The sequence below is a fragment of the Dermacentor silvarum genome, chromosome 1, assembly GCF_013339745.2.
Source record: "Dermacentor silvarum isolate Dsil-2018 chromosome 1, BIME_Dsil_1.4, whole genome shotgun sequence".
NCBI classification, from domain to species: domain Eukaryota; kingdom Metazoa; phylum Arthropoda; class Arachnida; order Ixodida; family Ixodidae; genus Dermacentor; species Dermacentor silvarum.
In genome coordinates, this window is record NC_051154.1 from 399,293,894 (window position 1) to 399,365,982 (window position 72,089).

The window sequence follows — 72,089 nt, forward strand, 5'->3', positions numbered from 1 at the left end:
ATGTCCCCACAGTCCGCATCATTTGTCGTAGTGGAGGAGGAGGAGGAGACGGACACGCCTGTACCCGTCTTCAAAGCCAATGAAGGCTGTGGTACAGAAGCGATAAAGGTGGGCGATGAGCTCATGGAAAGCCAACGTGAGGAGCTACGCGGACTTCTAACCCACCACAAAGACGTCTTTTCCGAAGTGCCCGGAAAAACTAACTTATTGGAGTGTCGTCTTCAATTAACAACCTCTGAACCTATCAACACTCCGCAATATCCACTACCCTTCGCAATGAAGGAAGTAGTCGAGAAAGAAGTGCAAGATATGTTGCAGCTTGGGGTGATTGAACGGTCCGACTCTCCTTATAATTCGCCCTTCGTGCTGGTAAAGAAGCCCGACAAGAGCTACCGTGCTTGCATTGATTTCCGTCGCATCAATGACGTCTTGGTTTCAGACGCAGAACCGATACCAAGGACAGACGTGATGTTCGCTGAGGTCGGCACAAGAAGATTCTTCTCCAAATTTGACCTTACTAAAGGATATTGGCAGGTCCCACTTGACAAAGGTTCACGTCTGAAAACAGCATTTTCCACTCAGTCCGGACACTACCATTTCCTCTATATGCCGTTCGGGATCAAGACAGCGTCTGCGGTGTTTACTCGACTAATGAGAATTCTCCTCCAGGGCATTCCAAATGTAGTCCACTACATTGATGACGTCCTCATCGCTACCATGACCTGGAGGGAACACATAGAAACCCTCCATTGCCTGTTAAACAGGGTCCGAGAAGCTGGATTGACAATCAAGCCTCAGAAGTGTGAGGTTGGCGTAAGATTGGCTTTCAGCTGGGGCACCTTCCCGTAGACGGTTTCATATAGCGTTGTCCCTGTAGACGTCTGTTGCGCTGTGTTAATGGCGTAAGCCGCTGACTGAAGGTGAACGTCCCAGTCGGTGTCTCCTTTTTTCCCTATTTTCGTATACGGAGCGAGTCGTGCCTGGATGCTTTGGTTAGTTCACTCAGTAAGGCCATTTGCCTGGGGATGAAATGCGGACATATAATGGTGCTGCACTCCTGCGCTACTAAGGTAATTTCTTAGTTAGCGACTGTGGAATGTCGTGGCACGGTCTTATATAAATTTTTTTTGGCAGGCCATGTCTCCATTCAAATCGTAGCTTCAGGAAATCGATTAGGTGGCCGGCCGCTATAGATGGCACAGCGGCCACTTCGACGTGCTTCGACAAATATTCCACGGCCACAATGATGTAGCGGTTTCCTGCTGTAGTGATCGGTAGAGGTCCGATGTAGTCGATGCCAACAGTATGAAAAATAGTTTCTGGCAGCGGAATAGGTGTCAGTAATCCAGGCTGGCATCCTGGCAGTCGCTTATATTGCTGACACACTTCACAACTGGCGACGTAGGAGCGGACATTGCTTTCCATCTTCGGCCACCAGAACCGTTCTTGTATTTTCCGGAGCGTGGCTCGCTGGCCGATGTGCCCTCCTTCCAGAGAGGGTCATGAATGGCTCGTAATATTTCCGATCTAAAACAACGGGGGATCACTAGGAGGTGCCGTTCTTCTGAGTGATCCTTGTGCCACTGCCGCCGTTACAGCGTGTCATCGCATAATACACATGTGGAATTATTTCCCGTAGCAGCGATTGAGGCAATGATGGAAGCTAAGTCTTTATCTTCCTGTTGGGCTTTGGAGAAGCCTTGTTGTGAGAAGAAAATGCGACTCTCCTCGTTTTGGGACATGCCGTCAAGGGGGTTGCGTGAGAGGGCATCGGCGATGTTGTTTAGCCCCCCGAGCACGGTGGCGCACGTCAAAATCATATTCTTGCAGCGTGACAATCCATCGGGTAAACTTATGCTTCAGCTGGTGCTTTGAGAACATCCATGTTATTGCAGCATTATCGGTCACGACTGTGAACTTGCGGCCAAAAAGATAGTGCCGGAATTTATCATTCACACTCCATACCACCGCTAGGCATTCAAGCTCATTGGAGTGGTAATGGCGCTCTGTATCTGAAAGTTTGCGGCTCGCGTATGCGATAATACGTTCGATACCATCAGGGTCACATTGTACTAGTACTGCTCCAAGGCCCATCTGGCTGGCATCTGTGTGCACCTCCGTAGTAGTCCAGTTGTCATTGAAGTAAGTGATTTAGTACGGAGCAGTGAGTTGACTGCGGCTTCAAAGTTAGAAAAGCGATTTCTTGTGGGGCGCCCCATTCAAAGCAAGCTCCCTTTTTAAGTAAATCGGTCAGGGGAGCGGCAGTCGATGCGAAGTGGGGAATAAATCTGCACAAATATACCAGCCATACCAACAAACGACTGAACTTGTTTCAGGCAAGTTGGTGTAGGATATTTCGCCACAGCAGCAATGCGCTCTGGGAACGGCTGGATGCCGTTTGGAGAGATAGTATGGCCTAGGTATGAGACCTTGGAAAGGCCAAACTGGCACTTGTCGCAGTTCAACCGAAACCCCGCCTCATAGAGTCTGTGTAGTACTTCGTCTAAATTGAGAAGATGTTGTTCTTCCGTTGCGCCAACGACCAAGATGTCCAGGTATACAACACAAGCTTGGTTCTTAAGAGGCCCTAGCACACAATTCATGGCCCGCTGAAAGGTACTAGGAGCCGTGCGCAACCCAAACGGCATGCGGTTAAACTCGTACAAGCCTGAAGGAGTCCGAAAGGCAGTCTTGCACTTATCTTCTTCCGCGACGTTGATCTGCCAGTATCCCGCGCGTAAATAAAGCGATGAAAAGAACTTGGAATGACGGACCGTATCAATAGCGTCATCGATTCGAGGTAGTGGGTACGCGTCGGGCGTCGTACACTTGTTGAGCTGCCTGTAATCTACACAAAATCTTAAAGAGCCATTATTTTTCTGAACAAGCACGACAGGCGCTGACCACGGGCTTGAAGAGGGCGGAATGATGCCCGCGTCGAGCATTTCACGCACGTGTTCTGCGATTACGGTGCGCTCCTGTTCCGCATACCTCCTCAGTGGCACAGATATCGGCGAGTGGTCCCCCGTAGGTATACGATGCACCAACAAATTAGTGCCTGGGAGGTCGGCCGTGCTTTTGGCGAACAATGAAGCGTGGCGAGCGAGTACCGAGGGCAAGGTAGGCAAATTTGCAGGCTCACCTGTAGGTGTCGGGACTGGCGTAGAAGTGGCCGTGGTGTCTTGGGCCAGGGTTGTAGAAGGGCAGAGCTCAACACGACCGTGGTCGATGGTGATGCGAATGTCGTCGGACAGCAAGAAGTCCGTCCCCAGAATCAAGTCGGCAGGGAGGTCCTCGAAAACAGGAACAGCTGGGACAAATTTTGTCCTGGCCGTCATATTGCTGTGGATATGCCGGAGGCTGGACCTTCACGGACTGCCACTACACGGCGCGGCGAGTGGTCTGCTGCAGTTCGGCTGCCTTTCGAGCGAAAATATAGGGTGACGTTTCCGGAGGCTGAGCAGAGAGGATGGCTGCATGCGTAGAGTCGAGCAACCCATCGACCACATACTGGCGAGCTGCAGGAGAGAGCCAGGTGATGCCGCAGTCCTCGAGAAGCTTCACCTTTTCATAGACGTAGAGAGCCACCGCTTCGGTTGGTGCTTGTTGGCGTGAGCGCATGCACATGAAGCGATCGTCATAGGCAGAAGGGAGCTGGCTGAAAGCAGTCACTAAAGCCGCACTCCATTCGGCCCAGGAAGTGTAGGCAGAGCCGTCATATCTGTGCCACGCCTTGGCGGCATCACGAGGCCTGCTTTTGGCGAGTGACATCGTCACGTCTTCCGGCCATGCGTGTCTACGGGCCAATGAATTAATTGCGTGTATCCACAACGTTGGATCGTCCTCGAAGCCACGAAACTCTGGAACTTCCAGGGGCGATGGTGCAGGAAGGGCGCTACGCGCAAGGGCTGTAGTGACGGATACGGTGACGTCTTCGAGGCGCTTGGACAGTGCTGCTATGGCCTGTGTGAATGTAGCGTGGAGGCCGCAGTCGAGGGGTTACGGACAGTGTCCACCGACGATGCAGTAGGCGCTGGAGTCGTGGCAGCGGAATCCACGTCCAAGGGCGCGTGTACGGCGTCCCTTGGCGGCACAGTGGTTTGCATAGAGACGGGACGTGAATCCATGACCTGAGTAGTCGGGACGAGAGGCACGGTACCGACGAGAGATGCGAGGCCGAGGAACCGTGGGCGTCGCGTCCGAGCGAGGCGGCCGGCGCTGGAGCAGGCGCCGCAAGATGCCAGAGGACGCGCCCGCTCCGCAACACGGTGGATGAGGACGGGTCGTCGAGCAGAGGTTCGTTGAGCGGCTGCGCCATTGTAATGGAGAGAAGCAGACAGACAATTGGCCTTCTGCCAGAACGCCTCGTTTACTTCTGCTTCCTCGCTCGCGGTCCGAGCGCTCCAGCCCCAGTGCGCATCTTTGTCTTCACAATATATATAGATAGCTGGGTTAACCTAACACTTCTATCAACCAAACGAGTGAAAAAAAAACATTCCTTTGGTATGCTGCTCCTGCTGTGCTCAGATCCACTCGGCACGACCGTTCCTTTAGGCTTCACTTGAGAGGCGTGGGCTGTTTGAGGTGTATGCGCTCTTGGGGACGGGCGCCACCGCATCGCTTCTTTGCTGATTAGTGACCATTACCTGCAGGCATATCTGACCTATTTGAGTATTCTACAATGTTGTTACATTGCTTTTTTTATTAATTTCATTTGGTTCAATTTAAGCTTCGCAGGCTTCTTGTTTCCAAGAGATTTGTTATGCCAACAAAGGCGGAGACGTTCTCCTGTCTCTTGGTTCAAGGAAACACCTGGTCCGCTTTTTTTACATTTTTTTAAATACCATTTCACATATCTCATTATCCTACCGTCTTTCACACAAATTGTTTTTCGCGAGTATTCGTGTGTTTCTGCGTGTATTTTTCCTCATGATGCATCTACAAGAGCAGTAAACTTATTTTTTATCATTCACCTATGATGGCGGCCTCCAAGGCGAGAAAGCTCCATCAACTATAGTAGAAAGGTTATGAACACCGGAAATACGGATTTTCAGAAATGGATGTTTGAGTTATGTATGCTGCTTGAGATAATCTCAACACCAAACTGAGCTCTCTCCTCTCTTTGCCATAAAAAGTCGATTGCATTGAAAAGTCAACTGAAATGTTTTCTGGTGAATTTGACAGGTTCGCAATGTGTCTCGATAACCGTCCAGCGACGCGAGAATGCAAGCAGAAACTAATCACTTGAAATGGCAGAGTCGATGGCTAAACCTCGAGTTTCATTGGCATTCTGCAGCCGGAACTGGAAAACCTGCTAAGCAAAATTAATGAAATTGCAGATAAACTCCGCCTTGATATTTTAGATGCGCGAGACGTCGCGTTGCACAGACTGCCATCGCTGCCAGGCAACATTCCTGGTATTATTGTTCGATTCACAAGACAGGAGCTAGGAGAGAAATGGCTATAGGGGCGGCGGGCCGTGAGGCTCGCGAGAAGCAGTGCTTACATTTCAGGAAACATAATATAGTGTTCTCGTGATCTGCTCTTCAAGTGCAATAAAGGGAGTACACGGTCATCAGGAAGAAAGTGGGTGATGCCGCTGTTCGGTCCGAAGCTGACCTTGTGGCAATGAATGCGCGGCGACACTACTTAAGAAATGTATTACTTCGAACTTCTACCTTATCACGTGAATTCTTGCCCTGAAATAAACCGTTTTTCTGTTTTACACTTAAACATTCGGTCTATCTGCAGCAAGAGCGACGACCTCTATTATCTTCTACACAGCAGGTGTAGGGCATTTCAGGATGCCGATATAAGGAATAATACTGGGTATGCACCTCAATTGCCCTTCACGAGGAGGGATTGTTGAGCTTTATGTAAAGCAAAATTTCAAGGTACATTTGGTCCCAGACTTTTCTTAACTCACGGCCCTCTCTGGGCACCATGACCTGACATTTGACATTTTTTAGGGGCGAAAATCTTCGGAAATTCCCAATCTTGTTCCTCTAAATTTGGGAGCTAGAGAAAGGATGTGGTCTTTATCTTTGAAATGAGTGAATTTAGCAGTTACTGGTCTTGACCTGTCCTGATGATGAGTTCCAACCACGTTCAATTTCACAAGGTTTGATAGGCGACTGAAGGTGCTGGATGCAGTGATCGATGATTAGTTTTTCAGAGTCTCGCCAGTTTTCATTCGTACAATCTTTTAGCCCATAAAAAACAAGGTTGCAACGACGAGATCTATTGTCGGCGTCTTCGGCGTGGGCAGTCAGAGGAGACACAAGGGCCATGCAAACGGTAGTTGTTGAACGGAGTGTGTCAATTTCAGCCTTGGTAGCCGTCAGTGCTGTACACTCAGTTTCGATTTTGACCAATCTAAAATTAAGTTCGAGGAATCTTCTTTCATGGTCTGGCAGGGATACTTGAATAGATTTTAGCTGGTCTGGTCGAGAATCTATTGTCGACGAGATCTATTGTGGCGTCTTCAGCGTGGGCAGTCAGAAGAGACACAAGGGCCATGCAAACTCAGTTTCGATTTTGACCACTGTAGAATTAAGTTCGAGGAATCTTCTTTCATGGTCTGGCAGGGATACTTGAATAGATTTCAGCTGGTAGAGAATAGCTGACTGCCAGGACTGAAGCTGTAGTAAAGTGGCCAGCAGTTAAGTAAGAGTTTTCTGTGGAAGAAAGGTGGCCGGGGTTGGATTCAACATCACTGGACAATAATAACAAGTCAAACAGAATGCAAGTGTAGTCATAAACAATGGTGGAAATCGAATGTGCGCTTGGCAGCACGACCAAAGCTCTAGAACTAGTTTGCTTAGCAAGAAGGGAGTAAATAAGCGGTTGGTAAGCACGAACCATTGTTGACTTGCCGCCAAGCCCACTGAAAGCCCGGGTGGCGCTGGGGAGGCAATATATGTTGTCTTGGCTGAAATGACGGTGCGGCAGAAGTTGTGGCACAGGAACCCATGCCGAGATACTTGTTTCATTTGCGCACACGGCGGGCGCAGTGGTGTGAACCAGAGAAGGCCAGTGCACGTAGCATGGGGTGGGTCCAGGTGAGCATGTCAGGCTGCCGTTGTTCCTCAGAAGTGAAATGGAATCAGCACGGCTTCCAAGGGCAAAATCCAGAAGACCGACGGAAGCCAGGCCTAGAGCTGCATCGCAAAAACAAGCGGTTGGTAAGCACGAACCATCGTTGACGTGCCGCCAGGGCTTGGCATTGAGTCTTATTTTAGAGATGCTTTTATACAGACGCAGTTTTATCTCAGTATTTCTGGACCTTAAAAAGGCTTACGATACGACATGGCGCAACGGAATTCTCCGAGATCCTCTGTGATGGGTGTCCATGGCAACATGCCAAACACAATCAAAAGTTGTCTGTATAATCGCACATTCCGCGTAAGAGTGGGTAACGCTCTGTCGAGGCCCTTCACTCAAGAGACCGGTCAGCCGCAAGGGGGCGTGCTTAGTTGCACTGTTATTTATTGTAAAAATGAACTGCCTGCATACAGTCATCCCACGCACTATGTTTTATTCTGTTAATGTCGACAATGTGCAAATAAATAGCCTTCAAGTCATGCAATATTGCCATCTCTGTGAAAGACAAAAGCAGCTTGCAATAAAGAAATTGTCCAAATGGGCAGATGAAATGGTTTTAAACGCCCAGAAGAGCACTTGCGTCCTCCTTACAAACAAGAGAGGCGTAACGCAAGTTCCAACTATTGAAATCAAAGGAGACGCGCTCTCTCTGCACAACTAGGACAAGTTTCTAGGAATAAGTTTAGATTCTAATTCACGTTTATTCCTCATCTTAAGCATCTAGCTGACGACAAAGTGCTTGAAGACAATGAACCTCCTAAAGCTTCTATCGCGCACAACATGGGGCAGTGATCTAAAGTGTATCTCGAACTTGTATAACAGTCTTGTCCTCTCACGCCTAATATCCAGTAATATTTCCAGTCTCGGGTATAAATATATTGGGTTGTAGCGGCGATGCATGGCTGGCATCTGCAGGTATCCTTCCAACCTAGTAGCGTCCTCTTGTTGGGCTCGATGGTGGGTGGCCGCCATTGCCGCCGAACTTACGAAGGCTTACATCGCGAACGCTTCCCCCCCCCCCCCCTGTATGATTGCCCTTTTAAAGGAGGGCCCACCGAAGCACCTTTCCAGTTCTTTCTGAAACAAAACGAAGAGACCTATCCAAAGTACCATGTCCTTCACAGTGAAGGCAACACAACTGTAAGGAAACTGTCACTATTGCTAGTATCAAATAGCCTAGCAAACAATTGGACCTGGCTACAAAGCCTCAAAGATGGCAAGTGGAGACCTTCTCCTCGAGCTGACGAAGAAAAATCAACTCGAAAAGCTCATTGAACTCACCCAGTATTTGTGACACTAACGGGACAATCTGTCCACAGCGCTCGCTCAACACAAGTAGGGGAGTAATATCAGAAGATTTCCTGAACCTCAGCGACAAAGAACTCCTTGAAGGATTCCAAGAGCAAAATGTAATTAAGGTACAACGAATTACACTCTGGCGAAATGACCAACAGATCCCCACAAAACACCTGATACTCACATTTGGCACCAGTACTGTTCCCACTTCACTCGACGCAGGATACTTGAAAATCAACGTCCGACCATACATACCGAACCCGAGGCGGTGGTTCAAGTGCCAGAAGTTTGGAAATGCATCACAATCATGCAGAGGAAAAGAAACCTGCGCAAAGTGTAACCCAACGACCATCCCTCTGACAACTGCAATGCTCCTGCACAATGTGCCACTTGCAAGGGAGACCATCCAGCTTACTCACGGAGCTTCCCTTGCTGGAAAAAAGAAAAAGAAATAATCGCAATCACCTCTGCGTTGGTGGCCCCAAAGGTCTCGTCTCCCGAAGCGAAGCCTTTAAGAAGAATGCATCGCTCGCAAGAGCGGATGTCCAGCGTCCCGCATGAAGCGATGGACGTGACTACTAGTCAAACGGCGCCGCCAGCACCCAAGGAGCATCGAGAATCTCTCGACGGCTCCAAAAAAGAGAAACCCCGCATCATGGGGCCCGAAAAGGGCTCTGTAATTTAACCTCTCATATTAGGCACACAGCACAAACCTCTTGAATATGGCCACACAAAGATTGCAGTGGAATATTAGAGGACTTCTACACAGTTTAGGGATAAGTTCTTTGACATTATCTAGATTAAGTCGAAAAGAGCTGTGTGTTCAAGAAACCCACCTGAAGCACACGCAAACAAATTTTCTCCGAAAATATGCTATTTTTCGTTAAGACCGCGATAACATTGCCGTGTCATCCCGTGGTGTGGCTATCGTAGTCGACAGAGTTGTTGCCTGCCGAGAACAAACTCCGTACATTCCTAGAGGTAGTTGCTGTCCGAGCGGTGTTCAATAAACTAGTTACTATTAGCTCTATCTACATCCCTCCAAATTATCAACTCCAGAAAGCAGAATTTCAAAACTACATTGATGAACTTCCGGAGCCATACATAGTTTTGGGGGATTTAAACGCGCATAACACTTCGTGGGGAGACAGCCATTGTGATGGAAGAGGGCGTTTAATGGAAAAGTTTCTTTTTTCCTCGGATGCATGTCTGTCTACTCAATAAGAAGGAGCCGACGTATTATAGCGTTGCTCACAAAACCTACTCCTCAATAAACTTGAGTATACTATCCAGTACACTAATGCCTTACCTTGATTGGAACGTTATTAAGAACCCCTACGGAAGTGAGCACTTGCCAATAGTCATAAATGTAACAAAACAGACTGAATGCTCTCACATTTTCCCCGATGAGCGGTTGAGTCAGCAAACTGGGTTCTCTTCGGAGATATAACATATTTAGCTCAGGATGACATTGCTGGTTTTAACATAGACGATGCTGTGGCTTACTTGACAGGTTTCATAATAGAGGCTGCTTCATAATAGAGGCTGCCACAAAATTCATTCAACAGAATAACGGGCTAGCCAAAAAGCGTTGCATCCCATGGTGGAATGACGATTGTAGAAAGGCTCGGAAACAACAAAACAAGGCTTGAGGATCGCTTCGCGACTCGCCAGCTGCCAAAAACCTCATCAATTTCAAACAGGTAAAATACCAAGGCAGAAGAACACGTCAGTGTGCTAAGACAGAGTTGGGAGCAGTATCTTTGCAGTATAAATTCCTATACGGACGAGAGAAAAGTGTAGAACAGGAGTAAACACATTAAAAGGACGTCACACAAAATCACTCCCCTTGGTAAATAAAGAAAGAAGGTGATAGCCTGGAAAATCAGGCTGACTTCCTGGGTGAACATTTTGAACACATTTCCAGTGTTCACACTACAGAGAACACTTCTTTAAGTTCAAAGAACGTGCAGAGCGACAGCCCCTCGAACGCAAATGAGACATATCTAAACGGTTGCAACAACTCACCAAATGATTAAGCGCCTGCCCCCCGAAAACACTATTAAGGCTTTTCAATCCCATGTATGCAGCTGGTTACATACCATCTTCATGGAAGGAAAGTGTGATCATCCCTATACATAAACAAGGCAAGGACCCATCCTTAGCCACTAGTTATAAACCAATAGCATTGACAAGCTGTATTTGCAAGTCATTCGAAAAAATGATAAACCGGCACTTGATCTGTGTGCTTGAAAGTGGCAAATTCCTTAGACCCCTTCCAATGTGGTTTCAGGGAAGGTATGTCCACAACAGACCACCTTGTTCGCATTGAATCTTCATTAGAGATGCTTTTATACATAACCAGTTCTGTCTCTCAGTATTTCTGGACCTAGAAAAAAGGCTTACGATACGACATGGCACTACGGAATCCTCCGAGATCTTTCAGCGATGGGTGTCCGTGGCAACATTTAAACACAATCGAAAGTTATCTCTCTAATCACACATTCTGCGTAAGAGTGGGTAATGCTCTGTGTAGTTCCTTCACCCAAGAGACCGGTGCACCGCAAGAGGGCGTGCTAAGTTGCATGCTACTTATTGTAAAAATGAACATACAGTCATTCCACGCACAGTGTTTTATTCCGTTTATGTCGACGACGTGCAAATAGCCTTCAAGTCATACACTATTGCCATCTGCGAACGACAAAAGCAGCTTGCAATAACAGATTGTCCAAATGGGCAGATGAAAATGGTTTTACACGCCCAGAAGAGCACTTGCGTACTCTTACAAACAAGAGAGGCGTAACGCCAGTCTCAACTATTGAAATATAAGGAGACGCGCTCTCTGTGCGCAGCGAGCACAAGTTTGTCCTCTCATGCCTTGATTACAGGTCTATAGTTTATCATTCTTCAAAGCCAAGTGCATTAAAAATCCTAGACATCGTTCACCACTTGGGTATCTGTCTCGCGACTGGTGGGTGCTTTCAGGACAAGTCTGATCCAGAGCCTTTACATGGAGTTGAATCAATGGTCACTTCATCTCCAGCAATCATATAGCAGTTTTACATATTATCTGAGCATATACGCAAACATCAAATGTCCTTATCATTCAACAATAAACGATGTGACCACTGCAACACTCTTTCATAGCTGACCTGCAGCGAGAAAGCTGTTCTCTTTGCTTGTAAAAAACCTTAGTGAGGAAATGGGTGTTCCAGTTCTTGAGCAGTGCCCTATGGCTCCAGTGAAACTTACCGCCGTGGCAGTGGCAGCTCAGAGATTGTCACATCGTTTGTAGAGGTCACTGAACACGCACCAAAGGCACACATTAAAATGCACTTCTTAGAACTCCAATCCAAGTACTCATGTACACAGTTTTTTTTACACAGACGCTTCCAAGACACATGTCGGGGTGTCTTATGCAGCGGTTAGTCCATTCTTTTTGCTATCCGGTGTACTGTAGCTGGAGACGAGTTTACAGATTCTCAAAGCGTTGTAAGCCCCTGAAATCGCTCTGTAAGCGGAAAAATCTTGTTCTAATTGAGCTGTATTACGTTCTGTGTAGAGCGTACATATCAAACCAGCTTGTCATTTTATGCTGGGTGCCTGGCCATAGATAGCGGCATCGAAGGCAATGTGCTAGCAGATCAAATGGCCACGTCAATTACATCGCAAGCTATTAATACTACTGATGCACAGATCTGAAGCTTTTCTTGCGAAAAAAACTTCGAAGCTCCTGGCAACGCTTGTGGGACGGCGAAACTAATAAGAAGCTCAACGAATTGATGCCCTATTTTGTTGTCTCAGAATAGGACACACATATGGCACCCACAATTTTTCGCTGACTAGCTGATGAACCACCAACCTGTGGTAGATGTGGCGAGAGGCTGACCTGTCCTCCACGTCCTCCGTGGAGTGTCGGGAAGCTGAAACAGAGAGAAAGAAACATTTTCCTCAAGCGTACGGGTATCATGTCCCTCTTCATCCCATCATATTTCTTGGTAAAGAAGCGCTTTTTAATGCAAAAGCAGTCGTTGATTTCTTGGAGGGTGTGGTCCTGCATGTGATTAGCCCAATAAGTTTGTAGCGCATCCTCTCTCCAGAGGATGCCACTGTGATAGTAGTTCTTTATAGCACATGCGTCCAGGCCCTTGCGGTTCAAGGTCTCTGTGTAGGCAGTAGTGCTTCTTGCCAATTCCTGAATATTGTATCATTCTTTCTCAATGCATTCTACATTCTCACAGGAAAGCTCGTTAGTCATCGCCATGATCTTAATACATGTATATTTTACGCGGTCTAAAGCGACTATTTTTAAGCCCTTTTACAGCTACGCCTCATTTACTTCTCAGAATTCCTCGCTCCACTGCAAACTCCCAAACACTGACAGGCGCGCTTTGGCCATACCTGGCCCTTCCGCCATGAGAGACCACACATCATCACCAATGACTTGATTTGGTGCGCGTTTCTTTAGTTCCGTTAAAGCCCGTTTCTTTAGTAGTTCTGTTAATTCCAGCTGCAAGAACTGCCAGCTGGAATTTGGCTGGAAGAGGTTCCAGCTAGATCCACAGTCTCGGGTGGCACGCAGCGCCGGTCACTGCAGCTGAAAAATAGGCCCTTTTGTGCTTCTAAAGAAAGCTTTGATCATAGCTTTAATGCTGCGGTCCCCCACATTTACCGTGGACGACAGCTGACGTCAGCTACTTTCAACTTGCTGGAACCTAGAAAAAAATGCACTGCAGCACGTGGTTTTTACCAGTAGCTAGCTCATGTGCAAGTAAAGAAAGAATGTGGTATGTATTTGACTCAAAAGTATCGCTTCGCATAGGCGCAGCTTTGCATTGTTAATTCATGTGCAGCTTCTTGCAATCTTGCAAATCTGGCACGTCAACGCGCAGAGACAGTCTCCGCAACGTATCATGACGTTCGTCAGTGGCAAAAGTCCTTTCGAAAGAAGTAACATTTTCCGACTGACCTATGACGTCGGATGTCTCCAGATCGTGTCTGCAGATAAGTAACTGTAGTGAGATGATTGCGGACCGTCACGTTTGTTGACGTGCGGTGAAGGATGGAGCCGTAGACGTTTAGGTTGGTAGATAACATATTAGGACTAAGCACTCTATAATAAACTATACAAAACAGAAGGACGCAGACATCACACAGTAACTAAAGTGCATGTTACACATGCTTGCTAAGTCCCTAAGCTACAAGGTTCTTGCTCACTGGGTTATTGCCCTAAGCTACAGGTTCTTGCTCACAAGCTTGGAGAAAGGAAGACCCAGTTTCTCCGCAAACACTCTGGCTCCTACTTGCAAGGGCTCATCCAGAGCTGTTTCAATGCTTTCTGTGCTGCATTTGTTGGCGCACACCAGACAACGCAATCACATCCTCAGGATGTCCTCAGTACGTCACCTTGAGGACATTATGATGTCCTCAGGATGTCCTCTAAAAGTACTAGAGTGGTACTCAACCAGTCCCGTTGTCCGTACTCATAACATCCTCAGGACGTCCTCAAAACAGCTCTTCGGGACTTTTTCAGTATGTTTTGAGAACAACACTTCGTGGAGCTGGTTCAGCACTATACATTGTAAATTGCTGTGGCATTACTACTTGGTCTACTTTCAAGGTTTTTTTTACGTGCATCTTTTGTTCGCATAAGCACTGCGACAAGCAACGCAGAGGTGCCGTAAAGGCGGTTCCATGGCTATACCAGCTGCTAAAACAAAGTCTGTGCAGAAAATTCATTTATTTTTCAAGTGAAAATTTGCAGCGAGTGTAGCTTCTGCACTCTTCAGAGTAGTCAGAGGGAGGACGTAGAAAAAAAAATAGGGAGGTAGTATATATAGTGATGTAGTACAACACAAATGCGCAAACAGCTGTGCTGATGTTTTTGCCCGAACTTCTCCAGCAAATTTCAAATTTTATGAAACAATTCAAACATGCAAGAGGCATCACACACTGTTACCAGCTAGACGACGCTACACTTTGAGAGTCTCATAGGCTGGTTCTGTCAACAATTACACGTGCAGTAGGCTACTATGAAAACACTTACTGTCAGGCCGAGTGCTTGAAGCCTTTGATTGCATTTTTCGCAGCTTTTCACCAGAATGCCGAAGCCACACTTTTATTGTCCCCTCAACCTCGCTCCTTTTGGCATCGAAAAGCCTTGCTTCACCGCTCCTGAAATATTTTGTAATTATGAACACATGCTGTTTCACATGTTAAAATATCTTTACAAGTGTTTTTTTCAGCTGGTGACTGAAAGGTATTGTATTACTGATATGGTATGTTCAATGATGAGTTCACGCAAAAGCAATACCAGAACAAATGGCATGCCAGAATTGTCACAATACTATATTATGCAAGCTTCTGTGCTTGTTGCACCGCAAAACATTGATGTAAAATGAAATGCTTATGCTGCACTATACCATGGCAGCAGAGCACATTTTACTAGATGTGGAAGTTATTGTGACACTTACTAAATATGAGCTCCGCCGTATTAAGGGCCATAAACTTTCTTTTGCCCTTTTGCCCTGCCCAGCTGTACTGTACAGCCAGTTGATGGGTCAGCAACAGCTGTAGAATCCGTCTTGTGGCCGCGCCAATGGTAGACCCACCAATTCCAGATAACTGATGAAGCTATAAAAATGTAACAGATCATTAGTAACATGCAGCCTCTCCACATTAGCTAATCAAAAGCTTTTGGGTAGGAATGTGCCATACCAGCCGTGCCTTCAAGGCTGCATCCACTCCCAGTTTACTGTCAAACTCTTCAAATTCTTCACAGTCTACGAATGGCCTTTCGACAACATATTCTTTGGTAGATAGTTCTGGCAGTTCACTGCAGAGTCGTCTCTGAATTGCATGCATCCAGCTGCCTTCCTTGCTCCTCTACTCTTATCATTATAGTCTGGAGCATTGTACAGACTTGGTACTCAAATTCTGAAACGTAGGACCAAAACAAAGGGTTTATGAACCCTTTGTTTTGGTCATGTGTCTGGAACCAGGAAACTAGTAGATGGCAGCTGGAGGCCCCAGTTACAACTTAATGCGCGGGAAACGCAGAAGCAGCAAAAACATGGCTTTGGCAGCAACTGCTCTCGGAGAAAAAGAAAAGGCAGTTGCTGCCTTGATGATGACATTCTCCTCGTCGGTAAGTTCACTTAAGCTACACTCCTTGCTTTACCATTGTTAATCGCCTGTTCATCTCTGTCCTTGTAGTTCTTGAACCGCAGACACAGATATTTCCCGCACAGGCTTCAATCAGCTTGTTCCCATCGGGCACACTGTACGTATTCACACTGTATCAGCATCTCAGGACATCGGTTAATTTCCCCGCCGAGTTCAACAGTTGAGGTTACTGAGCAGCCATACACGTGCGTTCCATCGCGCTCCGCCTTATCTGGGAACTTTGAAGAAGGCATATCACGCAGGAGCAGTTCGTGCACGTTGGTATAATACCTTCCTCTGTGCGAACTTTAAAGCTGCAGCGTCACGCCATTACGTCACTACACATGCGCATGACTTCTGCAACGACTGTCTATGCAATCTGCTACTTAGAATAATGTAGGTTACGCCACATTTCTTCTTGCAACGCGTCTATCTTCGGGTACTCCGCAAAGCAGACCATACACATGCCCCACCGCAGGTCGACCCACGGCGCGCGGTTCTCGAAGTGTAGCCGCAACCTGTAGTCGTCCGTGCAAGCTCTTCGTAACGCCGGCAGCAAGGCTAGCATGCGATCGAGGTCGGACGGAAGTTCCTGCCGTCCAGAGAGGCCACTACGACTGCCAACGTTCGTGTGTAGTGTGAGCCGTTCGAGACAGTAGAGGGTCTGGTATTCGCAGGAGAACCGCTGCAGGCCGACGATGAACGCCGTCGTGAGGGCATCGTCGTAGAGTTGTAGCTCGGTCAGGCAGGGACACGAGCGGAGAAGTACGAAAGAATTCAGCAATCATGCTATTCATATCACTCTGCAGTTAATGTGCTACTTGCTACATGATCAGAAGTGAAGCCACACTGAACCCAGCCAACCACTCATTTCCACAAAAAGATGTCTTGGCAGCTTGTTAGCACACAAACACCTTACTTTGGACCAAAACACTACTGGACCAAAGCACTCTACTGCGAATGAAGATTGCAGTGAATGAAGACATGTGAATGAAGATTGCAGTTCTCAGGGTGCAGTTCCAGTCCCACATATACATACCAGGAGGCCTTTTGCTGCCAACTGGGTGGCTTGACAAAAGTTCAACCTTTTTAGATCGAGGAGCTGGAAGACACGAATGCACCAATACTGTAAACTTAAATTTAAAAGCAACCGAAATATATAAAGAAAACAAATTTAATGCTGACCTGAATGGGAGCCAGGCGTCGTGGTGCCTCTACTAGTTGGGTCAGGTCCATTAGCTGCTATCCACACATGTAAAAAGAAATTAAATCAAGCAGGGAGTTCGGCAGTGTTCTGAACTAATCAATCTTACATTGTGTCCTCTGGGCAAAGTTCAATCCGCAATCCCGCGATGGCCGGCTAATAGGACTATCTGTACACCCTGTAATGAAATGTGGAACGTATTTATAGCATGACCTTTACATGCACTGGTTGTATCCAAACTCACGTGTATTTTGAAGATGTGGTGCGGGACTTGAAAAATGCCGCACTTTGCTTTCTTCTGGAACATAAGCAAACCCAAAAATTTCACATATGAGGTTTAAAAAATGTTGACTTGTTTTAAAAATGGTTTCTGGTACTGTACTTACGACAGTGGTCAAACTGGCTGACAGCCCTTTGTGGCAGTGGTGGGGTCTCCCATGCAATGTCATAGGCCCAGTCATCTTCTGCGACACATACATAAAGAATAACATTTACTAGTGACTGATTTCACAACTAATAGATCAGCCATCATAACTGGTTACAAAACTGTCTTTAAATGTAGAGGTCACGCTAAAATTATGAGGGTCCTGAGCGGTGGCATGACGCTTTTATGAGGTTTAAAATGTGCTGTAACATTTTATACAGCACAATCAAGTGCGAAAATGGTAACCTGTATTGTAAATGGCTGCTGAAACATTTGCCTGTCAGATCCTGACCCAAAACATGCTTATGCCTTGAGAATAAGGCAAATTTAAGCGTGGAAGAAAAAGGAGGGCAAAGGGGATATGTATTTGGAGGAAAAACAAAAAGGATATACAGAATGACACAGATACCCAAGTCAAAACCACAAAATACACATGAAGCAGATAGAAGTGATTCGCACCTTACTTACGAGATGTGTACTGTGTTGAACGATTCATTTTTGTAGTGATGGGATGCAAGATACCTTCAAACACTTTCACTTTTTTTAAATGTAACTGAAATAATAAAATGCTACACACATGCTAGTAGCACTTTATGCATCGATACTATCAATGACTAAGCATTTATTTCAAACAGCAGAAACCAGATTCATGATAGCAATGAGTTATAAATTTCAAACCAAAACACCCAAGGCATGTCTGAACCTTTGTAATTAGCTCTCAGTATACACAGTGGTTTGAAATTACAGCTATGCTGCTTGCTTTTTGGGCCTTGAAAAGCTGCATGTATTTTGTCGGTAAAGCATTGTCGGTAAAGCCACAGCATCAGCATACCGTGTAGCAGAATCTGTTCCCTCTGTCAAAACAGGGCTTCAACGGCTCGTCTCGCGCGGGCTGCAGCAGGGCACGTATGGCTTTCCGATAGACTTCTTTGGCAACGGTGAGCACCTTGTGATGGCCCATGTTGCGCGATGCTAGGCTCGGTAATCAGACACCCTCTCTCTACACACAAGGCAGCGCGAACCACCGCGTGAGAAGGGACGTAATTAATGGAGGGTGCACCTACCGTTTTTCTGTCGCGCAGTTCTCGCGGATCCCGCTAGGGGAACGCTGGTCTCGCGGGCAACGAGGGGCATTACCAAGGGGCGTTAGGAAGAACTGTGGAGGAGAGAGGCGGGCCCAACAAACCGAAGGAGCAAAGGTGCGGGGCGAGGCAAGCTTAAAGAAAAAAGCTCGGGTCTCGTTGCTATAGCAACGGCGCCTGCTTTCCTATCAGTTTTGTGGTCTGCTCACGTGAAAAAGTTTTCACTTCAGCTGGATTATGGAACCGGAAATTTCATCCAGCTGGATGGAGTCTTTTCTTGCTGGTAAGGCAGCTGGAAATAATGCAGCTGGAGACTTTTCTAGCTGGGATGGCAGCTGGAAAAAATCCAGCTGGAGGAAATTTCCGGTTCCATAATACAGCTGGAATGTCTCCCAACTGGAACGTGTTCCAGCTGGATCCAGTTGCAACACTTCGTGGGGAGACAGCCATTGTGATGGAAGAGGGCGTTTAATGGAAAAGTTTTTTTTCCTCGGATGCATGTCTGTCTACTCAATAAGAAGGAGCCGACGTATTATAGCGTTGCTCACAAAACCTACTCCTCAATAAACTTGAGTATACTATCCAGTACACTAATGCCTTACCTTGATTGGAACGTTATTAAGAACCCCTACGGAAGTGAGCACTTGCCAATAGTCATAAATGTAACAAAACAGACTGAATGCTCTCACATTTTCCCCGATGAGCGGTTGAGTCAGCAAACTGGGTTCTCTTCGGAGATATAACATATTTAGCTCAGGATGACATTGCTGGTTTTAACATAGACGATGCTGTGGCTTACTTGACAGGTTTCATAATAGAGGCTGCTTCATAATAGAGGCTGCCACAAAATTCATTCAACAGAATAACGGGCTAGCCAAAAAGCGTTGCATCCCATGGTGGAATGACGATTGCAGAAAGGCTCGGAAACAACAAAACAAGGCTTGAGGATCGCTTCGCGACTCGCCAGCTGCCAAAAACCTCATCAATTTCAAACAGGCAAAATACCAATGGCAGAAGAACACGTCAATGTGCTAAGACAGAGTTGGGAGCAGTATCTTTGCAGTATAAATTCCTATACGGACGAGAGAAAAGTGTAGAACAGGAGTAAACACATTAAAAGGACGTCACACAAAATCACTCCCCTTGGTAAATAAAGAAAGAAGATGATAGCCTGGAAAATCAGGCTGACTTACCTGGGTGAACATTTTGAACACATTTCCAGTGTTCACACTACAGAGAACACTTCTTTAAGTTCAAAGAACGTGCAGGGCGACAGCCCCTCGAACGCAAATGAGACATATCTAAACGGTTGCAACAACTCGCCAAATGATTAAGCGCCTGCCCCCCGAAAACACTATTAAGGCTTTTCAATCCCATGTATGCAGCTGGTTACATACCATCTTCATGGAAGGAAAGTGTGATCATCCCTATACATAAACAAGGCAAGGACCCATCCTTAGCCACTAGTTATAAACCAATAGCATTGACAAGCTGTATTTGCAAGTCATTCGAAAAAATGATAAACCGGCACTTGATCTGTGTGCTTGAAAGTGGCAAATTCCTTAGACCCCTTCCAATGTGGTTTCAGGGAAGGTATGTCCACAACAGACCACCTTGTTCGCATTGAATCTTCATTAGAGATGCTTTTATACATAACCAGTTCTGTCTCTCAGTATTTCTGGACCTAGAAAAAAGGCTTACGATACGACATGGCACTACGGAATCCTCCGAGATCTTTCAGCGATGGGTGTCCGTGGCAACATTTAAACACAATCGAAAGTTATCTCTCTAATCACACATTCTGCGTAAGAGTGGGTAATGCTCTGTGTAGTTCCTTCACCCAAGAGACCGGTGCACCGCAAGAGGGCGTGCTAAGTTGCATGCTACTTATTGTAAAAATGAACATACAGTCATTCCACGCACAGTGTTTTATTCCGTTTATGTCGACGACGTGCAAATAGCCTTCAAGTCATACACTATTGCCATCTGCGAACGACAAAAGCAGCTTGCAATAACAGATTAGTCCAAATGGGCAGATGAAAATGGTTTTACACGCCCAGAAGAGCACTTGCGTACTCTTACAAACAAGAGAGGCGTAACGCCAGTCTCAACTATTGAAATATAAGGAGACGCGCTCTCTGTGCGCAGCGAGCACAAGTTTGTCCTCTCATGCCTTGATTACAGGTCTATAGTTTATCATTCTTCAAAGCCAAGTGCATTAAAAATCCTAGACATCGTTCACCACTTGGGTATCTGTCTCGCGACTGGTGGGTGCTTTCAGGACAAGTCTGATCCAGAGCCTTTACATGGAGTTGAATCAATGGTCACTTCATCTCCAGCAATCATATAGCAGTTTTACGTATTATCTGAGCATATACGCAAACATCAAATGTCCTTATCATTCAACAATAAACGATGTGACCACTGCAACACTCTTTCATAGCTGACCTGCAGCGAGAAAGCTGTTCTCTTTGCTTGTAAAAAACCTTAGTGAGGAAATGGGTGTTCCAGTTCTTGAGCAGTGCCCTATGGCTCCAGTGAAACTTACCGCCGTGGCAGTGGCAGCTCAGAGATTGTCACATCGTTTGTAGAGGTCACTGAACACGCACCAAAGGCACACATTAAAATGCACTTCTTAGAACTCCAATCCAAGTACTCATGTACACAGTTTTTTTTACACAGACGCTTCCAAGACACATGTCGGGGTGTCTTATGCAGCGGTTAGTCCATTCTTTTTGCTATCCGGTGTACTGCAGCTGGAGACGAGTTTACAGATTCTCAAAGCGTTGTAAGCCCCTGAAATCGCTCTGTAAACGGAAAAATCTTGTTCTAATTGAGCTGTATTACGTTCTGTGTAGAGCGTACATATCAAACCAGCTTGTCATTTTATGCTGGGTGCCTGGCCATAGATAGCGGCATCGAAGGCAATGTGCTAGCAGATCAAATGGCCACGTCAATTACATCGCAAGCTATTAATACTACTGATGCACAGATCTGAAGCTTTCCTTGCGAAAGAAACTTCGAAGCTCCTGGCAACGCTTGTGGGACGGCGAAACTAATAAGAAGCTCAACGAATTGATGCCCTATTTTGTTGTCTCAGAATAGGACACACATATGGCAACCACAGTTTTTCGCTGACTAGCGATGAACCACCAACCTGTGGTAGATGTGGCGAGAGGCTGACCGTCCTCCACGTCCTCCTGGAGTGTCGGGAAGCCGAATCAGATAGAAAGTATTTTCCTCAAGCGTACGGGTATCATGTCCCTCTTCATCCCATCATATTTCTTGGTAAAGAAGCGCTTTTTAATGCAAAAGCAGTCGTTGATTTCTTGGAGGGTGTGGTCCTGCATGTGATTAGCCCAATAAGTTTGTAGCGCATCCTCTCTCCAGAGGATGCCACTGTGATAGTAATTCTTTATAGCACATGCGTCCAGGCCCTTGCGGTTCAAGGTCTCTGTGTAGGCAGTAGTGCTTCTTGCCAATTCCTGAATATTGTATCATTCTTTCTCAATGCATTCTACATTCTCACAGGACAGCTCGTTAGTCATCGCCATGATCTTAGTACATGTATATTTTACGCGCTCTAAAGCGACTATTTTTAAGCCCTTTTACAGCTACGCCTCATTTACTTCTCAGAATTCCTCGCTCCACTGCAAACTCCCAAACACTGACAGGCGCGCTTTGGCCATACCTGGCCCTTCCGCCATGAGAGACCACACATCATCACCAATGACTTGATTTGGTGCGCGTTTCTTTAGTTCCGTTAAAGCCCGTTTCTTTAGTAGTTCTGTTAATTCCAGCTGCAAGAACTGCCAGCTGGAATTTGGCTGGAAGAGGTTCCAGCTAGATCCACAGTCTCGGGTGGCACGCAGCGCCGGTCACTGCAGCTGAAAAATAGGCCCTTTTGTGCTTCTAAAGAAAGCTTTGATCATAGCTTTAATGCTGCGGTCCCCCACATTTACCGTGGACGACAGCTGACGTCAGCTACTTTCAACTTGCTGGAACCTAGAAAAAAATGCACTGCAGCACGTGGTTTTTACCAGTAGCTAGCTCATGTGCAAGTAAAGAAAGAATGTGGTATGTATTTGACTCAAAAGTATCGCTTCGCATAGGCGCAGCTTTGCATTGTTAATTCATGTGCAGCTTCTTGCAATCTTGCAAATCTGGCACGTCAACGCGCAGAGACAGTCTCCGCAACGTATCATGACGTTCGTCAGTGGCAAAAGTCCTTTCGAAAGAAGTAACATTTTCCGACTGACCTATGACGTCGGATGTCTCCAGATCGTGTCTGCAGATAAGTAACTGTAGTGAGATGATTGCGGACCGTCACGTTTGTTGACGTGCGGTGAAGGATGGAGCCGTAGACGTTTAGGTTGGTAGATAACATATTAGGACTAAGCACTCTATAATAAACTATACAAAACAGAAGGACGCAGACATCACACAGTAACTAAAGTGCATGTTACACATGCTTGCTAAGTCCCTAAGCTACAAGGTTCTTGCTCACTGGGTTATTGCCCTAAGCTACAGGTTCTTGCTCACAAGCTTGGAGAAAGGAAGACCCAGTTTCTCCGCAAACACTCTGGCTCCTACTTGCAAGGGCTCATCCAGAGCTGTTTCAATGCTTTCTGTGCTGCATTTGTTGGCGCACCCCAGACAACGCAATCACATCCTCAGGATGTCCTCAGTACGTCACCTTGAGGACATTATGATGTCCTCAGGATGTCCTCTAAAAGTACTAGAGTGGTACTCAACCAGTCCCGTTGTCCGTACTCATAACATCCTCAGGACGTCCTCAAAACAGCTCTTCGGGACTTTTTCAGTATGTTTTGAGAACAACACTTCGTGGAGCTGGTTCAGCACTATACATTGTAAATTGCTGTGGCATTACTACTTGGTCTACTTTCAAGGTTTTTTTTACGTGCATCTTTGTTCGCATAAGCACTGCGACAAGCAACGCAGAGGTGCCGTAAAGGCGGTTCCATGGCTATACCAGCTGCTAAAACAAAGTCTGTGCAGAAAATTCATTTATTTTTCAAGTGAAAATTTGCAGCGAGTGCAGCTTCTGCACTCTTCAGAGTAGTCAGAGGGAGGACGTAGAAAAAAAAATAGGGAGGTAGTATATATAGTGATGTAGTACAACACAAATGCGCAAACAGCTGTGCTGATGTTTTTGCCCGAACTTCTCCAGCAAATTTCAAATTTTATGAAACAATTCAAACATGCAAGAGGCATCACACACTGTTACCAGCTAGACGACGCTACACTTTGAGAGTCTCATAGGCTGGTTCTGTCAACAATTACACGTGCAGTAGGCTACTATGAAAACACTTACTGTCAGGCCGAGTGCTTGAAGCCTTTGATTGCATTTTTCGCAGCTTTTCACCAGAATGTCGAAGCCACACTTTTATTGTCCCCTCAACCTCGCTCCTTTTGGCATCGAAAAGCCTTGCTTCACCGCTCCTGAAATATTTTGTAATTATGAACACATGCTGTTTCACATGTTAAAATATCTTTACAAGTGTTTTTTTCAGCTGGTGACTGAAAGGTATTGTATTACTGATATGGTATGTTCAATGATGAGTTCACGCAAAAGCAATACCAGAACAAATGGCATGCCAGAATTGTCACAATACTATATTATGCAAGCTTCTGTGCTTGTTGCACCGCAAAACATTGATGTAAAATGAAATGCTTATGCTGCACTATACCATGGCAGCAGAGCACATTTTACTAGATGTGGAAGTTATTGTGACACTTACTAAATATGAGCTCCGCCGTATTAAGGGCCATAAACTTTCTTTTGCCCTTTTGCCCTGCCCAGCTGTACTGTACAGCCAGTTGATGGGTCAGCAACAGCTGTAGAATCCGTCTTGTGGCCGCGCCAATGGTAGACCCACCAATTCCAGATAACTGATGAAGCTATAAAAATGTAACAGATCATTAGTAACATGCAGCCTCTCCACATTAGCTAATCAAAAGCTTTTGGGTAGGAATGTGCCATACCAGCCGTGCCTTCAAGGCTGCATCCACTCCCAGTTTACTGTCAAACTCTTCAAATTCTTCACAGTCTACGAATGGCCTTTCGACAACATATTCTTTGGTAGATAGTTCTGGCAGTTCACTGCAGAGTCGTCTCTGAATTGCATGCATCCAGCTGCCTTCCTTGCTCCTCTACTCTTATCATTATAGTCTGGAGCATTGTACAGACTTGGTACTCAAATTCTGAAACGTAGGACCAAAACAAAGGGTTTATGAACCCTTTGTTTTGGTCATGTGTCTGGAACCAGGAAACTAGTAGATGGCAGCTGGAGGCCCCAGTTACAACTTAATGCGCGGGAACGCAGAAGCAGCAAAAACATGGCTTTGGCAGCAACTGCTCTCGGAGAAAAAGAAAAGGCAGTTGCTGCCTTGATGACGACATTCTCCTCGTCGGTAAGTTCACTTAAGCTACACTCCTTGCTTTACCATTGTTAATCGCCTGTTCATCTCTGTCCTTGTAGTTCTTGAACCGCAGACACAGATATTTCCCGCACAGGCTTCAATCAGCTTGTTCCCATCGGGCACACTGTACGTATTCACACTGTATCAGCATCTCAGGACATCGGTTTATTTTCCGCGCCGAGTTCAACAGTTGAGGTTACTGAGCAGCCATACACGTGCGTTCCATCGCGCTCCGCCTTATCTGGGAACTTTGAAGAAGGCATATCACGCAGGAGCAGTTCGTGCGCGTTGGTATAATACCTTCCTCTGTGCGAACTTTAAAGCTGCAGCGTCACGCCATTACGTCACTACACATGCGCATGACTTCTGCAACGACTGTCTATGCAATCTGCTACTTAGAATAATGTAGGTTACGCCACATTTCTTCTTGCAACGCGTCTATCTTCGGGTACTCCGCAAAGCAGACCATACACATGCCCCACCGCAGGTCGACCCACGGCGCGCGGTTCTCGAAGTGTAGCCGCAACCTGTAGTCGTCCGTGCAAGCTCTTCGTAACGCCGGCAGCAAGGCTAGCATGCGATCGAGGTCGGACGGAAGTTCCTGCCGTCCAGAGAGGCCACTACGACTGCCAACGTTCGTGTGTAGTGTGAGCCGTTCGAGACAGTAGAGGGTCTGGTATTCGCAGGAGAACCGCTGCAGGCCGACGATGAACGCCGTCGTGAGGGCATCGTCGTAGAGTTGTAGCTCGGTCAGGCAGGGACACGAGCGGAGAAGTACGAAAGAATTCAGCAATCATGCTATTCATATCACTCTGCAGTTAATGTGCTACTTGCTACATGATCAGAAGTGAAGCCACACTGAACCCAGCCAACCACTCATTTCCACAAAAAGATGTCTTGGCAGCTTGTTAGCACACAAACACCTTACTTTGGACCAAAACACTACTGGACCAAAGCACTCTACTGCGAATGAAGATTGCAGTGAATGAAGACATGTGAATGAAGATTGCAGTTCTCAGGGTGCAGTTCCAGTCCCACATATACATACCAGGAGGCCTTTTGCTGCCAACTGGGTGGCTTGACAAAAGTTCAACCTTTTTAGATCGAGGAGCTGGAAGACACGAATGCACCAATACTGTAAACTTAAATTTAAAAGCAACCGAAATATATAAAGAAAACAAATTTAATGCTGACCTGAATGGGAGCCAGGCGTCGTGGTGCCTCTACTAGTTGGGTCAGGTCCATTAGCTGCTATCCACACATGTAAAAAGAAATTAAATCAAGCAGGGAGTTCGGCAGTGTTCTGAACTAATCAATCTTACATTGTGTCCTCTGGGCAAAGTTCAATCCGCAATCCCGCGATGGCCGGCTAATAGGACTATCTGTACACCCTGTAATGAAATGTGGAACGTATTTATAGCATGACCTTTACATGCACTGGTTGTATCCAAACTCACGTGTATTTTGAAGATGTGGTGCGGGACTTGAAAAATGTCGCACTTTGCTTTCTTCTGGAACATAAGCAAACCCAAAAATTTCACATATGAGGTTTAAAAAATGTTGACTTGTTTTAAAAATGGTTTCTGGTACTGTACTTACGACAGTGGTCAAACTGGCTGACAGCCCTTTGTGGCAGTGGTGGGGTCTCCCATGCAATGTCATAGGCCCAGTCATCTTCTGCGACACATACATAAAGAATAACATTTACTAGTGACTGATTTCACAACTAATAGATCAGCCATCATAACTGGTTACAAAACTGTCTTTAAATGTAGAGGTCACGCTAAAATTATGAGGGTCCTGAGCGGTGGCATGACGCTTTTATGAGGTTTAAAATGTGCTGTAACATTTTATACAGCAAAATCAAGTGCGAAAATGGTAACCTGTATTGTAAATGGCTGCTGAAACATTTGCCCGTCAGATCCTGACCCAAAACATGCTTATGCCTTGAGAATAAGGCAAATTTAAGCGTGGAAGAAAAAGGAGGGCAAAGGGGATATGTATTTGGAGGAAAAACAAAAAGGATATACAGAATGACACAGATACCCAAGTCAAAACCACAAAATACACATGAAGCAGATAGAAGTGATTCGCACCTTACTTACGAGATGTGTACTGTGTTGAACGATTCATTTTTGTAGTGATGGGATGCAAGATACCTTCAAACACTTTCACTTTTTTTAAATGTAACTGAAATAATAAAATGCTACACACATGCTAGTAGCACTTTATGCATCGATACTATCAATGACTAAGCATTTATTTCAAACAGCAGAAACCAGATTCATGATAGCAATGAGTTATAAATTTCAAACCAAAACACCCAAGGCATGTCTGAACCTTTGTAATTAGCTCTCAGTATACACAGTGGTTTGAAATTACAGCTATGCTGCTTGCTTTTTGGGCCTTGAAAAGCTGCATGTATTTTGTCGGTAAAGCCACAGCATCAGCATACCGTGTAGCAGAATCTGTTCCCTCTGTCAAAACAGGGCTTCAACGGCTCGTCTCGCGCGGGCTGCAGCAGGGCACGTATGGCTTTCCGATAGACTTCTTTGGCAACGGTGAGCACCTTGTGATGGCCCATGTTGCGCGATGCTAGGCTCGGTAATCAGACACCCTCTCTCTACACACAAGGCAGCGCGAACCACCGCGTGAGAAGGGACGTAATTAATGGAGGGTGCACCTACCGTTTTTCTGTCGCGCAGTTCTCGCGGATCCCGCTAGGGGAACGCTGGTCTCGCGGGCAACGAGGGGCATTACCAAGGGGCGTTAGGAAGAACTGTGGAGGAGAGAGGCGGGCCCAACAAACCGAAGGAGCAAAGGTGCGGGGCGAGGCAAGCTTAAAGAAAAAAGCTCGGGTCTCGTTGCTATAGCAACGGCGCCTGCTTTCCTATCAGTTTTGTGGTCTGCTCACGTGAAAAAGTTTTCACTTCAGCTGGATTATGGAACCGGAAATTTCATCCAGCTGGATGGAGTCTTTTCTTGCTGGTAAGGCAGCTGGAAATAATGCAGCTGGAGACTTTTCTAGCTGGGATGGCAGCTGGAAAAAATCCAGCTGGAGGAAATTTCCGGTTCCATAATACAGCTGGAATGTCTCCCAACTGGAACGTGTTCCAGCTGGATCCAGTTGCAACACTTCGTGGGGAGACAGCCATTGTGATGGAAGAGGGCGTTTAATGGAAAAGTTTTTTTTCCTCGGATGCATGTCTGTCTACTCAATAAGAAGGAGCCGACGTATTATAGCGTTGCTCACAAAACCTACTCCTCAATAAACTTGAGTATACTATCCAGTACACTAATGCCTTACCTTGATTGGAACGTTATTAAGAACCCCTACGGAAGTGAGCACTTGCCAATAGTCATAAATGTAACAAAACAGACTGAATGCTCTCACATTTTCCCCGATGAGCGGTTGAGTCAGCAAACTGGGTTCTCTTCGGAGATATAACATATTTAGCTCAGGATGACATTGCTGGTTTTAACATAGACGATGCTGTGGCTTACTTGACAGGTTTCATAATAGAGGCTGCTTCATAATAGAGGCTGCCACAAAATTCATTCAACAGAATAACGGGCTAGCCAAAAAGCGTTGCATCCCATGGTGGAATGACGATTGCAGAAAGGCTCGGAAACAACAAAACAAGGCTTGAGGATCGCTTCGCGACTCGCCAGCTGCCAAAAACCTCATCAATTTCAAACAGGCAAAATACCAAGGCAGAAGAACACGTCAATGTGCTAAGACAGAGTTGGGAGCAGTATCTTTGCAGTATAAATTCCTATACGGACGAGAGAAAAGTGTAGAACAGGAGTAAACACATTAAAAGGACGTCACACAAAATCACTCCCCTTGGTAAATAAAGAAAGAAGATGATAGCCTGGAAAATCAGGCTGACTACCTGGGTGAACATTTTGAACACATTTCCAGTGTTCACACTACAGAGAACACTTCTTTAAGTTCAAAGAACGTGCAGGGCGACAGCCCCTCGAACGCAAATGAGACATATCTAAACGGTTGCAACAACTCGCCAAATGATTAAGCGCCTGCCCCCCGAAAACACTATTAAGGCTTTTCAATCCCATGTATGCAGCTGGTTACATACCATCTTCATGGAAGGAAAGTGTGATCATCCCTATACATAAACAAGGCAAGGACCCATCCTTAGCCACTAGTTATAAACCAATAGCATTGACAAGCTGTATTTGCAAGTCATTCGAAAAAATGATAAACCGGCACTTGATCTGTGTGCTTGAAAGTGGCAAATTCCTTAGACCCCTTCCAATGTGGTTTCAGGGAAGGTATGTCCACAACAGACCACCTTGTTCGCATTGAATCTTCATTAGAGATGCTTTTATACATAACCAGTTCTGTCTCTCAGTATTTCTGGACCTAGAAAAAAGGCTTACGATACGACATGGCACTACGGAATCCTCCGAGATCTTTCAGCGATGGGTGTCCGTGGCAACATTTAAACACAATCGAAAGTTATCTCTCTAATCACACATTCTGCGTAAGAGTGGGTAATGCTCTGTGTAGTTCCTTCACCCAAGAGACCGGTGCACCGCAAGAGGGCGTGCTAAGTTGCATGCTACTTATTGTAAAAATGAACATACAGTCATTCCACGCACAGTGTTTTATTCCGTTTATGTCGACGACGTGCAAATAGCCTTCAAGTCATACACTATTGCCATCTGCGAACGACAAAAGCAGCTTGCAATAACAGATTGTCCAAATGGGCAGATGAAAATGGTTTTACACGCCCAGAAGAGCACTTGCGTACTCTTACAAACAAGAGAGGCGTAACGCCAGTCTCAACTATTGAAATATAAGGAGACGCGCTCTCTGTGCGCAGCGAGCACAAGTTTGTCCTCTCATGCCTTGATTACAGGTCTATAGTTTATCATTCTTCAAAGCCAAGTGCATTAAAAATCCTAGACATCGTTCACCACTTGGGTATCTGTCTCGCGACTGGTGGGTGCTTTCAGGACAAGTCTGATCCAGAGCCTTTACATGGAGTTGAATCAATGGTCACTTCATCTCCAGCAATCATATAGCAGTTTTACATATTATCTGAGCATATACGCAAACATCAAATGTCCTTATCATTCAACAATAAACGATGTGACCACTGCAACACTCTGTCATAGCTGACCTGCAGCGAGAAAGCTGTTCTCTTTGCTTGTAAAAAACCTTAGTGAGGAAATGGGTGTTCCAGTTCTTGAGCAGTGCCCTATGGCTCCAGTGAAACTTACCGCCGTGGCAGTGGCAGCTCAGAGATTGTCACATCGTTTGTAGAGGTCACTGAACACGCACCAAAGGCACACATTAAAATGCACTTCTTAGAACTCCAATCCAAGTACTCATGTACACAGTTTTTTTTACACAGACGCTTCCAAGACACATGTCGGGGTGTCTTATGCAGCGGTTAGTCCATTCTTTTTGCTATCCGGTGTACTGCAGCTGGAGACGAGTTTACAGATTCTCAAAGCGTTGTAAGCCCCTGAAATCGCTCTGTAAACGGAAAAATCTTGTTCTAATTGAGCTGTATTACGTTCTGTGTAGAGCGTACATATCAAACCAGCTTGTCATTTTATGCTGGGTGCCTGGCCATAGATAGCGGCATCGAAGGCAATGTGCTAGCAGATCAAATGGCCACGTCAATTACATCGCAAGCTATTAATACTACTGATGCACAGATCTGAAGCTTTTCTTGCGAAAGAAACTTCGAAGCTCCTGGCAACGCTTGTGGGACGGCGAAACTAATAAGAAGCTCAACGAATTGATGCCCTATTTTGTTGTCTCAGAATAGGACACACATATGGCAACCACAGTTTTTCGCTGACTAGCGATGAACCACCAACCTGTGGTAGATGTGGCGAGAGGCTGACCGTCCTCCACGTCCTCCTGGAGTGTCGGGAAGCCGAATCAGATAGAAAGTATTTTCCTCAAGCGTACGGGTATCATGTCCCTCTTCATCCCATCATATTTCTTGGTAAAGAAGCGCTTTTTAATGCAAAAGCAGTCGTTGATTTCTTGGAGGGTGTGGTCCTGCATGTGATTAGCCCAATAAGTTTGTAGCGCATCCTCTCTCCAGAGGATGCCACTGTGATAGTAATTCTTTATAGCACATGCGTCCAGGCCCTTGCGGTTCAAGGTCTCTGTGTAGGCAGTAGTGCTTCTTGCCAATTCCTGAATATTGTATCATTCTTTCTCAATGCATTCTACATTCTCACAGGACAGCTCGTTAGTCATCGCCATGATCTTAGTACATGTATATTTTACGCGCTCTAAAGCGACTATTTTTAAGCCCTTTTACAGCTACGCCTCATTTACTTCTCAGAATTCCTCGCTCCACTGCAAACTCCCAAACACTGACAGGCGCGCTTTGGCCATACCTGGCCCTTCCGCCATGAGAGACCACACATCATCACCAATGACTTGATTTGGTGCGCGTTTCTTTAGTTCCGTTAAAGCCCGTTTCTTTAGTAGTTCTGTTAATTCCAGCTGCAAGAACTGCCAGCTGGAATTTGGCTGGAAGAGGTTCCAGCTAGATCCACAGTCTCGGGTGGCACGCAGCGCCGGTCACTGCAGCTGAAAAATAGGCCCTTTTGTGCTTCTAAAGAAAGCTTTGATCATAGCTTTAATGCTGCGGTCCCCCACATTTACCGTGGACGACAGCTGACGTCAGCTACTTTCAACTTGCTGGAACCTAGAAAAAAATGCACTGCAGCACGTGGTTTTTACCAGTAGCTAGCTCATGTGCAAGTAAAGAAAGAATGTGGTATGTATTTGACTCAAAAGTATCGCTTCGCATAGGCGCAGCTTTGCATTGTTAATTCATGTGCAGCTTCTTGCAATCTTGCAAATCTGGCACGTCAACGCGCAGAGACAGTCTCCGCAACGTATCATGACGTTCGTCAGTGGCAAAAGTCCTTTCGAAAGAAGTAACATTTTCCGACTGACCTATGACGTCGGATGTCTCCAGATCGTGTCTGCAGATAAGTAACTGTAGTGAGATGATTGCGGACCGTCACGTTTGTTGACGTGCGGTGAAGGATGGAGCCGTAGACGTTTAGGTTGGTAGATAACATATTAGGACTAAGCACTCTATAATAAACTATACAAAACAGAAGGACGCAGACATCACACAGTAACTAAAGTGCATGTTACACATGCTTGCTAAGTCCCTAAGCTACAAGGTTCTTGCTCACTGGGTTATTGCCCTAAGCTACAGGTTCTTGCTCACAAGCTTGGAGAAAGGAAGACCCAGTTTCTCCGCAAACACTCTGGCTCCTACTTGCAAGGGCTCATCCAGAGCTGTTTCAATGCTTTCTGTGCTGCATTTGTTGGCGCACCCCAGACAACGCAATCACATCCTCAGGATGTCCTCAGTACGTCACCTTGAGGACATTATGATGTCCTCAGGATGTCCTCTAAAAGTACTAGAGTGGTACTCAACCAGTCCCGTTGTCCGTACTCATAACATCCTCAGGACGTCCTCAAAACAGCTCTTCGGGACTTTTTCAGTATGTTTTGAGAACAACACTTCGTGGAGCTGGTTCAGCACTATACATTGTAAATATTGCTGTGGCATTACTACTTGGTCTACTTTCAAGGTTTTTTTTACGTGCATCTTTGTTCGCATAAGCACTGCGACAAGCAACGCAGAGGTGCCGTAAAGGCTGGTTCCATGGCTATACCAGCTGCTAAAACAAAGTCTGTGCAGAAAATTCATTTATTTTTCAAGTGAAAATTTGCAGCGAGTGCAGCTTCTGCACTCTTCAGAGTAGTCAGAGGGAGGACGTAGAAAAAAAAATAGGGAGGTAGTATATATAGTGATGTAGTACAACACAAATGCGCAAACAGCTGTGCTGATGTTTTTGCCCGAACTTCTCCAGCAAATTTCAAATTTTATGAAACAATTCAAACATGCAAGAGGCATCACACACTGTTACCAGCTAGACGACGCTACACTTTGAGAGTCTCATAGGCTGGTTCTGTCAACAATTACACGTGCAGTAGGCTACTATGAAAACACTTACTGTCAGGCCGAGTGCTTGAAGCCTTTGATTGCATTTTTCGCAGCTTTTCACCAGAATGCCGAAGCCACACTTTTATTGTCCCCTCAACCTCGCTCCTTTTGGCATCGAAAAGCCTTGCTTCACCGCTCCTGAAATATTTTGTAATTATGAACACATGCTGTTTCACATGTTAAAATATCTTTACAAGTGTTTTTTTCAGCTGGTGACTGAAAGGTATTGTATTACTGATATGGTATGTTCAATGATGAGTTCACGCAAAAGCAATACCAGAACAAATGGCATGCCAGAATTGTCACAATACTATATTATGCAAGCTTCTGTGCTTGTTGCACCGCAAAACATTGATGTAAAATGAAATGCTTATGCTGCACTATACCATGGCAGCAGAGCACATTTTACTAGATGTGGAAGTTATTGTGACACTTACTAAATATGAGCTCCGCCGTATTAAGGGCCATAAACTTTCTTTTGCCCTTTTGCCCTGCCCAGCTGTACTGTACAGCCAGTTGATGGGTCAGCAACAGCTGTAGAATCCGTCTTGTGGCCGCGCCAATGGTAGACCCACCAATTCCAGATAACTGATGAAGCTATAAAAATGTAACAGATCATTAGTAACATGCAGCCTCTCCACATTAGCTAATCAAAAGCTTTTGGGTAGGAATGTGCCATACCAGCCGTGCCTTCAAGGCTGCATCCACTCCCAGTTTACTGTCAAACTCTTCAAATTCTTCACAGTCTACGAATGGCCTTTCGACAACATATTCTTTGGTAGATAGTTCTGGCAGTTCACTGCAGAGTCGTCTCTGAATTGCATGCATCCAGCTGCCTTCCTTGCTCCTCTACTCTTATCATTATAGTCTGGAGCATTGTACAGACTTGGTACTCAAATTCTGAAACGTAGGACCAAAACAAAGGGTTTATGAACCCTTTGTTTTGGTCATGTGTCTGGAACCAGGAAACTAGTAGATGGCAGCTGGAGGCCCCAGTTACAACTTAATGCGCGGGAACGCAGAAGCAGCAAAAACATGGCTTTGGCAGCAACTGCTCTCGGAGAAAAAGAAAAGGCAGTTGCTGCCTTGATGACGACATTCTCCTCGTCGGTAAGTTCACTTAAGCTACACTCCTTGCTTTACCATTGTTAATCGCCTGTTCATCTCTGTCCTTGTAGTTCTTGAACCGCAGACACATATTTTTCGCACAGGCTTCAATCAGCTTGTTCCCATCGGGCACACTGTACGTATTCACACTGTATCAGCATCTCAGGACATCGGTTTATTTTCCGCGCCGAGTTCAACAGTTGAGGTTACTGAGCAGCCATACACGTGCGTTCCATCGCGCTCCACCTTATCTGGGAACTTTGAAGAAGGCATATCACGCAGGAGCAGTTCGTGCACGTTGGTATAATACCTTCCTCTGTGCGAACTTTAAAGCTGCAGTGTCACGCCATTACGTCACTACACATGCGCATGACTTCTGCAACGACTGTCTATGCAATCTGCTACTTAGAATAATGTAGGTTACGCCACATTTCTTCTTGCAACGCGTCTATCTTCGGGTACTCCGCAAAGCAGACCATACACATGCCCCACCGCAGGTCGACCCACGGCGCGCGGTTCTCGAAGTGTAGCCGCAACCTGTAGTCGTCCGTGCAAGCTCTTCGTAACGCCGGCAGCAAGGCTAGCATGCGATCGAGGTCGGACGGAAGTTCCTGCCGTCCAGAGAGGCCACTATGACTGCCAACGTTCGTGTGTAGTGGGAGCCGTTCGAGACAGTAGAGGGTCTGGTATTCGCAGGAGAACCGCTGCAGGCCGACGATGAACGCCGTCGTGAGAGCATCGTCGTAGAGTTGTAGCTCGGTCAGGCAGGGACACAAGCGGAGAAGTACGAAAGAATTCAGCAATCATGCTATTCATATCACTCTGCAGTTAATGTGCTACTTGCTACATGATCAGAAGTGAAGCCACACTGAACCCAGCCAACCACTCATTTCCACAAAAAGATGTCTTGGCAGCTTGTTAGCACACAAACACCTTACTTTGGACCAAAACACTACTGGACCAAAGCACTCTACTGCGAATGAAGATTGCAGTGAATGAAGACATGTGAATGAAGATTGCAGTTCTCAGGGTGCAGTTCCAGTCCCACATATACATACCAGGAGGCCTTTTGCTGCCAACTGGGTGGCTTGACAAAAGTTCAACCTTTTTAGATCGAGGAGCTGGAAGACACGAATGCATCAATACTGTAAACTTAAATTTAAAAGCAACCGAAATATATAAAGAAAACAAATTTAATGCTGACCTGAATGGGAGCCAGGCGTCGTGGTGCCTCTACTAGTTGGGTCAGGTCCATTAGCTGCTATCCACACATGTAAAAAGAAATTAAATCAAGCAGGGAGTTCGGCAGTGTTCTGAACTAATCAATCTTACATTGTGTCCTCTGGGCAAAGTTCAATCCGCAACCCGCGATGGCCGGCTAATAGGACTATCTGTACACCCTGTAATGAAATGTGGAACGTATTTATAGCATGACCTTTACATGCACTGGTTGTATCCAAACTCACGTGTATTTTGAAGATGTGGTGCGGGACTTAAATGCCGCACTTTGCTTTCTTCTGGAACATAAGCAAACCCAAAAATTTCACATATGAGGTTTAAAAAATGTTGACTTGTTTTAAAAATGGTTTCTGGTACTGTACTTACGACAGTGGTCAAACTGGCTGACAGCCCTTTGTGGCAGTGGTGGGGTCTCCCATGCAATGTCATAGGCCCAGTCATCTTCTGCGACACATACATAAAGAATAACATTTACTAGTGACTGATTTCACAACTAATAGATCAGCCATCATAACTGGTTACAAAACTGTCTTTAAATGTAGAGGTCACGCTAAAATTATGAGGGTCCTGAGCGGTGGCATGACGCTTTTATGAGGTTTAAAATGTGCTGTAACATTTTATACAGCACAATCAAGTGCGAAAATGGTAACCTGTATTGTAAATGGCTGCTGAAACATTTGCCCGTCAGATCCTGACCCAAAACATGCTTATGCCTTGAGAATAAGGCAAATTTAAGCGTGGAAGAAAAAGGAGGGCAAAGGGGATATGTATTTGGAGGAAAAACAAAAAGGATATACAGAATGACACAGATACCCAAGTCAAAACCACAAAATACACATGAAGCAGATAGAAGTGATTCGCACCTTACTTACGAGATGTGTACTGTGTTGAACGATTCATTTTTGTAGTGATGGGATGCAAGATACCTTCAAACACTTTCACTTTTTTTAAATGTAACTGAAATAATAAAATGCTACACACATGCTAGTAGCACTTTATGCATTGATACTATCAATGACTAAGCATTTATTTCAAACAGCAGAAACCAGATTCATGATAGCAATGAGTTATAAATTTCAAACCAAAACACCCAAGGCATGTCTGAACCTTTGTAATTAGCTCTCAGTATACACAGTGGTTTGAAGTTACAGCTATGCTGCTTGCTTTTTGGGCCTTGAAAAGCTGCATGTATTTTACTCAAAGCATGTGCATTTGTTATTGCAAGTTTATGGTGGCACAATACACATGCATACAACAGTGGAAACTTTACCAGTGTGTGTCGGTGGTGGCAAATCACGCAGTGGCTCTTTTGTGGGCCTCTGTGGTTGGGTGATATATTTTGCTCCTGCACAAACGAAAGACACAGGTGAGACACATGAAGTTCAAGTGTAAAAATAGCACACGCTCTAAACTCCTACAATGCTATTCCTTCGCAACTTCAAATGTTGCTCACTTACAGTGGTTAATCTTTCCAGACTACGAACTAGCACCCATAGCTATAACAAGGAAATTAGGTTTTGCAAAAAACATGTTAAACCTGCGTAAATGTATGCAAGGTGCCCATTAACACAGCATGAAAAATACACCAGGAATGCATTAGTTCATTCCAGATGAAGATTCCAGTTCAGATTCAGAGTACAAAAGGAAAAGCATGTTGCAAAGAATATTTCTTAATATAAAATGAGCTTCAATCCAGGCCCAGGTGTTTTAAGGTGCATCAGCAAGAGATATGCAGAATGAGTGCACATACTTTTAATCATAGATGCAGGTGGTGATGGTATTTCCTCATCTGCTGAGGAGAGCTTCCTCGTTGCTTTTTTTTTCCTTTTGCCCTTGCCATAGTCACTTTCGTGACTGCTGAGGCCAGAAGACCCTGAGGCCTTCGGTAGGCGCAGTCGTGCTTCAGCATAGGTGTCTGAAAGGCCACAGTGTTGCAATCATATGAAGAAAATATAGAATATATTTCTGCGGCTGCAGGCAGCAATAACATTTGCGTGTTTTTGATAATATCGATTAATAACACTTTATTTCCGGCTAGCAGTATATAACAAAGAGCCTTATGCTCTTTCTCTACTTCAAAAGTTTTTCATCAAGATCATAAAGACAAGACCGTTGATACTTCATTTTTTAAAGTATATATGATTAAAATATCTCACCAATACGTTCCATAAAACAAACCAAACGGAATTGCCTATCACAAAAGTAAAACAGCTGTGTGCGTATGTTTTTTTTTAATTTGCACGCGTAAAAGCTAAATGCAACATAATTTTTTTCCGAGTAGTGCAAACTTCGATCAATAAATATGGTGAATGAATTGCTGGTGTGTGATGCAGTTGATACTACTGGTTGACAGTCAGTAAAGCTCTAGGCCTGTCAATCATTGTTCGCGAAGCCCTGTGGTTCAATGTGCAGACGGGGCAGTTAGGTGTAGTGCAGCGACACTGTTTTGGGTGAAATGGAGCAACATACGAGTGTGAAATTCAAACTTGGGAAGACGCCAAAGGAATGTTGCGACATGATGTGTCAGGTGTATGGAAACAAGGCCCCTGCTGATTATTTCCTTTTCCCCTGCTTGAAGAAACACTTAAAAGGACAATGGTTTTTGAACATAGCCAACCTTCAATGCAACATGAACGCTAAACTGAACCGTATCCCACAGGCTGACTTTGCCCAAACTATGCAAGACTTCTACACGTGTTCTCAAATTGCATAATGATAGAGGCAATTATTTTGAAGGACAATTAGCTGCATTCCTGCATACATGCACCTCCTTTCTCGCAAATAAATCAAGAAATCAATCACTCTATTTAGTGATCACAGGTCGCATATACTATTAAAGCCATCTTGGAAAAACCGCAGGGCTGGTAATTGCATAGGTTACTGTTAGCAGCCTCTAAAAAGCAACTAAGCAGACAATGCGTGCACCCGTTGGTTGTCACCATGACGTTAGTCGTTAGCCTCTGAGATATCACTCGGTAAATTTTGTTATCAAGGAATGTCTCAAACCAAGTTAACTGGAATGCTTTCTCCCACAACATGTACTTAAGAATTGGCCAAGCTCAACACTAAATAATGAAAACATGCATTGTATGAAAAAGCCGACTAAACAGTTCATGCAAACAGAACATGCAATATCTTGTACCTGGGGCTAACCGCTTCATAAACAAATCCTGTTCTTGTAATTAAGATACCTGTAAATAAAGCTGATATCAGGAAACTCATTAGAACGATAAAAAAGCTAACATAATTGTAAAGGGGTGTATTCAACAGTTCAGCAAGTAGCGTCAAGCGACGCAGAGCAGGTACAGCTGGGATCCTGAGTGGCCTTACACTCGCATTGCAATCCAGCTGGCCTTGTTCCTGCAATCTTATTTATTTATGCAGATTACTACAGCAACTTCATGGACATTATTGTAGGGGGAAGGACCAAAACAAGTGCAATAAAAATACAAACAATGTGAAATACGCTGCAGATGCTTAACACAACAGTAGCACTATACAGCAAATGAATGAAAAACAAGTTGCTTCAACTTATCTCAGCACTGCATATATAATATTGCAATAAAGAAAAAAAGGAGACTTCTCCACAAGCAACATCTTATAGAACCACATGGGCTACACAGAGTATGATGAACCTACAAGTGCTAAATGTACAAAGTATCTATATGCAAAATGAAACGAACTAATATGATGGCCAGCATTACCAAACTTTCGAAGCACAATGCAGCTCTCTCGGTGCCAGTCTGGGCCTAGAGCTGCTTGAACTCTAAGGAGACTATCCACATGTCTCATCTCTGGCGGCCACATGCAGTGGCTGTTGCCAATCAACCATTTGCTATGGATGATGGCGACCGAATTATTTTCTTCAGGAAATTCGGCAATGACGTATTGCCCACCTTATACAAGAAAGAAAAAGAATGATTTATATACATAGATTTATAGGGTGACAAAGCAAATGCTGAACAAGCACTGCGACTTAGGAGTACTTCTGTTTAGGCAAGCTGGTGCGACATACTTCAAGTTGAAACAGCATGAAAAGACGGCAACAAGGAACACATACACACAGGACCAGTGCTGTACTACCAACTTGGTAATAGTGGTAATACAGCACTGGTCCACTGTGTATGTGCTACTTGTCGCTGTCTTTTCACGCTGTTTAAATGTGAAGCACTGCAAGTTAGGTCTGTACTATTGCATGCAACAGTGAAAAAATAACAGTCTGTTTTTAAAAATAGTTCTAAGACATTTCTGCGATATGTTGTGAAGTGGCCATGACCGCAGGCTAGAGAGCTGTGATGCTACAAAAATTCCCAGCATCGAGGATGGGCATATGGCATTGAATAAAGTTCCCCCAGCTGCAGGTATTTCCTCCCAATGACGCAGGGTGCACCAGATTGATAATGGGCGAAGTTATCTACAACAATAATTGACCCATCACTGAGTTTACAACAACTGCTCCTCCTGTCAGCAGCAAGAAAAATTCCCTTAGGCAATGTGACTTTTTTGAACTGCGGGCCTCTGCACGGAGCAATAAGTGGTCCAGAGTCTTGTTCCCCCTTAAATGACTCGCGTTCATCACTGTTACGGACCTTCAAAGTATTACCTTGCTCTGACAGCCTGTTACAGAGCTGCTCAAGAGATTCCCTGACTTTCTGAGCAATCTTTTCAATGTGGACATGAAATTTTCAAAAGGAAAGGCACTCCAGGTGTCCAATGGTCCAAGATGCTTGACATCACTTGCCAGATGACACAGGCCATGCACATTATGTGATACATGCTCCTTGCCATATGCAGTAATAAATGACTCAACAAATTACTTCAAAACTTTGCCAGCATATTCAACTTCACTCACACTAGCAGTGGGTGTTGCAAGCACTTTGATGGCTACATGCAAAGCAAGGAAGTTCTTGTACATATGTGAAGGAATCAGTGATGACAGCACGACTGGTCCTCCATACAACAAAAAAAAAATCAAAATTCAGTGGCCTTCCATCGGTCCAGCTCTGACAAGCTTCGTGGCCTTCTATTGAAATCAGAAGGGACATATTTAGCAATTTTTAAATTTCGCTCCGACAGCTCATTGCGCACTTATGTACCACACCCAGACAAACAAGATGCATATAGTCAAGAGGCACATCTTTCACCATGTCCATTGGCAGCTCTTCCAAAATGCTGTGGTGTGTGGTGCCGCTGTTGCATTTTGAAACGAAAACTAGCATCAGTTCTCCTTTCTGCAGTGAGATTTGGGAAGCACACTCTGCTTTGGCAGTATTCACCCTGAACCACACATTTCGTGCAGCTGCTATAGAAAGGGCGAAAGCTTTGGCAGGTGCGTCGCATATAAGTGCATGTAGTGCAACAGGGATCTCCAATGTGCCAAAGACAATGCCTGATGTCATTAGAAGTTTCAATTCATTGACGAAACGCCGCAAGAATTCATTTGCGTCCTTTGGCTTGCTGTCACAGTAAAAACAGCCAACAACAAAGGGAGGTTTGTCCAGCAAATTAATGCGGCCAAGGATAGTCCAGAACTGCCCTTTCGAGCTCTTTGTTAGGGGCAGTCCGTCAATATTAAAAGTAAGCCTCAGTTCACTGGGCATGTGTTCACAGTCCTGCAGGGTTCGCCGTAGTCCTATCTCAAGGCCGAAATGATGGTACTTTCCCCCTGCGAGATCAAGAATGCTGAGCGACTTTCTTGGTGTTTGCAGAAGGGCTCGCGCTGACAATGGGAGCGAAGCCAAACATCCATGGGAGCGAAGCACTCCAAACAGCGATGTCACTGCAACGTGGGACGATTGCGATTCAACCGCCCAAGCCTGCAACCTGCCCCGGAAGTCTGACACAGTGTCCTCGCCATCTGATGCACCACCTTGCACCACGCTGTCATTAACACCAGACGTTTGCACATAACTTCTGCGCTGGCAGCCTTCCGATGTACTTAATGAGGACAGCACGTTAACTTGTTCACGGTCGGGGCACGGATCACACACAGACGTCGATTTCTTCGCCGTCCACGCTAGGGACACGTTGATCTGGCGCAAAACAATTCACCGTAAGCTCTTGACGTTGGTTCAAAGGACAGTCACTAAGCAAACTGATGCACCCATCCACACGGCGGTTTACTTCTCGTCGAAGTCTACGATTCTCGTAGCCAAACATTTCAAGTAATGTGAACTATCAGACAATAACACAAAGGGGGATTTGCTCACACGACTCACACTCACCTTCACTGCGAGACGCCATCTTGACAATCGGTAGCTTGGAATCACTTGGCTAATAGACTGTCTAGAACGGAAGCGCATAGGTGAAAGAGTTGGTGAAAGTTTGCTATTCTTATAGCGGCGAGCGGCGAACTGCGCGCCGCGGCGGATATTGCAAAAATATTGAATAGCGCACGTTCTTTTTTCTACGTGAATTTAAAAGCCAAACGCAATTTTAAATTGACGGCTTATAATTTGTTGTGGATGCGCGGAGCATTTACACGCCTGCGAGAAAGAACACTTTAAACACTTTTTAACAATCAAGCGGTGAAGGTATTGCAAACGGAAGTGTAGCGTATTATTTTTCGAGTTTACATCTGCCTACTAAGAAGAGTGAGAAATCGTATTTCAAGCAAGCAGTGCACATGCATGCTCTGATCGTCCCTATTAAGTCATTTTCAGGACAATTCGTTGTCCCCAGAAAGTATGCAATAGGACGTTTTTGGGTCAATCCAGCTAGTGTCGTCCTCAGTACGTCCCACGGACACCGAGAAAAGTGCGAGGACGTTTGCACCATTTGAGGACGTCCTCAGGACATCGAGTGTTGTCTGGGACTGGAACTTCAATGTGATCATGTTCTTTGCTGCTTTGCTTGAAGGCTCCCCATACTTCCTGATGATTCATTCAAGGATATCTGCTGCTGACAAAGCGAGGCTCTGTGGTGTGTCCTCGGGCTGCACAGGTTGCTCCTTTGTAAGGAGCATCACTTGAGATGTTCCCACACTGCACTCTTGAGCCAGCTTCTCCAGGATCTCAGCAAAGGGTGTATGAGGTGCTATGGAGTATCTCAGTATCCTGGACTAGTACGTTTCTTCAACATTCGCTGTGTTTCTTCTGAGGATGTGACAATCTTTTCATCAGCAGTGGCAGACTTTGCTTTTCGCCTGTAACGCTTCCTTGAACTGCTCCCAGAAAGCTGCCCATTTGTGAATGTCGCCTTTAAATGTTGGCATATATCAAGATTCGTTAACCTTGGGCCAATTTTGGGCATATCATGAGGAACTGTCGGGCTTGAGTTCTGAGAAGCAGTCTCGGCTGTACTGTCCTCGCGTTCCAAAGTGTCGATCTTGCAACGAATCTCGGCAAGCATGCTGATAGCTTGATCGTTATATTCTGCAGCAGTTACGTATTCTGCTTCGAGCTCATCGTCGGCAATGTGCTCTTCGAGTGCGTCGTTAAGTTTCGAGAGTTCGTTGTTGCTAGCATATAGACGGTCAAAAATACCTGAAAGCTTGGGCTTGTCCACGGTAGGATCTGTAAGCAGCAACCGAGCTTCCTGCAGAATCTTCGTATTCTGTGCTCGTCGAGCCGATCGCTTGGTCTTGAGGCGATCCATCGGACTAGCTCTTGATAGCTGTCTGGTCTCCACGCCGATCACGAACGATGCGTTATCTAGTCAGTCCTCGCCGCCCGCAGCGCGAAGCGGTAGAGTAGAAGGTCCTTGAAGACGTGCGATGAAGGTAATGAGTCTGCACGGAGGTTTTCGGCACCAAAATGTAGGAAACTAACGAGATGCGAACAAACCAGACAGAGAGCTCATCGTTCCAACTTCTTCTCTTCGCAGTGCTCGCCTGCGTCTTTTTCTACATGCCCTTCACAAACAAGAGAGGCGTAATGCTGTCCCAAGTATTGAAATCAAAGGAGATGCCCTCGCTGTGAGCAGCGAGCACAAGTTTTTAGGAATCATTTTAGATTCTAAACTCACATTTATTCCCCATCTTAAGCATTTGAGGGCAAAATACTTAAAGACAATGAACCTTTTAAAACTTCTGTCGCGCACAACATGGGGCAGTGACCGAAAGTGTTTGCTTAACTTGTATAACAGCCTTGTACGCTCACGCCTTGATTACGGCTCTATAATTTAATTCAGCAACCCCAAGTGCATTAAATATCTAAGACCCCGTCCACCATCTGGGTATCCGCCTCGCGACTGGTGCTTTCAGTCCTATCCAGAGCCTCTACGTAGAATCGAATCAGTGGTCGCTTCATCTGCAGCGGTCATACAGCAGTTTTACATAGTTTCTGAAAGTACAAGCGAACTTTGAACATCCTTCGTATTCAACAATAAATGATCTGACCGCTGCCACACTCTTCCGTAACCGACCTGCAGCAAGAAAGCCGTTTTCTCTTTGCGTGTAAGAAACCTCAGTGTTCAAGAACTGGAACACCCATTTCCTCAATGTCCTATGGCTCCAGCGAAACAGTTACCACCGTGGCAGTGGCAACTCATAGATTGCGATACGTCGTTTGTAGATGTCACTAAACGCGCCCCAGAAGCACACATCCAAATTCATTTCTTAGAACTCCAGTCCAAGTACTCGTGTACAGAGTTTTACACAGATGCTTCCAAGTCGCATACCGGGGTGTCTTATGTAGCCGTCGGCCCATCCTTCTCGGAATCCGGTGTACTTCACCCGGAAACGAGTATCTTTACAGCTGCGGCCCATGCACTATTGTCGGTTGTTCATCATATAAGGAAATCAAAACTTCAAAAAGCAATTGTATTTACAGACTCCCTAAGCGTCATGAAAGCCCTGATGTCACTCTGCAAACACAAAACTCCTGTACTCACTGAGCTCTATTCCACTCTATGCAAATCGTATGTATCAAACCAGCATGTAATTATATGCTGGGTGCCTGGCCATAGAGGCATCGAGGGCAATGTGCTCGCAGACCAGTTGGCGACATCAACTAGTACATCGCAAGCTATTAATCCTGCCGCTGCTATTCCCTCCACAGATCTGAAGCCTTTTTTGCGAAGGAAACTGTGAGGCCACTGGCAGCGCCTGTGGGAAGCTGAAACAAATAATAAGCTTCACTTGATAAAGCCACAGATAGGTATTTGGCCCTCTGCAACGAAAACACGGCGAACTGATGTCCTTCCTATTCTGTCGACTCAGAATAGGACATACATATGGCACCCACAGTTTTTTGCTGACTGGCGATGAACCACCAACCTGTGGTAGATGTGGTGAGAGGCTGACCGTCCTCCATGTCCTCCTGGAGTGTCGGGAAGCCGAAACGGAGAGAAGGAAACATTTCCCTGTAGCATACCACTACCATATCCCTCTACTTCCCATGATGTTTATTGGTGAACAACCTCTTTTTAATAACAAAACAGTCCTCAGTTTCTTGAACGATGTTGTGCTACATGTCATTAGCCCAATAAGTTCGTAGCGCATCCTCTCTCCAGAGCATGCTGCTGTGATAGTTTATTTTTATAGCACATGCCTTCAGGCCCTTGTGTTTCAAGGGCTTTGTCTAGGCACTTGTGCTTCAGGCTAACTCGCATATTTAATTTTTTCTATTGTATGGTTCACAGGCCTAATGGTGCCTTTGCCTATTTCGTGACCAAGGAATTGAATTGAACTAAATCCGAGCTGCGTTTTCGAAGGACTGGATTGCCAGTCAGACTGGCATCTCGAACTCTGGAAAACAGCAGGCTCCTTCCATGAGTCGGTCACCATTAGCACGTCATCAAAGTAATGGAATAAATACATTTCTACTACCGTCTGAATGAGTCTCGTCAAGACTGCTGGTGGTGTTTTCATTAGACTCTTCCGACATGGGGATTTGCCAATACCCTTTGGCAAAAGCTATTTTTGCAAAGTATGTCTTTTGGAACGCATTCCCAATCGCGGTGTCTATTCCGGGTATTGGTTCACAGACGTCTCGTAGTATTTTGTTTACTTGATGAAAATTGACACCAATTCGTATGGCATTGTAAAAGCCACACAACTATTATTGACGAATATTTTGGCAAAGACTTTTCGTTAATTCCTAGTTGAAGCATTTCATGTATATCCTTATCCACAGCCTTCTGGACTGTGCAGGGTGTCTACTAACCGGGAAAAGTGGGAATTCTCAGGGATTTTGAATATTCTGGAAAAACTCAGGGAATTTGAGCCTCTATCAGGGAAAAGAATATATGGTATTGTCGAATATTCGATCGAATAACTCTATATTCGTTATTCGCTTCGATTCGAATTCAGGTATTCGATATTTTTGAATTTCGGCGTTCCCGAATAGGCAGCCAAAAGCCACGGACGGCCGGTACACATCTTGGAGGCCTTCACGTCATGGCTTGCATACATCAACCATAAATCTCGAAGGCTATACGTTTTTGCATTAAAGAGCCGGAAATGTGAGACGCAAAAGAGCAGAAACGGTGCTAAGATACAACCGAAACGAAGCGGCAGAGTTACGCATCGCCATAGTCATCAGCGAAAATCGTACGTGAATGACGGCAACGGCGCAACGCTTCGTGCCTATTTGTGTGTCTTTATTGCGTTTACCGCCGCGCATAACGACGCGTTGGCCGCGGGATTTCATAGTCGACATCCATGATCGCGTCGATAGCTGCCGCGGTTTCTCCTGCAGCGGTTGCGGCAAAAAGTGGTTCATATCGCAACTGTGTGATGGGGCTTTTGGGAAACTTAACTGGAACAACGTTGGATTTTGCAGTAAATATTGAGAACAGATCTCTGAAACATGCTGCGAGTCTTGAGATTTGTAAAAAAATCGTGATTCACACTTACCTATAGCTTCGATTTCCAATTTCAATATATGCCCTAAAACAAACTAATAAAAGCTAATTGATGGAAGTTTGCTAATTAGCTATATGAACAATATTTGTTATGTTTTTTAATGTTCACTATATTCCACAGATGATAAAAGAACGCAGTATTTGCCTTACAATAAGGTTTATCACTGGTGCAACAGTCAACAACAGGATTTGTAGCAATTTTTGGAGCACAAAACTCTTGATTTTTGAGCACTAAATTCCAAATTTGGTGCGGTTTGGAGCAGTTCATTTAAAGAAACTTTTCCTGTTTGCAAGTCAGAAAAATTGACTAAAAAAGAGGGGAGCGATTCTGGCATGCAGCAAGCAAGCCAACAAACTCGCTCAGGATTACAGTATCCGGCATCGTCACCTGGAAATAACGATGAAATGGAGAGGGAGGGTGGATGGAAAAAATTAAATGTGTATAAGGCTTATTGTAGCTTGCGTCTGCGCCAGCATTGCCAACCGAATATCAAAGGTATGAAACCGCACTCTCGTGTTATTGTTCACCAGATGTGTTCTACTCTATAATATATCCTTTGTACATAGATTTAATTGTTTTTTTAATAAGATTATGAATTTCGTGCATAGTTCAAGGTCTGCGCCATCATTGCCAACCGAATATCAAAGGTATGAAATCGCACTCTCGTGTTATTGTTCACCAGATGTGTTCTACTCTATAATATATCCTTTGTACATAGATTTAATTGTTTTTTAATAAGATTATGAATTTCTTTTCCTTTCATAGTAAATTTGCTGTTTCTGTGCCATCATTTATTTCAATGCCAGTTTATGAATGCATTTGTAACCCACAGCATTAATTTCCTATTAAATGTGCACTTGATGAGATACCCTAAGCTATGTTACATTGCTTTAATTAGTTTTCCTTTTTCTTTAACATATTATTATTACTTGTAGGAATATTTGTACTGCTAATACTTTCACTGTTAATTTATTTGCTGTTGATATGTACTGTTAATCTTTGTAGAGATGATAGTATTGTATGCATGGAGGTGTTTGTACATTTTGAGTTCTTCAATTTTTTCTACACAGTTTGTCCCGTTCAAGCACCTGTAGTGGCACGCAACGCTTTCGACGCCATTGCAAGCAGCTCCTCACTTTTGCGAAAACGTCCATAGACATGGGAGTTTTCGCTTTTCTGCATGAGAATCGTGGCTTGCGATGGCCAGGTGAAATTCCAGCCCTCATACTTTTCTGCTGTATTGCTTTGCTGAAAGGAATCTTGTTCTGTCGGCGTAAGTGTGCATCGATGAAAACTGGTTTATCCTCCTCAAAGCCCAAGTCTGAAGGAGACAGCTTTTGTCATCTTGGCTTTTGCACCAGCCTGTCGCGAACTGTTCCAGAAAAAAACTTTCCTACAATGTTTCATAAATTTTTGTTTTTCGCGGGAATGCGATGATTGACATCAATTTCGCGGGAATGCGATGAACGACATCAATGTCTTCCGATGTTAGATGAGTTTTTAGGTGTGTGGTTATCTTAAGCGTTGTGTGACGTAGCGATTCTTCAGCAGATTGTGGCATGCCTTTAATCTCTGTGTATTTCACTGAGTCCTTTACACAGTTCCCCTCTTCAACGGTTATTAGTGGCGTGGCAAAACCACCATAACTTTCGCCTAAGAGGTCTAGGAATAGAATTTACTTCTAAGCAAAAGCGTGATGTGTCGTATATCCAACCTGACATCCGTGCGGCATGGCTGTGTGGTTGTGGTTGTGCTGCCATCCGGTACCACCGAAACACGGCTGCTGCTGTGTCGGCGCTGAGTATATTTTAAATACTTGCAATATAAATGTACAGTGTATCATGTAAACACTGCACCCTGGTTGAAGCTCCGTAGCAACCCCCACTATCAATAGTATGCTGGCTGCAACTTTGTCGCAATGGCTATGCATGAAGCGGTCACGCTCGACGCGGACGTGTCTGTTGCGTATATATAGGGCCATATCATTTTAATATATCTGAGGCTACATACGACTTGTGTCGCTTTTGCACATCCATTCTTATTTGCCAAGAATGGGCACACGTCGATAATGCACACGCACTGCCGAAGGTGTTGCGTGGGACAACTTGAGTCATATACCCAGAAACCAAAGTTGTCTACTAGGCCAGACACCAGCCAGCAGCATGGAAGTTTTTTTTGGGGGGCCGGCTTGAACACGTTACAGAAGGGTGTCCAATTGCAATCACGAATCACTCCATTAAAAATGTAATTGATGAGATAATTGATGAGATGATGAGAAATGTAATTGATGAGATAATCCAGCAATTGTGAAATATAATTGATTCATTCCATTTACGGTACTCTCCTCAGAACTTTTATCAAGATTGCAGAAACAGTAAATTGAGCGAACTGGCCTGGGTATTTTTCAGTGTGGCCTCTGCAGCGCTTCACAAGTTGTTTACCTTTTTTCTCTAACTGCTGTTTTCAAAAATTTTGTCAGTTATCTTCCGTTTCTCATTTGTGCTAGACTTGTAGTCCACCCGGCGATGGTTGAGAATGGTCCGCAGGCAGCGAAGGTTGGAGAAGAGCTGTCTGATCGATGGGCACACGCTGGAATAGCTGCCGACCACAGGTACTGTCTGATCGATGGGCACACGCTGGAATATCTGCCGACCACGTACTTGCCGTACTCTTGTAGGCGGCCGCTGGATAGTGCCGTCTCGCTGGCCTGCGTGCAAAACACCTGTCGTGCTCGAACGCACCTCCACTCTTCACATAACAAAAGTGCTAACACGTGGTTTCGAAACTGCGGCACATGCTGCAAGCACGCCTAGCAAACAGCACGGGAAGCGCTCGCACCTGTCCAGCTGATAGTGCCTAAGGAGCTGTCTTTGGAAAGCATACAAACAAGTTACGAGCTTTTACACAAAGATAAACTATACCTACGCATAACTGCAAAATAGGCATGCATGCATGTCAAATGCCCATCTCGAACGAGTCAAAAGGGAGTAATCTGCAATCTTGCATTTCCATCTTTGCCGGCATTTATTTACAGCAGTGGCCTAGTTGGAGCTCCACAATGTCAACATTGGTCCACACCACGGCTAAAGACCGGCTACTGAACGACTCAACATAGCACTTCTATTTGGTTACAATTAAGGAACAAGCCTCAGTTTGTGATAATATTACAGTAAATCTCAAACCTCGACTGAGAATTTTGTGGCGATTGTTCGGTCTCTAGGAGAGGAGTAAGTTGGTTATCACCTCCTGATTGCGGCTACCACGGCCAAGAATCGAATCCGCCACCATGTCCTTAGAAGTAGAATGAAGCACTGGGCCACTGCGGCATGTGACAAGCTTTTGTTCAACGCTGATCGAGCGACGAAGCCAATAGTGAAGGAGGGGCTTTACGCTTTGATGGGAGCGTCGCCGTCGCGTCAGGTTGATGGGCATCATCAACCGTGTAGCTATACCAGGTCTACACTAAAAAAACAAAGCGTTCCCTTTGCGGGAGTATATGCTGTCCCATATTAAACTCCCTTTTCCAGAGTTAACACTTCCATCTCAGAGAGAGTATAGCAACTTCCCCGTGCAAAGTATTAGTACTCCTCATCAACAAAGTGCTAGAACTCTTCCGCAGAGTACTAATATTTCACCCCAAAGAGTATTAGTACTCGCACAAACCGAGTCTTTCTACTCCCCCAAACAGAGGGCTCGTATTCTTCCTAACGGAGTGATTGTACTCCTTCAGAACCGAGTGCTTGTACTCCTCCCAACAGTGTCAAAGGACTCGTGAATCGCCTCAAATGTGACCAAGGCACACTACCAAGGCACTATCAAACATTTACCTGTCGGGGATATTTGATTCATTCATAAGCAGCACCTGCACTATATGCTTGGTGAATTAGATTTGGCTGTTAACATGAACAATTTCACGTCCGCCGTGACACTGGTCCCTTGTGGGCGTTCGTGGCTCGACGATGTAATTTAGGGGCGAGGTTCAGGCAAACACCAGAACTATACGACAAAGTCAGGCGGGAAGGCGGTAGCAAGCCGGTCTAAGCATTTTAGGGCATGGTGTGCAGTTCGTTCGTGATGAACGCGTTCGTTTGCTTGGCGATTTCACTCAGTCACGACACAGTGCAGCAGTGGCCAGAATTCGCCAGGCGCAACTCCTGTAGGGATCTCTATTCCCTGGAACGTGGCGACCAGCCCGACGGCGAAATTTCCTGTGGCAAAGCCTATAAGGGTGGCTATGACCGTTTAAACACATTTTCAGCTGAAACTGGTGCCGGCAATTAGGTTCCCTGAGCTGTATGCGTGGATCTTGAGCCTACCGTTGTTGACGATGTTCCTTCCGCACTGGAACTCACCTCCAACTTTACCACATGGAGCAGCTTATTATCTCCGAAGAGGAGGATGGGGCAAACACCTATGCCAGGGGAAACTACACAATGGAAAAGAAGTAACGGACTTTGTGGTCTGCAAGTCGACTGATCTGTGCACTTGACTGCAGCGGTGATATTTGATATGTTCACATCCCCTAGTATTCTCAAAGTTGGCAAGTTTCTGTCATTGCATAGTACGTTAGGGAGCATTTATTCAAACCAAAAATGGAACATTAGGAGCAAACAGCAGTTTCTTCGCATGCATGCACAGGACAGGGCATGCATGCACAAGCAACGTAACCTGCTTCATTACGCATGTTGCCAACATGACATCGGGTGAACATGTACCCTACTCTTGCTCCAATTTTATGTTTAATTGGGTGCAGTTGATGTTCTGAAATATGCTAAAGCTATTAAAAAATCGTATTTACGAATAGTGACTAATCGATTCAAAGACGGAATCAAATATTACACTATTCCATTTGTTATTAAAAATTTTCTAATACTTTCACACCTCTATAAATGCCGAGTATATAACAATACAAAGGAGGCAGAATTTCACAAGATAAAGACAAAGTAATAAACCATGGTCGAAGAAGGAATGTAGATGGAGCCAACATTCTGACAAGGATACTTGTCTTTCCCAGGTACAGGTTACAAACAATAGTCTCAATACCAGATGCATAACCTCACGAAGGGGGTTACAGAATGAAACACTCCATGAAAAAATTTTGCACCAAGAAGGTTTACAAAGGTTTCTGGGTCACTGTGGTTCAAAACTGCATTAAAATCGTGCACTTCACAAGAAAGTTATCAAGGCGATCAAATTTGTTTTACTGAGCAAAAGAGAGAGAAGGAACGAAATGATAAAAAATGTCAGTATTTTCCTATAAACATCGGTGAGCAACATAAAATGACTAGGATGACGATGCTTCAGCTCGCATCACAATGACATGGTTTCGTAACATTTCGAAATCCTCTGCTACAGCGCATGTAAAAGCACTTTGCCCCTCAGCCACTGAGAACCAAGGACAGAGGCAGGCTGGTTTCTAACAATGTTGCACAAATTCTAGAGTGCAGCAGCATACTTTTGTAGTCGCTGGTATTTTTCCAAGATTGCTGCAGTGCTAAAAAGTGCATCGTATGTTTGCCGCATAACAATAACACAACAAATAAAAAACTAGTCATTAAAAAAGCACAGGCACATACAAACATACATGGGTCATACTGTTATTTACAGTAGTGCACTAAAGATCCTTTTCAGAGCACAGAAGTAGTTGCAACTGGCTGTCAGAAGGCTGATGGCAACGCAACATGCATTATTTTTCAGGTGTGCAAGTATACAGCGCTCGTGAATGTACCCAATGAAGTGTGCAATCAGTTGTTGCTACTGTTATCGAGCATGTAGAAAGAAAATAACGTTATGATTGCACTGTGTGTATGCAAATACAACGCAAGTCATCTGCGAGCACTCTACAGCTTAGATGTGCACATCCTGCTATGTTCGGAGAACCACCACACCTTGCATTTTTTAAAAGCATGTTACTTAAACACCAAGTCGGAAAGAGCGGTAAGGGGAGAAATAAATTAAAGTCAACTTAAACTCCCATTTTTTTAAAGCAGGCTTCCTTAGATAATTAAAATACTACAGAAAAAAATGCCAGAGCTTGCACAGACCTGAGACGGAGTTTTCGGGGAAGCATAGAGACATACCATACTCTGACCTCTTGGGAGAAAGACAGTTTGTCAACACATGGCTTAGCACTGCAAATAAAACTGAACACACAGACATTAGTGCTGCCTTTCTCAATTTGTGTGCAGAGGGAAGTCCCTTAGATAATGCCGCTTAACTGGTTGGTACACGATATACCACGAACGCTCACTGAGTGCCCTCTTAGAGTGCCATGCAAAGCTGCTGGATTTTCTTTCTCATTTTATTTCTCTGTCCCCGTTCAGTCGCACTGCAAGTCGTAATCATCACTCTGACCAAATATAGCCTGCCAACATCCTTCAACCAACCCCAGTTACACCAGACCATGTGACCCAGCTTGCTACTTAAACTGGCACATTTGAATGTGCCAGTTTTTTCTCTGGTTATCCTTGCCATGATCTCCAGGACTATGGGAAAGCCAACTTAAAAGAACATTGCATAAGGGCCCCTTTGAAGAAGTAATGTTGAATAGATTGTGTGTGTCTATGTGTATAGCTGCAGGAAATTGTGCTGGACACACGCTACAATGCGGAAACATCTTAATGCCACAGAGGGATGTGACAAATGCAACAGCACAAGTGTTGAGGGCCTGACTTCAGTATCTGCAAGACCACTTAGGTTACTTTAAGGAGGCAGGTGGCAGCTTGGCACCAAGAATCAACAAAACGAAATGAAAGAAAAAATTGGAAAAGTATTTGTGCATGTCATCAGCTAATTGTGAGTGCTCAACCGAGGTTTGCTTAGCCTGGCGTACGTTTTACATTCCAACATCTTACGTTTTCCTCAATACCTCAGAAACAGCCTTTGTTTGGATCATGTTTATGGTTGATCTACATATATCCAAATAGCATAGCCCATGCACCAATCCACAGGGTGAATCTAAGTTATGCATCGTACTACGAGGAGACTGCTTACACATTTGGTGCGAGACTGCTCACACCAACTCAAGTCTACCATAACCCACTGCTTGCCTCTGCACACGCTTTCCTTGCTCTATCTATATAAAGGATTGCAAAAGAGGCAGGAAAACGCCATCAAAGGAGAAGATAGTGTCTAGGCTTCAGACAAGAGGGAGGAAAGCTAGAAAAGTAGCAAAACATGTCGGTGTGTGTGTGTTATCATCAAAACCCGTTGAACCAGTACCTGTGTACAGGTTAGTGAGATATATGCACTCAGGATGTCTAGAAATGGTCAAACAAGGTCGGGATGGATCTACACCCTAAAGCTATGTTTGGTCTTCAATAACTTTGTCACAGTAACACGCTTTCATATGTCATACTTACATTGCTGTCAAATTTAGTATTACAAATAAAAACCAATTGCGAGTTAGCCATTCTTTACAACTTTCACTGTCAACTTTTTGGAAAATTTGCTGAAAGAACACTTTCTTTTTCTGTTTAGGAAAGTACAGGAAAATGATCTCTGCACGATGGTGGTGTGAAGCGGTCCCAGTGCAATATTCAGAAATGGTGAAGAAGACAATGATGACTGCTCTACAATTACTGTTTGTATCGGCAGGAGCGCTCGTGTTCTTTGTGCCAATGAACTTCCTGGCATTCTATACTGCAGTACAAGGTGTTGTTCCAACAGCAGAGGTAGGTTGCTTCTACTTCACAGTTGTAGCACCACTGCATCTTAACTACCAGTCATCTACATTTCTAGTATTATAACGAATAAATGTATTCGCAAATTACAAATTTTTGTACAGCCATTACGCTTCTCTCGTGAAGGAGCTGTGATGGAGCGCCAGAGAAAACTTACGCATTAGTAAACTTCAAATTTCAAGCGCATCCACACCTGCTTGCTTACTAGTTACCCACTAGTACCTAATGCTCAGCACATAAGCGCCTTTGTGTGCGATTTCAAGCAGACGCATTGCGGGACGTACAATCTAACCGCATGCGTATTTGAGTACAACTCGAGCGCGCTACAAGCTAGCGGGGAATTCCCAGCCCAACCACACGAAGCGACGCGCCAATGAGTATTTAAGGCTTACATTTAACATCGAGACGCGCAATGTAGGACATTGTGTCTGTGCCCAGCTAGGAACAGCTGAAGAAAACGCACACCATACAGGCAGCCGTACGCAAAAAGAGAAATATGTACTTACAGGTGAACTGTTATTCCCGGCGTCTTCTTAAGCCAATTTGTATAGCCGAAAGCAACGCAGGATTTCGTCATGACCTACTGAGGTGCTGCGATGCTCTAGAAAAGCACATGCCACGACGTACTTTAAATACCATTACAAGAGCAGCGTGGCGCGGCACCACACTCCGTGCTCTGCTACGACTACTAACTACTGCGGCGCGGGCTTTTTGCCCTGAGCAAGATGGCGGCGACCCGCTTCACTTTCGGGGAAACCACCTCCACTCCATAAGTTTTAGATGGTTTTTGTAGACTATTTTTTACCTACGCTTCGTTTAGATCGGTGTAGTACCGGGCAGAGGCTATGACGTCGTGTGCTTTCACTTGGCTCGCTAAGCTGTATAGCCAATCTGACCAGACTGCGCGTCGTCTTCTGCATTAGCAGACAAAAAGCGCCCGACTTCTCTTACATGTGTTATTTTACGTGCAATGAACGACAAATGTGAAAAATGTTTGCTGTTACTTTGAATAGTAGAACACCGCGCTCGTAAAATCGTCGAGCTGTCTTCTATTCCGTAGTTATTCTCGAACTAGCATTGGCGTTGTGTAGGCAAGTCCGTAGTGCCGACGTACGTTCACCTTGAGTTCTGTCGAATGTTCCGTCTTTCTCGGGAAGCAGCAAGCCAGCTGGCGGACCACATTGAGTCATCCCGCTTCCATCCTAATGCAGTTCACGGCAGACAAACAATGTCGACGGAGAAGACATGCCTGATCGCGTTGACTTACATAGCGACCCTAGTCAGCATGGCTCATAAAGCCGATAGGTTTGACGTCCCTGAGTCGTCAGTTCAAAACGGCCTTAACCGGTTGATGGACTTCCTTTTCAGTATTTCTGAAGAGGTCATAGGCCATTCGGCTCCGCTGGTCTACCTACGAGGAACACCAGCGGAGCCGAATTGACCTTAAGGAGCTGGTAAAGGCAGGCGCACATTGCCCAGGGCTATCGCCTGCATTGATGGTTGCCACATCGAAATAACAAAGCCATCGGTCTCGGAACAGTCATACTATATACAACCACTCATATAATACTGCAAGGAATCTTGAATGAGAACAAAGAGTTCGTAGTAGACGTATTTGCAGGCTACCCAGAGCCTCTGCACATGATGTGCACTACTGTGATGATAGGTTCTGGTTTAGTGTCGCGCACTCAAGGGCAACCTTCGTGCGAGTAATAGACAGAGCCGTTTGTTTGTACACTTATAACACATTAGCACTTGTATGGCACATATGAAAGAGTAAAGAAAAAAATGCATTGAAAGGTTTACGGTAACTATGTATTATAATGTTCCGCCCGTCAATGACGCGGTAAATAGTAAAGTCACGGCGATTGTGACACACGGATCTACCCGCGCAGTTGCGTCGGCTCAGATGACGGGGTGGTGGCCGGGGGCGCGGCAGAGGATGAATTGCAGAGCCCCTTCTCGACGCTGCCTGCCACGTCAAGCTGGGTTGTGGCTACCGTGCTCGATGAGTGGGTTGGAACTATCTTCTCCTGGAGACGTCGGTGAGACCGGGTGCGGAACTGCGTTAGCAACGGTCGACGGATCATAGGTCGTAGGCCAAGGCCGTGTCCTCTTGCCTGACCGGGCAGTCCGCTAAAGTGACCTCAACGCACCGCTCGACCGTTGACCGTCGTCCGTGAACGTTCCCGGGACAGTCTGGCCAGTCGTCTGTGAACATCCCCGGAACAGTCTGGTCCATTGTCCATGAACGTCCCCGGGACACAGTCTGGGCAGTCGTCCGGGAACGTCCCCGGAACAGTCTAGTCCGTTGTCCGTGAACGTCCCCGGAACAGTCTGGCTCCTTCGAACAGCAGGTCTGCCTCCTGGCTCGGACTCGAGGCGCGCTGCCTTGCTTGCTTGCTTGCTTGCTTGCTTGATCCTCATCCGTGGCGCTTACCCACTACGGGGGATTGGCCAAGAAGCCGGCGGTTAAAGGTTAAACGGAAGGGGGAGATGGAGAAAAAAAAACAACTAGACAGAAAACTAAATCAGGGTGAAGTATAGTGTTCATGATAATTTGGAAAGAGATTTACAGGGCAGAGACAGAATTAAAATCATTGTAATTGTATAAAAACAGCACAAAAATTTTGGTGGTATTAGAATAATTTCGAAACACCGCCGCTTCCCGAATCGGCCCTCCTCTTTGTCGCCAGTCCTTGTCGCAGTGCACGCTCTTCTTCGCCCGTGCCTCGTGCTTTCCTCTTCTGTTCTCTTCTTAGTTTTGCTTCTCTTTTTGTCTGCTCTTTCCTCTTGCGTCGGTCCCACAACACCAGAAGTGCACGGTCGCGCGTATATTACAACTACATATTTGCCCCAAACAATTCTACCTAGCTGATGATGTATAATATATATATATATATATATATATATATATGCGCTAGTTAAAAGAAGTGCAGGCGCACGTTGAAAAGCAAACACATTTCAATGTCGACGTTTCGGCCGGGGTTCCGGCCTTCATCAAGTGTGCGATTGCAAGCGCACAGAGATCAAATATAATATATATATATATATATATATATATAAGAAACCGTTTATTCCAGCTGAGCTCGAGCTACGATGAAGAAGCTGGGCGGCTCATGATGAAGAATACACATGAGGAATCTGCACAAGATGTGTACGAAGTCAATCATGGGTCGCGCTTCCCTCCCACGGTGGAAGCGGCCGCCTGGTCGCGCGGCATTATGATGAAATGCGGCGAGTGTACGGTTTTAAGCGCAATGCATGCACAATTTCTGTACCACGACAACGGTGGTCGGAGGAAATTCTAAGGGCGAGATGCGGTAATTAACCGGAGATGTCTGCTCAATGACCGTGTAGGCCGGGTTCAATAAAAGGACTGACAAATTTTTCGCACGAACCTGGAACGCGCACAGGAGTCCATAGAAGAACTTCGTCACCAGGGGAAAAAGTGACAACACAGTGAGTCGAGTCGTAGCGATGCTTCCGAACATCTTGAGCGATGTCGGTGTTAATGCGGGCTGGATGATAGCAGGCTTCGAGGCGAGACAAAAATTGTTCTGAGAAGGGCGTTGCTGGGGACACGGGAGCCGTAAGGAACGAGACGTCCACAACTAGGTGAGCGGCCATTGACGAAAAATGGACAAAAGCCGGTGGTGTGTTGCACAGCCGTATTGTGTAAGCAAGTGTCACAAACGGCAAGATTGCATCCCAGTTGGTGTGGTCGGGGCTTGATGTACATTGCAATCATATCCGATAGAGTACAATGAAAACGCTCTGTCAAGCCGTTGGTCTGCGGGTGGTAACTCGAAGTGGTCTTGTAAACTGTGTTTGAGGCGCGCAGAACTTCGGTAAGAGACGACAGGTAGGCTTTGCTGCGGTCGCTGAGGATAACGCGACGTAAGAGTATGTTGCATAGAAAGAAATTGGCGACTTCAGCGGCACACCCAGATTTTATATACAGTCTGTCTCGGCGTAGCGTGTCAAATGGTCTAAGGCCGTAACCATCCAGCGATTGTACGGTCCTCTTGTGAAGAGGACCGTACAAGTCTATTCCGACGACCTCGAAGGCGAAGCGGGACAAGGAAGAAGTTGCAAAAGACCACAGCAGTCGTAGGTCGTTTGCAGCGTTGACAAAGAACGCATGATGCGACGTACCGGGTTACTGCAGAAGGGAAGCCAGGCCAAAAGTACTGACTGCGTATTCTGCAGGTCCTGTGGTATCCGAGATGCAATGAGAGTGAAACTGTCAACGAGAGCTTCGACGGGCACACCTTCCGCAAACACTGACAAGTTCGACGGTCGCTCTGGCTGAATTGTAGGCTGTCCGGCGGATGCAGTTTCCCCTCCTAAAACTGCATCGGAGTGTTTTCCGAGTGGGCGTTGGAGACATGAGAAGCAGGTCGGAGAGGTGATATGGAACGACGACGTGGAGAAGGCGACCTGCGGCCAGATTCTCGAGAAATGCGTACTCGTGCACAGAGTATTACACAGACGCTTCTAAGTCACACGCCGGGGTTTCTTATGCAGCCATCGGCCCATCCTTCTCGGAATCCGGTGTACTCCACGCGGAAACAAGTATCTTTACGGCTGAGTCCTACTATGCACTTTTATCAGCTGTAAAGCATATAAAGAAATCAAAACTTCAAAAGACTATCATATATACAGACTCTCAAAGTGTCGTGAAAGCCTTGATGTCATTCTGCAAACTAAGAAATCCTGTACTTATTGAGCTCTATTGTGTCCTTTGCAGAGCTTACGCAACTAACCAGCATGCCAGCAATGTTCTTGCCGACCAAATGGCCACATCAGTGACATCACCCGCTATTAACTCTACAGCTGCTGTTTCTGCGACAGATTTGAAACCTTTCTTGCGAAAGAAACTGCGAAGCCACTGGCAACGCTTGTGGGACACACAAACAAGTAATAAGCTTCATTTGATTAAGCCACAGTTAGGTCACTGGCCCCCCATAACTAAAACACGAGGAACTGATGTCCTGTTCTGTCGTCTAAGCATAGGACATACTTATGGCACCCACAATTTTTTGCTTATTGGTGATGAACCACCAACCTGTGGTAGATGTGGTGAGAGGCTGACCGTCCTCCATGTCCTCATGGAGTGTCGGGAAGCCGAAGCCGAGAGAAGGAAACATTTTCCTGTAGCATACCGCTACAATATCCCTCTGCATCCCATGCTGTTTATTGGTGAAGAACCGCTTTTTAATGCCAAAGCAGTCCTCGATTTTTTGAATGATGTGCTACATGTTATTAGCCCAATAAGTTCGTAGCACATCCTCTCTCCAGAGGATGTTGCTGTGATAATTTTTTATAGCACATGCCTCCAGGCCCTTGTTGTTCAAGGGCTCTGTTTAGGTAGTAGTGCTTCTTGCCAATTACTGTATCTTAAATATTTTAAATATATTATTCTTCTTTCTCAATGCATTCCTCATTTCATAGTACACATCATTAGTCATTGCCACGATTTTAGTACATATATATTTTACGCACTTTACAGCGATAATTTTAGGCCCCTTTACAGCCACGTTTCATCTAGTTCTCAGAATTCATTGCTCGACGGAACATTCACAAACACTGGCATGGCGCTCTTTGGCCATAACTGGCCCTTGCGCCATAAAACACCACACATCATCATTATTTCAGTCTGAGAAGATTTAACATAAAAGGCATGCACTGTGGGTGTTTTGTTTCATGACATTTCTTTGTGGATTGTCATTCTCAAGATTCCGAGGAAAAGCTTTGTGAAGAATATGAGACAAGGGATGAGCAACATTAGTGATAGAACAGTATGTCAATATAACCCGCATATTCCGCACGTCATATAAGAAGCCGTGGCATAAACATATACCTAAACATGTTTGGGGGACCTGCGTGGTTGGGGATGATTTTCTCGGCCGCGGACGCAGACGTCGGATTTTCTGCCTTGCCTAGAGAGGAATAGTACTGTAAAGGGTAGACGTAAAAAATGTGTAAATAAATTTGAATAAGAATGTTGTTAATAATATAACCGTAAATTAGTGGTTTAACATTTGAATTTTCTAAATTTATAATTTGTCACAGAGGAAATTATAAATGGCTTGGCAAACGTTCCATGGCTATATCCCATTACCGTTGCTCCAAGTGAGAGTATAAGAAAACTGCATAAATGCAGTCCCAGATTTCGAAATGGAATTTCTAGACAGGCGTTCTCAATTTCGACCCAAGAGTATGACAAAGATCTGTCGGAGTTCCAGTCACGTGGCTCCTGCAGTTTCCGTTGTTGGCGTGACGTCAGCACCTGCGTGCCTTGTTTGTTTGTAACAGAACACAGTATAGTATCACTTGCATTTCATGTTTGCCTTTATTTATCTTGAAAAAAAAACATTGTGTGGCAGCGTCTTATTTATCTTGAAAAAAAAAATACATTGTGTGGCAGCGTCTTAGAAAGGGCGCTCTGCTGTTTTTCTCTAATTTATTTTGCAGCAACTCACACAATGAAAGTCATTTTTTTTCATAGCGGGAAACGCATCTCTTTTGGGCTTTTTAGTTACTACTGCTAAGTTTCTCCTTTTTTTAAAATAACAAACAGTGTGATGAGAATAATAATCGCTCAAAAACATTAAGTTAACGTAAGTATTTAATGTCGGAGTTTACTTTAAATGTTCGTTGCACCTTTGTCCACACTGGACGGGCAGACCTGCATTCGAAGAGTACGTGTGTCCAGCTGTTTCTTTTGGCGGGTAGTTCGGCCACTTTTTGTTTGATGCAATACGGAAGTTATGACGCCTTTCTTTTGTAAGGAATATTCCACACTCCCTGAACCAGAATGACCATTTCTTTTGATCGGTCTTTTGTTTCGCTTATAGGGTTAATCTTTTGCATGCGAAGAATCATTTTACTGCGTCGCTGCTGTTTCCTGTGTGTATATTTGCCGTAATTCTTTATTTATGTTCATCATGTTTGTTATAGTTTTGTAGAATGCTGATCGTTGTTGTGCCGGTGAAACCCCTTGTGTTGTTTGATGTCGAAGTACTTCCTAAGCATACCTAGCCAATATGCAACAAGATCACGTCTTTGAAAAGTTTCGTCCTAAATCATTCTTTATGTTGTTTTAATGGCTAGTATACACGCGATTGTTTCGGTGTTTTGGAGGCTTTAGTCCTCCCCTATATCTAAGTAACTGAAGTAATTCATTTCTTACAGGCAGCGGCGGCTTGTTTTCCCATAAATATACAGGGCGTTCATTTTTAAGTTTTACGAAATTTCTAACAGTCGCCTGTGGCAGGTAGCATAAATCTTAATTATCATTGAGCTGGGTTATCCGATAAGGCGGACAATAGTAGCACGAGAAATCAAAACACATATTAAACTAATGAAGAAAAATTCACTAATTTACTTTTTAGTTAATTAGTTTAGGTCACATATTGCAATTTACGAATTTTAGACGGTAAGCATCTCAGGCGTATCCACTTGGAATTAATTTCCAGAATGACACCAGTTTGGAGTAAGCGCCATCAAATTCGCCGTAAAAATGCAGTGTTGTTCCACTTACTTTTTATCAAAATGCTGTTTTATATATTGAAGCACAAACTGACTGCGTTCAATAGCGTTCAATGATCCCTGACTGCTTCTCCCGGTTCCCGACTACTGCAGCTTATGCAACCGTAATGGTTACTGGCAAACACTGGCGGCGAACGCTATGCACGTAGGCAAACTTCCTAGTAGAAACGCGGCCTCTTGCGTGGGCCGATCCCGAAGATTGTGCACAACCGCGCCGAAATAATGATATCATTTTTAAATTCCCGTGTTTGTTTAGCGCTTTTATTATTTCAGTCTGAGAAGATTTAACATAAAAGGCATGCGCTGTGGGTGTTTTGTTCTCAAGATTCCGAGGAAAAGCTTTGTCAAGAATATGAGACAAGGGATGAGCAACATTAGTGATAGAACGGTATGTCAATATAACCTGCATATTCCGCACGTCATATAAGAAGCCGTGGCATAAACATATACCTAAATATGTTTGGGGGACCTGCGCGGTTGGGGATGATTTTCTCGGCCGCGGACGCCGACGTCGGATTTTCTGCGACACAGTGCCCTTAACGCTATCGCGTTCAAAAGTTGAGATTACACGAAGAAGAGGTAGGTGCTTCTTAGATGGAACAAATACCAAGAAAAGGGTGGCGAATGAGCTCGTGCAAGAGAAAATTAAATACACAAGGGAACGTTCGGTGCATAACATTTGCAAAATTCAGGCACTCGAACCCTCGCCCTTTCGTGAGAGTCGCGCCTTCGAGCTTATGCGGGAGTCGAACCCACCACCGCTGGCGTTAAGGCGAAGCTAATTAGGGCACAATTAAATATGGAGCTAATTAAGGCACTCGAACCCACCACCTTTTTTAGGAATCGAATTAAATACAAGCAATAAGTAACAACGCAGTCGAATGAGAATGTGAAGTAATTGAATCAATGTCTCTTGAGCGCGCAGGCTCAAGCGCGCAGGCTTTCGCCTTCACCTTCTTTGGCATATATGCTAAAGGGACTGTCAATTTTTACCCGCTTGCCAGCAATGACTTCAGGTTGCAGCTACAGATGGCGTTGCAGTAGACCGGAGTGCTCCAGCAGCCCAGGTAGTCATCGCAAAAAAAACAAAAAAAAACAGACCTAACCAACGCCCTACCCCTACCGGAAAATGGGGCTAAGCGAAGCTTCTCCTGCGTGCGCCGAAACTAACCATGATGTGACGGCTGCGACGGAGAGAACGACGTCGCGACGTCGCCAAATATTTGCACCACTTAGTGTGTAGCTGCCCCTATTTTTTTTCTTCCTTAAATGTGTAAGCATTCTTTGGCGAGCACTCCAGCTTTGTCATGCGAAAGTGCGCGCAAAAAGTGGAATGTCTTGTACCTGCACAAAAATGCGTAATTAGCGAACCCATTTTCTCGTTATAGTAGTCTAAATGTAGATAATTGGTAGCTTTATAAGCGATAAGGATCAATGTAAACAACTACAATTTATCAGGGAGAGTAACAATATGGATGCATGGGGATCCATAGAAATGCATGGGGAAGCTTATAGTATTGGAGGGCCAAGTGAAATTGGGGGTGGGCCAACCTAAGTTTGAGGGTGGGACAAATTAAATATCCGGAAGTGAGAGCGCCGCCTTGTTTTACGCTTTCTTCACAAGTAGAGGTGCAGACGAAAGCAAATTCGCAGTTTCTCTAAGACAGACCATTGAAGTTATATCGAACGACCCGGAGCATATCTTTCACAAAACGGAACAGCGGTAAGCGCCAAATCGGGTTTCTACGTTTTTAAAAGGATATTGCCAGTCCCTGCACTTATCCGTTATTTCACAAAGTAATATTTAAACATTTATCTCAGACATGGGGCTTATTGTTTTGTCACGAGCGCTGTTAAAGAAGCAAACAAAATGTGCAACCTTTTAATTGCTTCGCTGTTAGTGAATTACATCATATGCATTGAACCGTTTTCTATAAAGGACGGCTGGTCTGGTCTCACTTCATATATATAACATTTGTGTTCTTTAATGCCCTCTACCTTTACTTACCCTTTAAGATACTTTATTTCTGTGTGAGGTTAAGGCCTTGGCCTGTATTCAGCCGTATCGTGGTGGTCTTGAAGTTCAGCGTATTTTATATTGAGACAATCAAACTGCTCCTGCAGCTCAATTGAATCTGTTTATCTCAGACATTGTCGTATTGGGATTCCTCATTTACCTCAGGAAAAGCGTGCACTTCTAGCACACCGTGTAGTGGCCGTTCAGCAAATTCAGGGAGCATTTGACCGCAGCGTGAGAATCCATTTTCATATTTTCATCAGAGGCCGCAGGCGCAGCTCTCTGCTTCTGTGGTTTTCGCTTATTAGGGGCAGCAAGTTTCATAAAAGATACGCATGATGCCAATCAGTAACGGAAGCCCGTTGGCATTGTTTCACCGAAAGCTTTCTTTACGCCTCAATGGTAAATGCGTGCATCTTAGACAGGACAAATGAAGTAGACACAAGACACGCACCAACTGGCAACTAAAGTTTTTCGGAGGAGACAGCATACATAGAAAGAAACAAAGAAGGTGCGAAGATCGCACGGCGCATATAGTAAGATAAGGGTCCCAGGATACGGAGGTTAGGTGGGAAAGCACAATATACTATTTACCTAAATAAAGGGCAGGGAAGAATAAGCCCAGGTCCAGTCATCTTCGTGATTACTGACGTTGACTTCGCCAACGATTTCTCTTCCACGCGAAGAGAGTACAGTTGACGGACGAGTGGGCGGAGTTGAGCTGACTTGCTGGTCAGGCTGAAAATGCTGAAATTGAAGAAAACGACCTTATCGTAAGATCTATCATCTGTAAGCAGACAAAGGCGGCGCCTTTGTGGTTATGCAATTACCTGCCTCTGGCCGGAAATGTGATCAGACACTTACCATGATCATCACTCGTCAGAGTCAAGCACTTAATTGGTAAAGGCTAAAACAATTTTCTAAGTCTAAGATTTTAGCGCTGTAATATTTCCATCTTTCTCCTAATTGTACTGTTAACTGCCTCAAATGTATCGCGTTATTTATCTATCCTTGCTTTCCCTCGTCCAATAGTTATGTATCGAAACCTGGTCAAGTCCAGTCCATGGTCACAGTCCATGGTCAAGACGATTGGGACTTAATGACTGTTTCCCGACATTTGGTGTCAAAAATAAAATTTTGATTTGATTTGATTGGCTTACAAACACGTTCGTGTCTGAAGGGCCCATTCACAGCCTTGAGTCCTGTGTAACATTCTAAGAAAACATTCCCCGCAGGGGCGTCTGCGCAAGCAGGCGTTTGGTGAGTTGCGCCACCACGTACCCGAGCACCCGAGGGTTTGACCCTCCCGCATGTAACCGTGCGTGGCTTAGCCGTGTCCGGGGAAAAGGGGATCCTGGGAGTTGAGCTGAAGCCGGGTGTCTGGACCTTCATGGCCCCTCGGCAGAGGCAACACACTCCTTTGGCCTCTGCTTCACGTAGACGGCACCCCCGGACTGACCCACCCGGGGGAAATCGGTAGTTGCCTTTTCCTGTCCTTCTCTTCGATCTTCGTCTTTCCCTCTCACTTTCTCCCTTTCCTGTCCTCTACTTATTTCTGTATCACTTCCAATTTTCCAGGCAGCGAGGGTTAACCTTGTGTGACATAACCAACCTACGTTATTCATATTGGCTTATAGTGGGCATGTACCGCTGGCGTGATCAGAACTGAATACTTCATGTCCTGTCGCGTCCCCTATTTGGGCTCCGTGGTGGGTGGCTGGCATGCCTGCCGAATACTGTGGCATCAATATGGCTAGCAATTTTCCTGCACTCCCTGATCGCTCCCTTAAGAGGGGGCGCACCAATGAAACTTTCAAGTTCTTTTTACAACAGAAAGAAACATTTCCCAGGTATCACGTCATACATAGTGAGCATGTAACGAAGACTGTCCGAATGATATCCCCCTTCATTGTATCAAAATGCTTGACAGACACCATAGGCCCTGGCTATAAAATAACAAAGATGGCAAGCGGCGACCTCCTGCTGGAGGTGCGTGACAAGCTACAACACAGCAAATTGACAAACCTTGCTGCATTCGGGGACATTCCCATTTCTGTGAGTCCACATAGGTCCATGAATACTGTCCGTGGTGTCGTTTCGGAAATCGACCTGCTTGAACTAACTGAAACTGAACTGCTTGAGGGGTGGAAAGATGAAAACGTAGTAAATGTACAAAGGATTAAACTAAGACGTGACGACAAGGAAATCCCAACTAAGCACTTGATTATCACTTTTGGAACCAGCAACCTGCCTGAATACATCGAAACTGGATACTGTAAAGTTCGCGTACGACCGTACATTCCAAATCCGCGCCGATGCTTCAAGTGTCAGCGGTTTGGGCATGGATCTCAAAGCTGCCGTGGGCGCTCCACCTGTGCAAAATGTGCCTCAAATGACCACACCTCTGACGTCTGCACTTCTGATACACACTGTGTTAACTGTGATGGAGACCACCCGGCTTATTCGCGATCGTGTCCATCATGGAAAAAAGAAAAGGAAGTAATCGAACTCAAGGTCAAATTGAATATCTCTTTCCAAGAAGCACGAAGACGTTTTTTCACGACTCACAACCCATCGAAACCATCCTACGTTGATGTGACGCGGCGGGGGGCAGCGTCACTTTCTTCGGCGGCCGTCCGAGTCACACCTAGTGTGCCGGCAGTCATGCAGTCAGCCCCCTCGGCGGTATCAGCCAACACTGTTCCGCCACCCAGCAAAATGAGCCAGCAGTCCTCCGTGCCTGCGGGCTCTACGACACCTAGGGCCTCTGCTCGGTCAGAGAAGCCCGAAACACCCGCGAGCGTACGCCGCGAGCGGGCATCCAGCGCCTCGGTGGAGGTGATGGATACATCAAGTTCACCGGCGTCCCAGACGCCGAAGGATCGGCGCAGCTCTCAAGAGCGCGCCAAGAAAGACAAAACCCGCATCACGGGGCCCGGAAAGGGCCTTGTGGGCTAACACAGATTTCCCCTCTTAAACACACAGCACAAAACACTTTCACTATGGATACACAAATACTATATTGGAATGTCAGGGGTCTTCTCCACAACCTCGATGACGTTAAAGAACTCCTACATAAACATAATCCAAAATTGCTGTGTGTTCAAGAGACACACCTGAAACACACACAAACACACTTTCTTCGTCAGTACGCCATCTTTCGAAAAGACCATGACGAAGCTAACGGCTCATGCGGCGGTGTAGCAATCGTTGCAGATAAGTCTGTAGCTTGTCATCATGTAGCCTTACAAACACCCCTTGAGGCAGTGTCAGTTAGGGCAGTTCTCTTCAATAAGTTGGTAACTGTTTGCTCCATATATATTCCCCCAAACTATCACCTCATAAAAACAGATTTCTATAACCTCATTGATCAACTTCCGGAACCCTATCTACTCGCGATGTGATGCGAGAGGTCGACTCATCGAAAATTTCCTTCTGACCTCTGGTGCCTGCCTTTTTAATAAGAAGGAGCCGACATATTACAATGCCCAACATGATTCGTATTCATCGATAGATCTTGCAGTTGGATCAGCTTCTCTTCTGCCTGTCCTTGAATGGAAAGTACTTAACAATCCTTTTGGAAGTGACCACTTCCCTGTAACTCTAAGCTTAATAATGCAGCATGATAACCCTCCCAACATTCCTCGATGGAAATTAGCGTCGGCTGATTGGGAGCATTTTAAAAAATCAACTTATTTACCACGAGATTTTATAAACAGTTTTAGTATCGATGATGCTGTCGCATATTTTACCGCTTTTATTATTGATGCTGCTGAAAAGTATATCCCACAAACGAATGGTGGTTCACGTAAAAGACGTGTTCCCTGGTGGAACGAAGACTGTAGACAGGCACGAAAAAGGCAAAATAAGGCATGGGGCATATTGCGTAGATCTCCAAATGCTGAAAATCTCATTCAATTTAAACAGACTAAATCGCAGGGAAGGCGGACACGACGTCAGGCAAAGAGAGAAAGCTGGGTGAGGTTTCTCTCGGGTATAAATTCCTACACACAGGAGCCAAAAGTGTGGAATGGCTTAAGAAAGCTAAAGGGGCAACAAATTCATCCGTTGCCTCTGGTTAATGACCAGGGGAATACCTTGCAGGACCAGGCAGACTGTCTTGGGGAGCACTTTGAGCATGTGTCAAGCTCAATCCATTATTCGAAATCCTTCCTTAAATACAAACAGATAGAAGAATGTAAGCCATTCATACGCAAATGTCGACAGAACGAACCTTATAACCTTCCTTTCACTATTGCCGAGTTGAGAGCTGCCTTGATCGCATGTAAGAGCTCTGCACCGGGACCTGACAGAGTCATGTATGACATGATTAAGAACATGCACACTGATACACAACTAACACTACTGGCACTTCTCAACACTATTTGGGCTTCCGGATATCTTCCATCCACATGGAAAGAAGCGATTGTGGTCCCTGTATTGAAGCAGGGTAAAGATCCTTCCTTGGCGGCAAGTTACCGTCCCATAGCTCTCACAAGTTGCTTGTGCAAGCTATTTGAAAAAATGGTTAATCGACGCCTCATACATTTCCTTGAACTGAACAATATGCTTGATCCCTATCAGTGTGGCTTTAGAGAAGGGCGATCCACAACTGATCATCTTGTGCGCATTGAAGCAAATATTCGGGACGCATTTGTACATAAACAGTTTTTCTTATTGATATTCCTTGATATGGAGAAGGCGTACGACACAACGTGGCGTTACGGAATCTTGAGAGACTTGTCGCGAATGGGCATCCATGGCAATATGCTAAGCCTAATAGAAAGCTATTTGTCTAATCGTACCTTCCGCGTCAAAATCGGCAATGTATTGGCACGTCCATTTATACAGGAAACTGGTGTACCCCAGGGAGGCGTGCTCAGCTGCACACTCTTTGTCGTTAAGATGAACACACTCCGCGCCTCATTACCACCGGCAATTTTTTATTCAGTCTACGTGGACGACATACAAATAGGCTTCAAGTCTTGTAACCTCGCAGTGTGCGAGAGACAGGTACAGCAGGGCTTGAACAAGGTATCCAAGTGGGCAGATGAAAACGGGTTTAAAGTTAACACCCACAAAAGTTCTTGTGTTCTTTTCACGAGAAGGAGAGGCCTGATACCAGATCCCTGTGTGGAACTGTATGGACAGCAAATACCTGTGAACAAAGAACACAAGTTTTTAGGCATCATACTTGACTCTCAGCTTACCTTCATTCCCCAGATAAAGTATCTCAAGGCAAAATGCCTAAAAACCATGAACCTAATGAAGATTATATCTCACACAACATGGGGCAGCGACAGGAAGTGTCTACTGAAGCTTTATAAGAGTCTGATTCGTTCGCGAATAGATTATGGGGCTGTAGTATACCACTCTGCCGCCCCAAGCGCACTAAAGATGCTAGATCCTGTTCACCATCTAGGTATCCGCCTGGCCACCGGTGCTTTCAGAACAAGCCCTATTGAAAGCTTATACGTAGAATCGAATGAATGGTCACTCCATCTGCAGAGATCATACATCAGCTTCACATATTTCCTCAAAGTCCACTCTAATCATGAACATCCGTGTTATAAAACTGTTAACGATTTGTCATGTACCCTTGAGGACAGCGATTTGCACATGTTGGTGGTAGAAAGCCATTTTGAACACCGTCAACGAAGATGTCAACCTCAGGAACTTGACAAGCTTTTCTTGACAGCTCTTGGGAAGTACTGATCCACCAAGTATTAGCTGTTTCAAGATGTGTCTTTCCGTCAGAGTCGCGAGAAGGTTATTCGACGCTTGCTTATCTCGCATAGTTTCACCTTGGAGACCGATGTCGGTCGGCCAGGGATGACGACTTTCGCACAAGTTTAGCGAGTGCGTTCAGAAACTCTTCACTGCGTGCGCATAAGCCAATGACTCCCAGCCTTTCAAGCGACGTTAGCGATGGTATAACATCGGAGATGCCTTCGGGCATTGGCAGCTCCCCCAAAGTGAGTTGGAGAATCTTCAGCTGCGAGTACGAGGCCACTGCAGATAATCCGTGGGTATCTGAAAAGGAGAAGGGGCCAAGAGAGCGTATATGCAGCGATGCGTCTTCAAAAGGTGGTGCACGAATGCCGCGATCTGCCGCTCCCGTGAATCGTCCATTTCCGTTTGGTACAGACGGCCACTCACGAAAGGCACCAGCGACATCTCGCATCGCTTTCCCTGTACTTGTTTCAGTTAAACTTTTGTTGGAAACAGCAATTCGCTCCAGCCTGAGAGAGCTCTTGGACCACGTGACCAGGTCTGTTGGCAGTCGCTGCGCATGGAGTCCTGTAGTCAACAACGGCGCTCGTGAAGCAGCCTGTGGCTCCCACTAGGTCCGCCCACTGAGCGGCAGAAAGCACACCTCCAGCCCCAGCTGCTGATGTGCCCGCGCCTTCTTGTGTGCCCATATTGACTTCCATTTTTGCGTTCCTGCAAATGTTGATTAAAAGGTTGTGTGAACATTCGATATTTTAACCCTTTAAATACGAAACTCATTGGGCGAATGGAAATGACTTTGCACGGACATCAATGTTTGCTTCAGACTGGATGTACGGGTTACTTACGGACACGGTAAAGTGAAATGCGCACTGGCTGCTTCAAATGCTCACCGTTAGACGAACTCCGTCGAAACTGGCCATTTAATACGAAACCTATGCTTGGAATGATTCCGCTGCTCGAGGCGTTCTTGCTACCCAGGGGCAGGCACCGCATACTGGACTAGCCGCGAAATAAGTGAATATTTTTCACAAGTTGTAATTCGGTCAAGGGTCATGCTCCTTTAACCTACGTACCGGATTATTGTACACATATAGCGTGAAAGAAGGCTTTCATTACTTTTATCAGTTAATTGCTGTCCTTACATAGTGTGTACAGTCGCTGTGACAGAAAATGCAGGCTAGACTTTCAGGTAGTGGTGGCGTCACTTGCATTTTGTTGAATCCATCTATCTGTTCTCCGATGGGTTTTTTCTTCAGTTCATTAACCCAGGATATTTTTTGTTAATTCAAATATTTATTTGCTTTAGAAAGGATTTAGTAATTAATTGTAGCATTTGCACAGCTTCTGTTGGAACTCGAGCTATATTCGTTGACCCAATCTAGTTTACTCGAGCGTAGGGAAATTAGCTTATGGAATCGCCATCCAGATGTGCAACAGGTCAGAAATGAACAACCCATTGCTGCTGTGCCTCTGGTTGGAAACAAGGCTACCTGTTTACGTGAGGGTAATATTTTTCTAATAGTTTTCTAACTGTTTGTGACGGCTATTCAACTATATGTACACTGTTTTACGGCAATTGCCTGTTGCCTTCGCGTCTTTGGACCACCTCGAATCCTTTATACTGGGTGTTATGTTGGTTTGATAATCGGAATATATGCGCAATCGCCAGTGTCTTGAAAGGGTATTTGTAGCTTTTTGCCAAGCCGCAAAAATCCAGAACCGTGGTATGAGAATGGAACCAATGTAGTAAGCAAATAAAGTTATTTCACTCACTCACTGACTCACTCACTCACTCACGTATTGCATATGCCACCATTGCAGTACAACATTTCCTGGTGCGCAAAACATACCACCCCCATGAGTGCTTCCTCTGCTGCCATAACTGCGATGGTGAACATTCGCCAACTTCGAAAGGCTGCCCTGCAAGAAAAGAACTGGGCCTTGCGGCACGTTCTAAGGCATTCAAGCACCATCGCTGACGGATACGCAACACGAAGCCCTTCCAGTATACGTCCGATTTACCTGCATTGTCACAAGGGACACACCGTCCCTGTCAACAGCACACAAGTGTGTCACCATAAACAGCAAGACGCCAGGCACCTCCATTGCCGCTTCCAACCGGTGCTTCGGCAGAGCAGTCGCAGCCACATCCGCAGCCGCCGTCGCAGGCGCAATCGTGGCCGCAGTCGGAGTCACAGTACCAGCCGAACCATAAGAAAGAAATTTCCATATGGAAGCACGTTTAACCTCCTAAGACCCCTTGTACTATATATTGCACATTGCTTTCTATATATTTTATAAATTCGTCCGGAAGCGATTACGCAAAATAATCGTTTTGGGTATAAAGTATGGTGCATCTGTAACTGTAAAGAAATGGTTTACTAATTTTCTTTTCGTCTGCTTTCGAGGAATTTGACATTCAATTTATCTCGACCTGTGTGCCATCCTATAGACGGTCGAAAGCCACCTTGAGGTGTGTTTCTAAATCACTAAGATTGCGTAAAAATACCTGACGCGCCAGGAACATAGGAATGTACTACACGTATTTCCATCTTGATATCTGCGTTTAAGCAATGAAATGCAGTTTTCACCATAGCAAGTATGAGATGTTCACGTACATGGAGACACACCTTTTGGCATCAACCGTGGTACCTAAATTTTTAAAATTGTTTTTCAAGTTTATAACATAACAGTAGACAACAAAAGCCACCTTGAAGAGCCATTATATACCATAGTTGTGCTCGGGTCTCGGGAGGCTAAGGCCGCCAAGTTATCTACCCCTCCGGAGCCGAAACGCCCTGGAATGACAAGAGCCAGCTAGCCTCTGAGGTCGGTGAGCCAGTCCGTCTAAACCCATATCCTACTAATTCCTCACAACCCTCACTTAACACTCCACAGTCTACCCGTTCTATTTTACGGACTCCAGTTCTTCATTACTGGCACTCTCAAGCTCTTCAGCGCCCTATAACACCATCTACAACACCAGCGCACATTCCGCACCAAACAAGCATGCAGCGCCTTTAACGAGCTGTCCAGGTTCTAACTGCTAAAGTAGACGGCCTCGCAAAGGAGGTTGCGGTGGCTTGCACGATACAGGGTGAAATACAATATCTAAAACAACAAACCGTAAGCACGATGTCGTGGTTCAACAGCTAGTAGCCAACGCGCAAATATTCGATTGTGCACAGACATCCACGCA

The 72,089-nt window shown here is 45.3% G+C and overlaps 1 protein-coding gene and 1 long non-coding RNA gene across 2 annotated transcripts; both read right to left on the reverse strand.

The window, feature by feature from the left end:
* Nucleotides 1-14,209: 14,209 nt before the first annotated feature.
* Nucleotides 14,210-42,155, reverse strand: LOC119446672 (uncharacterized). Its single transcript, XM_049660691.1, has 11 exons — nt 41,319-42,155; nt 38,799-38,990; nt 36,845-37,009; nt 36,365-36,439; nt 17,155-17,232; nt 17,013-17,066; nt 16,878-16,946; nt 16,750-16,806; nt 16,604-16,666; nt 14,870-15,033; nt 14,210-14,571 (listed from the first exon to the last, which is right to left on the reverse strand). Exons 1-10 carry the CDS (start codon nt 41,335-41,337, stop codon nt 14,894-14,896), a joined length of 912 nt encoding a protein of 303 aa, XP_049516648.1. The 5' UTR covers nt 41,338-42,155; the 3' UTR covers nt 14,210-14,571; nt 14,870-14,893.
* On the reverse strand, nt 32,533-33,548 carry LOC119437542 (uncharacterized). The gene is made up of 3 exons (XR_007465166.1): nt 33,430-33,548; nt 33,182-33,345; nt 32,533-32,883 (listed from the first exon to the last, which is right to left on the reverse strand). It is a non-coding gene; the product is annotated as an uncharacterized LOC119437542 (long non-coding RNA).
* Nucleotides 42,156-72,089: the final 29,934 nt, after the last annotated feature.

Bases quoted from the DNA above. Each gene is read 5' to 3' on its own strand.
- LOC119446672 (XM_049660691.1), bottom strand. The intron at 17,233-36,364 runs GTAAAGTTTCCA...TATGTGTCGCAG, and splicing joins GCCACCACCGACACACACTG to AAGATGACTGGGCCTATGAC. The intron at 16,807-16,877 runs GTAAGATTGATT...ATGTGTGGATAG, and splicing joins CTTTGCCCAGAGGACACAAT to CAGCTAATGGACCTGACCCA.